Source organism: Leptodactylus fuscus, chromosome 5 (genome assembly GCF_031893055.1).
Source record: "Leptodactylus fuscus isolate aLepFus1 chromosome 5, aLepFus1.hap2, whole genome shotgun sequence".
Classification (NCBI taxonomy): domain Eukaryota; kingdom Metazoa; phylum Chordata; class Amphibia; order Anura; family Leptodactylidae; genus Leptodactylus; species Leptodactylus fuscus.
The window spans coordinates 52,333,375-52,384,441 of record NC_134269.1 but is presented as its reverse complement, the minus strand read 5'-3'; the positions used below and the strand labels follow the sequence as shown (position 1 = coordinate 52,384,441).

At 43.7% G+C, this 51,067-nt stretch overlaps 1 protein-coding gene across 1 annotated transcript; it reads right to left on the bottom strand.

Moving 5' to 3' along the window:
* Positions 1-18,598: 18,598 nt before the first annotated feature.
* Positions 18,599-28,461, bottom strand: PARP16 (poly(ADP-ribose) polymerase family member 16). Its single transcript, XM_075276170.1, has 7 exons — positions 28,329-28,461; positions 25,697-25,885; positions 24,270-24,407; positions 22,961-23,167; positions 21,381-21,552; positions 21,076-21,220; positions 18,599-19,169 (listed from the first exon to the last, which is right to left on the bottom strand). Exons 2-7 carry the CDS (start codon positions 25,847-25,849, stop codon positions 19,037-19,039), a joined length of 948 nt encoding a protein of 315 aa, XP_075132271.1. The 5' UTR covers positions 25,850-25,885; positions 28,329-28,461; the 3' UTR covers positions 18,599-19,036.
* Positions 28,462-51,067: the final 22,606 nt, after the last annotated feature.

The following is a 51,067-nucleotide window of genomic DNA, read 5'->3' as shown; positions in this document are numbered from 1 at the left end:
ATAGAGTTCTCCTTTAAGTAGCTGCTACATTTACTGCATGTTATGAAATTCTAAATTGAGAGTAAATCTAATTTTCCTCCAGCGCCACAGTGTGTGACAGAAATGATGCAGTGATCTGCAATCTGCAGATCCATTGCCTGATGTCTGTGTTACCTTGAAAGACCAACCTCAGCATTCTCCTGTGAGCTGGCAGAACACTGCTGAGTCAGGATCTGACCTTACACAGCTCCACGCTTAATATTCACAGGCATGGTGAAAGATGATGCATGGACACTGACAGCTACAAATTACAACTTCTTACATTTCTAGTCCTCCTTTACCAACTTATCTCACAGTTTAAGGTTTTGTCAAAAATGATGTTGTCTCCTCTAAAGAGTTTATCAATGGCATCCAGATAAACGTTTGGAACTTTGTATAGAACTTTCTTGCCAACTGTTATGGAAATGGAAGGTCTTCCGAACTACCAAGAGAGTAGGCAAATCTTCCAAGTGTAGTATCCATTTTACAATATCCCAATATACCTCCCCCTGTTGCTGCAGTCCTCTTTATAACTGCACTAGTTAGTGTAGAGGACAATATAAAGAGTGAGAGGTAGGTATCTGCACATATGGAGTGTGTATAAGGCTGAGGCCCCACGTTGATGAAATGCAGCTTTTTTTGCTGCAGATTTTTTTGAGTCAAAGCGAAGAATGGCTGCAAGAGGAATGGGAAATATATAGAAAGTTCTTATACTTCTTTGGCATCGCCGAAAGAAGAGAGAAGAGGAAGGTATGCCAGAAGATGACGTCGGACCATGCATCACCGTCCAGCGTCCACGATAACTATAATTTACATATATGTTTTTATAGTTTTATTTTAACCCGGGGGGGGGGGGGGGTTAAAATAACATTAGCGGTGCCTGAATAGCCTATTTAAAGGCTATTCACGCATATGTGAGGCTCGTACAGCATAATTTTGCTGATAGAACCCCTTTAAGCACTTAGGCATATTGAGGGGTCCGCCTTTATTACGTCATTGCACCTCCTCCTCAACAACATGGTTCCCATGTCTAATAAAGCCCCCATCTACCATGTTTGTGCACATATTAGGCACGGCTTAATAGGATTATCAGTAAACTGCAGTGCCATATGAGCTGTTGAGGGAATGCATGGACGTGGGACTAAATTGTGAATAATTTAAAAATTAAATAAAATCTTGATAATAAAACATAAGAGTAAAGTGGGAAAACTGTAAGGGGGCGTTCACACTACCATCAGTGTCCGACAGGTAGTGTCCGCTCCTAGTGTCCGCTCAAAATCTGTCACGGACATTAGGAGCGGACACTAGATGTGTCCGTGACACCTGTCATTCATTTCAATGGGCACCGGGTGCGTTCTTTTGCACTCCGTGCCCGTCCTTCCCTGTCCGCAAGTGAAGATGTCCGACTTCTCAAGCGGACAGACGAACCCTGCATGTACCTGTCGGACACCGACGGTATTGTGAACGCTCCCTAAACTCCTATTCACAATAAAAATGCTTTATGTTAAAAATTTTCTTTAAAAAGTTGACATATCATGTTAAGTCATCCCTAAACAATGCCTGAATGATAGTTTTTTGAGCTTATCCCACCTTCCAAGATGGAATCAAATGAAAAAAGTTGCATTTAACACAAAATTGTACCAACCAATACAAACAGCTCCATGAATGGAAAAACATAAAATCCTGTGATTGGCAATGCAAAAAAAAATTATCATAACTTTTAATGTATAAGAATAATTTGATGCACTGTCTTTATGAACTGTCTATATAGCAAATCCATTAGGGCTCATAGTATGGTCGTATTCATGGCAAGTGTGGCCTTTTATTATGTGCGGGTCTAAGCTTCTTCTAGACATCACGGAACAATCTATAACACAGAGCTGCATGGACGCTGAGCGGACGCTGCATGGACATTGTACCATGTACACATGGCCAAATTTATATATTATGGACAAAATTATTTTTAATATATTTCCTGATGTAGATTCTATTTTTCTGGGTTTTATTCTGGTGATATCTAGAATTCCATGATAAAATAAGTAACTATGGAAACCCATCTTTGTCTCTATTGTGTGTACAGTTTCTGCTTTGATCTTTCATTTGCATGTTCCTTTACATCAGAGGTTGCTGCTAATACGCTGCTCTATACATATTCCTCCATATTACTTCACAGATGGATACACTGACCTTTTGTTCTTCTTTTAGTTTGCTGGTACAATTTTATTTCCTTCCGTCACTACAAGTCATCAAGGTCTTGAAGCTAAAACCAAGCTCCATTACTTTTAATGAAAAAGACGAGCTTTACTTAGAATGTGATGTATTCTAGACCTGCGGTAGATCTTCTTGTATCTTACTCTACTTACTTTCCAGGATTTTACAATGACAGTCACATCTAAGGATGGGCTATTGATGTAAAATCCTTGAAATTATTTTAAAGTTGCGTGCACTCATATCCAGCCCTAGGGATCAGAATTAGGTGGAAGTTGCAGGTAAGGTGATATTGAAGTCTATTCCATTTACCCTTTCATATTGGCTAGTCCTCAAGGTATCATCATAGGATGGGTGACAAAGACAGGTGGAAGAAAAGATTGAGATTCAAACCCATTTTTGTAAGGGTATGTTCACATCGATTTGGAGGCAGATTCTACTTCTCACTGTCTTCAAAGGAAGGCAGAGACTGTAGCAGAACACAGAAGAAATACTGTATATACTCAAGTATAAGCCGAATTTTTCAGCACAGTTTTTGTGCTGAAAAAGCCCCCCTTGGCTTATACTCGATTCAGCAAAAAAAAAAATAAATTCCACGGCACCCAGCAACTACTGCACCCAAAAACTCCGACCATTTTTATTTTTGAAATTTTCCAGTAGCTGCTGCATTCCCCCCCCCCCCCCCCCCCCTTGGCTTATACTCGAGTCAATAAGTTTTCCCAGTTTTTTGTGGTAAAATTAGGGGCCTCGACTTATATTCGGGTCGGCTTATACTCGAGTATATACGGTAAGTATCCTGTTCAATCTTTCCGCAGAGTCACACCCATGGCATAAGTCACTTGGCTGATTTGCCTTCTTGCTGATCAGCATGTGAAAATGGAAGCTCTGGTTCGGCTCTCTGCCATAGGGAGCCAGAGGGCTGGAAAATTATCCGAGGTGTAAGTCCACCTCAATTCCTCTTCATTTTCTACCATGTTAAGGGGCCCAAAGAAGCCCCTCTCATACTAGCTGTAGAACTAGAGCCCAAAAGAAAAAGTTCCTCTGGAATAGAAGATATTTGGCAAGTAGTTAAAACCCACATCTGAGATAGATAAATCCCCAGCTTACATGTATCAGGCCTATACAGCCCTTATTCATAGTATTGTACTATTCATAGTATGGATAATGTCCATATAGGTCGGAAGCGATGAATATGTCAGAACTGTTCTGGTGGCATGAAGAAGACCTGCATAATATTAAGGTTATGCTTCACGACTGTAATGGTAACACATAAAGTTGATGAATGATAACATGATAGCGTTATAGTCCAGATGCCCAGTCTGTACCTAAAGCAACCATTTGCTGGAATACAATCATATTGGAATATTTAATATTAAAATTGATATTAAACAAGGGGCATTCTGATTAGAAATTTACAGCATATCCATAAAATGTGCCAAAAATTACAGATAGATGGAGTGCCCTATTGCAATTGGTGTCATGGCCGCAGTGAACGGAAAGTGACCTCATATGCATGTCTCTCTCCATTCACTTTTATGGAAGTTACAGTTGAACATAACTTGCTAGTAGTTTGGCGCAAATACATTAAAAAATATACCCGCTTTATTAATGTTTCTAGATACAGCTCTGATTTGTGACATATTTAAACCCCACTTAACAACAAAAATTGTCGTAAATGGCTTTTTTTTATTATGCCTCCCTTCTGAAAAAGGGGACATGGCGAGGATATGATGCGGGAGGGGTAATTATAAGTTATGTTAGTTTTCTGATGAAAGTGATGACTGAAATCTAAACCTGATACAGACTAGCGTAAATTTCAACGCACAAACCACCATAAGCTGTGCCTAATTTACCACATGGCCCATGCCTCTCCATACATTAGGTGCATTAGCTTTAGAGTCATACTGAGCACTCACTTTTAAGCATATTTACTCTCACAGAGCCGGCACCATGCACGCCGTATTATTACTCGCTATGCTAACTTTCGCTAGTGTTACGATTTTTCAGACTTAGATGTACACAAACACAATTTGAGCCCTAGTGTTACTGAAATTTTGATATGAAAACATGTCCAGTGACGTTCTGATGAGAAGATCACCTTGCTTGTCTGATAATGGAGGCCATATTATGCTGTGCATGTACTGCTACAAGGCCGTCCACCCTTCTCTTCTTCTTCATTACTAGGACACATTCATGTGGAAGAGAATGCCCGAGGATCTAACCACAAAAGGTCAAATCCTGATGGCTCCTCTAAGGATTTTATTTGTGCAGTGACATGGTAAACATCCACAGCTACATTTACAGTTTAATGCTGCTTTATAATATGCATTGTTTTTCTATATAGATTTTTTCTTTATGTACAAAAGACATTTTTATTCCACATCGGAGCTTAATCCTGTATTGCAGCAAACAAAGAATTGCTGTTCTTTGTATGCTAACCTCAGTAGACAGGAAGACCTTAAAGAGGTGATGCAGGGAAGAATAAAGCTTACCAGTGAAATCCCTGCACTGGATATGTTTTATTACTAATATATAAGCTGGTATATAAGTATTGTAGTGATAAAGCTAATGGATTGGTAACCTTTAGCATACCGCCCAACCGCCCCGATTTCCGTCTGACACTCACGCTTTCCTACCCCTGTCCCACCGTCCCGCGCAGCTCCCTACATGTCCTGCTATGTCCCTTTAATGATTTACTGATCAATCATTCTTCCGATCACCGCCTGCTCTTATAACAGATAAGAGGCTGCGGTGATCTGAGGAACGCTTCACTGTGGTTCAAGGACCTTGTGTGACAACACACGGTCACGTGACTAGGTGGGCGTGTCTGTGTCCCATGCAGTGAAGAGAGAAAAGATCCGTGTAAGGTACTGAGAAGGGAGGGGGAAGGGGGGATGTGAGATGCAGGATGGAGAGAGAGAGAGCGTCTGTGTGTGTGTCTGTCTGTGTGTGTTTGTCATTATACTGGGGGCAGAGATGGAGGAGGGGACATGAAATGGAGCAGATAAAGGGGGCACTTAAACTGGGGGATAACTGGAGAGGACATTAAACCGTGGGAGTAACTGGAGGGAGACCTGTCTGCCTCTAGTTGCCCCCAGTTTAATGTCACCCTCCAGCTACCCCTATGGTTTAATGTCTGCTTCTAGTTGCTCACCGTTTAATGTCCCACTTCATCTGCCATTTATTTATTGCCCCCCTCCAACTACCCCCATTGCTAATGTCCCCCTCCAGCTGATCCAGTTTCATGTTTAAACTGGGGCACCAGGAGAGGGACTTAATACTGTGGGGCAGTTGGAAGGGGGACATTACAATGTGAAGACATATAATGTACGAGTGACTGTAGGAGGATTATACTGTGTCGGGGGACATGAAAAATGAAAGAGAATGAGCAGACTCAACATAAAAGTGGGCGGGGCAAATTAGGCCTCGAGGCTAAATATTTTGTCCCTCTTTCTGTTGTTCAAAAGTTGGGAGGTATGCCTTTAGTATTCCCTGTGTAACCCCTTTAAGGATAAGGCTCCACATTGCGAAAAAGCAGATTTCAGCAGAGCCCTATCCTATGCATAAAGATGCGTCCATCACCAATTCCCATTGAAAGCAGTTGGGATGGGGTAGATTTGAGCGCTTAATTCACACGGATTGTGATGGGAAAGCATATTAGATTTAGATTAGAAAAACTCAAATCTGCCTCCTACAGGGAATTGGTAAAAAACTGGTGTGAACATACCCTAAAGAAGGATTACGTTGTCATTAATACCTTGTCGAGAGACTCCCTATGTGGATTGCTTCCATTTCATAAAAACCCTTGAAACTAATAACAGTGGCCTTTAATAAAGACTGGATCAATGCCATGTCCTCAGCAGAAATGCTGAATCTACACTCACCTTTTCTTAGTTATTCTTAGAAACTTTCACCTTGGAAAAAAAACATTGACATCGTTTTAATTTTTATTTTTTATGGTGTTCACTGCGCAGGAGATGTCATGAATATGTTTTATAGTAAAGATCATTGTTATTATTCCAGATATGAATCATTTTTATATTTTTTTTGGTTAGGTAGCAATTTTTTTGCTTTGTCTTATACTTCTTATTAAGTCTCGATATGGGGCTTAAACAATAGGTGGCTTGACCACTAATATAGTGCACTGCGTTGCAGTGAATTACATGTGTCAACCTTAAGGCTGACTTCATTCTGATGAATTTGGTCAGTGAGATACATACTGGATGCCAGCCGTATTTCCCAGATCGAACTTTGAACCGGGACCAAGACCCCCAGCATCATAGTCAACTATGATTCTAGAAGTAACTAATATGTCTCAGCTCTACTGTCCCATACTGTAGTAGTTTTTTCAGTATGGGATATCATGTGACATTGTCCAGGCAGTGCTGTCAATGTAAGTCAGTGTTTGGACATAAAGCTTTCACAAAAGGGATGCTAACGCCAAGTTGTCAGTTCATTCATAGATTCCTAGTAAGAGTAACAGAGTAACCAATGAACACAAAAAGCACTGCTATTTTCACGGGAATAAACGAATATATAGGGAATACTGTCCTGCCAGTGTAGTAAGAATGGATGTGACACTGCTAAATAGAAAGCCCCTCATTTACGAAAACGCAAAACGTTACAGACCTGTATAAAATCACACAAAATGCCACAAGATTTTTGCTTTATGACAAATAAGCTACATCTACTGTATTGTGCAAAGAGAAATCTAAATCACATCACTATTTGGTTTGATGAAGGAGTCCTGGAAGTGATAATATGGCCCTCACAGAGCCCTGATCTTCTCATCATCATCATCATCTTCATCATCATGAAGAGACAGAAGGAATTGGGCAAGCCTACATCCACAGAAGATCACGTATTGATGTGATGTAAATGACTCTTTTTATCATTCACTTCATTTTGTTAATTGACAAGAATATTCTTAAAGCAGTTATTCACTATCCAGTATTGATGGCCTAACCTTAGTATAGGTCATCAATACAGATGAGTGAGTAGTGAAATATTTGATATTCGTTTCGAGTAATCCCTCAATATTCGATTATTCGACCGAATATCGAATCCCATTATAGTCTATGGGGAAAAAATGCTCGTTTCAGGGGAAACCACTATTAGACTCAGGATAGTCACCAAGTCCACTATGACACCCCAGGAAATGATGCCAACACCTCTGGAATGCAACTGGGACAGCAGGGGAAGCATGTCTGGGGGCATCTAACATGCCCAAGTCACTGTATTACCCCACTATCACAGCCTATCAACTAGACACTTTCCAAACTTAATAGAACCTCTATGAAAGTTGAAAAATACCTGGAAACCTTCTTTCCTCCACAATAGTATGGACAGAAACCCAAATTTAAAGCTAAAGAAACATTAGCATGCACCCCTTTAAATCACGTTGTCCATGACAACCACAGAAGGCATAGGCAATGGGAAATCCAACAGCCCCCACCCTTAACTGTCATTGTGTATGTGTGTGTTGTGGTGAGAGATTCAAAAATTCACTTTTCTGGCCCTTATCGTGAGCCCTTCCAAACTAAGTTAGGCTGAGCTACCAGCAGAGATTGAGGCCCTTTAAGTGAGTTGCACCTTGCACCAGCAGTGTTTTTTGCCCATTGGGTGAGTTGAGCCTTGCACCAGCACTGTTTTTGGCCCATGGGGTGTGTTGAGCCTTGCACCAGCAGTGTTTTTGGCCCTTGGGGTGAGTAGAGCCTTTAACCAGCAGTGTTTTTGGCCCTTGGGGTGAGTTGAGCCTTGTACCAGCAGTGTTTTAGTTTTTGGCCCTTGGGGTGAGTTGAGCCTTGCACCAGGAATGTTTTTGGCCCTTGGGGTGAGTTGAGCCTTGCACCAGCAATGTTTTTGGCCCTTGCGGTGAGTAGAGCCTTGCACCAGCAATGTTTTTGGCCCTTGGGGTGAGTAGAGCCTTGCGCCAGCAATGTTTTTGGCCCTTGGGGTGAGTAGAGCCTTGCGCCAGAAATGTTTTTGGCCCTTGGGGTGAGTAGAGCCTTGCGCCAGCAATGTTTTTGGCCCTTGGGGTGAGTAGAGCCTTGCGCCAGAAATGTTTTTGGCCCTTGGGGTGAGTTGAGCCTTTAACCAGCAGTGTATTTGGCCCTTGGGGTGAGCTGAGCCATACACCGGCAATGTTTTTGGCCCTTGGGGTGAGTAGAGCCTTTAACCAGCAGTGTTTTTGGCCCTTGGGGTGAGTTGAGCCTTGTACCAGCAGTGTTTTAGGCCCTTGGGTGAATTGAGCCTTTAACCAGCAGAGTTTTAGTTTTTGGCCCTTGGTGTGAGCCCTAAAACATTAGTTTTCAGGCCCTTGGGGTGAGCCCTAAAACATTAGTTTTCAGGCCCTTGGGGTGAGCCCTAAAAAATTATTTTTCAGGCCCTTGGTTTTTTTAAATTATTTTTTAACGGTGGTGGTGTTGGAAGAGGAGGACGAGGAACTTGTGACCTGGCACAGACACATGGACCTATCTCTCGTCAGTACTGTTGACAGGACATGCTGGTTGCGGGTCCACAATATCTGCTATCCACTCTAAGATATGTTCCTGGTGCTCAGGCCTCGTCAGCGGGGTACCCTGTACCCTGCTTGATGTTGTGGCACTTCTGGATGCCCCTCTCCAGTAGCTAATTGGATCCGCAGTCAAGCTACTGCGTCCTGGATCTCCATCTGGATTTCCACGTCCACATCTCCGTCCCTTTGTGGTAATGACGAGGGGCACTGCTTGCTGCCCCTCTCCAGCAGCTGGACTGTGGCCTGGATCCTCGGCTGGATTTCCACGTCCTCGTCCCCGTGTGCTAATGACGAGGAGCACTGCTGGCTGCCCCTCTCCAGTAGCTGGAGTGTGGCCTGGATCCCCAGCTGGATTTCCACGTCCCCGTCCCTTTATTTTACCCTGACGCATCTTTGGCAGGTTCAGTGTATATACACTGTTCCTGCAGTGTAGCTCTGAAAAAAGCTGTTGATTACTGTTTTCCCACCTAGCAGAAGCTACAATCTCTTTCTCACCCTCAACACAATGTCTTACCCTAACTAACTCCAAACCGCATCTGACACGAACATGGCTGCCACTATTCTTATAAATCCGAGGTCACCTGATTTCACCTGCCAATGACTTTTTCCTATTTTTTTTCAATGCCTACATTTTCCTGCTTCCTGTGCCACCTCCCCTGTGCAGTTATTGGTGCAAAAAAGCGCCAGGGAAGGTGGGAGGGCATACGAATTTTTACTGCGTTTACCACGTGGTATTCGATCAGAATTGAATATGTCAAATACCATAATATTCAATCGAATATCTACTTGACCAAACGGTATTCGCTCATCTCTAATCATCAATATTGGGTGTAATCGGCTTTTATTGAGCTTTACAAGAAACAAGGTAAATGCAAAGTACAGAATACAGGCAATGGTGCAAACACCATAACAAGCGCGTGTGCTAGTGGACATGCAAGTCCAAAAACAGGCAAGGAAGGAGAAGAACTGGGGTAAGAGAAAGAGGGAGGGGGAGACAAAAAGACACCAGGGGACACATAGACATTGAGGGGGAAAATGAGAGGAGAGGGCAGAGGTCGCCAGGGCAAAGGGGAGCGGAAACTGTAGAGGATTATGAGAAAAGGCTAGAGAACTCAGGTGACTCCTGAAATACAACCCACGGTCGCCAAAGGGTCTCAAACTTATAGGAGGTAGGAGAAACCTCCGAGACCAAGGCCTACATCCTCCTAATGATTAGGAACTCCTGGAGCCATTCCATCAATGAGGGGTGACAGAGCTATGCCAGTGGTGTGGGATAACCGTGCTGGAGGCAGTGAGAAAGTGATGGAGAAGGTCGCCCTTTACCTGAGATAGCCTTCCCGGGATGAGAAAAAGGAAAGCCAGTCATCAATATTAGATCAGAGAGGGTCTGATGCCTGGGACCTCTGCAGATCAGCTGCTTAAGGACAGCACAGCTTTGTACAAAATGTAGCGATGGTTTTAGCTAAATCAGTACTGCCCATTAGACTTTAATGTAAACACTACTGGGAACTGCCTGGAGAAGCTGATCTGTGGGGGTCCTGGGTGTCAGACTCTCGCAGATCTAATATCCTAAGGATAGGCCACCAATATTATAAAGTAGTTAACACCTTAAACACCTCTATTCTTACTTTGCAGCATTTTTTCCATTGCCATGCCTGTCAAAAACTTTTGCCCAGCACTGTAGATATTTCATTATTTTTATTCTGTGAGCCTGACATATATCATAATCATACAACATGATATGATTTATAGAACAGCTAAATGGAAACTGTATTCAATGACGGCACACAGTTATGTATGGTCTTGTAGAACATTGTGATACTTCATAGGGTTTATTTAGTCCTTACACATTGCTTCTTAATGACTAATGTAATACCTGACTAATTCCATGGAACTTCACCGTAGATGCGTGCATACCTGCCGCGCTATACATGACCAGCAGGACACCAAGCTACATTATCAAGAAGCTTTTCAACTTTAGACAAAGCAGCTGAGATAAGGAGATGTCCATTCTCAATGCTGCATTCATAAGAAGTGGTTTACAAGGGTTTACTAGAAAGTAAAAGCACCATATATAATAGAGTTAATATTATCTATCTAATCATACGGATAAAATATCTGACCGCCAGGAACTAGAGAGATGGATCTGACAAACACTTTTATGGAAAATGATTATATGGGTTGTCCGAGATCATTAAAAAGTGCCCAAAGCCAGGAAATGTGAGAAAATAGCAAAAACTATACTCACCCATTTAATCCCTCACCATTTCCAGTGCTGCCATAATGGTCCTATCTGCGAGGCTTTGTTTACTTCAGTACAGTGATGATGTGCAAATATACCAACGTCATACTGTAGCCAATAATTGGAATCTACATTCTTGTGCCATATGCTGCTGAGGCCAGTGACAGCAGTGACTGACTGCATAGGTGACATAACTGGCCTCAATGGTCTGGTGCCTTATACTGCTGAGGTCAGTGATGGACTGCAGAAGTGACATATGTTACGCAGACTTGACATTGCAGTAACTTATAACTGGCCTCATAAGTCTTTTGATGTATACCACTGAGGCCAGTGATGGACTACAGAGGTGACACAGGTTACACAGACATGACATTTCTGCATCCAATAACTGACCTCAACAGTCTCGTGCTGTATCCCGTTGAGACCAGTGTCTGAATACAGAAGTGACATAGGATAGGCCTGGTTCACATCTGAGTTCGGTATTCTGTTCAAGGAGTTCGCTTAGGGACCCCCCTTAACCAGGGGTGAACCTAGTCTGAGGCGGACGTCAGAAAGCCCCCCCCCCAAGAGGAGGGGGTGGAGCGGAGGGGGCGGAGCCGAGCAGGGGGCGGAGCTGAGCAAAGGCGGCGGAGCGGAGGGGGCTGAGCGGGCGGCGTTAGCAGGCAGAGAGCAGGCAGAGGACCTGCTCTCTGCTAAGCATGAGGGGCCGCCGCTGTAACAGCGCTGCGTCCACAGGGAAGCCCCAATCCACCGCCCAGTAACGGTGACGCTAAGCCAGTCCAAAAATGACGCCCCCCCCAAGACCCAACCCCCCCCCGGAGCACCGGCATAGCGCCGTCTGAAGCGGTCGCTTCAGGTCGCCTCATCAGAGGTGTGGCGCTGCCCTGAACGGAATACAGAATGCATTAAAAACCAATGAGCAATGAAAGCACATGGACTCCATAGACTATAATGGGGTCATGTGTTTTCCGCGCAGTGTCCACACCAATCATGCGGAGACAAAAGTAATTCTTGAAGTACTTTTCTTTCCGCATGACTCGTGCAGACGCCGCGCGGAAAACACACGGACTTTATTACAGTCTATGGGGTCTATGTGCTTTTATTGCTGTCTGTTTTTTAATGCGTTCGATATTCCATTCGGGGGGCGGGGGGGTCCCTTAGCGGACTCCCCGAACGGAATACTGAACTTCAGATGTGAATTAGGCCTTACGCAGACATGATAATGCTGCAGCTAATAACTGGCCTCAACAATCTCATTCTCTATACTGCTGAGGCCAGTATCCGACTGCATAGGTTACACAGACAAGACATTACTGCAGCCTACCGGAAGAAGCTTAATGACAGCAGTGGGATCTGTGGAGGATTAAATTGTTGACTACAGTATATTTTGTTATTTTATTGCATTTTATGGCTTTGGCCACTTATTGGCCACTATATTAATCTCAGAAAACCCATTACCGGTATATGTATGTTAGAAGACTCAGACCCTCCCAATCGCTTCAACCCTTGAGTGCAATAAGGTTATTCCATTAGAGAGACCTCTTTAACACTATGACAATAATTCTCCATCAGTGATACACCATGTGCATAGAAGATAATGTGTTGGCAGCAATGAAGATTCAATTATTGTACAACATAATGGAAAGTGACAGCTAAGTGACAGCTCCAGACACTTCTGCAATCTACTAAAGCTCCCACGCACACACCAACGAATAACAGCTTAAGAAATCCTCGAAATGACAATATTCCAGAGTTCAGATTCTAGATCTCAACCAATCTACAATATACTGTAGTGCCAAATACTACAACAATTGGAAAATAAAGGGGCCACAAATCGAATCTAACCAAAACTCTATTCAGAACAGGGAACATAGGTCACAGCCACTATGAAATCTACAGATAAGCAATGAAGTGCCACAGCCATTCCAGAAGGGTTCAGAGAACAGGATCTCCCAATAGTCTAATGTTCAAAGCTGACCAAGACTCCATTTTTACAGCAGTACATGGGTAACCACCATTTTGGGTAGGATATAAAAAAAAATAAAAAGAATTAAAGTTACTAATAAATTTTAAAATATTTTCTTGAACGCCGTAGCGGGGAATAAAAAAAGAAATCAAAAGTGTCAAAACCTCTGTTTTTTTTGTTTTTTTTGCTGTTTTAACTCTTATAAAAATTTAAATATAAAATGATCAAAACAATAGACATTCCCCAAAGCGGTATAACTAAAAAGTACACCTGGCTGCACAAAAAATGAAGCCCTATGTATCCTCATATATTGAAAAATAAAAAAGTTACAGAATATGGCACCTAATTAAAAAAAAAAAAATTTGCAAAGTTTTGGCTTTATGTTAAGGGGTTAAAATGTAAATAAAACCATATAAATTTGGTATCCCGAGCCCAGCCTTCCCAGCGGGCCTCTCCCAGGGCCCTTCTGGCAATGGCATGATGCAAGCAGGCAGAGGGCCATGCACTTTTGCTCCAGGGGCACCTGGCGGTCTCATGGTGATCTCCTCGTGTATCCGGACCTCCCCTTCCCCCCGGGCCCGTGGCGGCTGATGCAGCTCTCCCATTATCTTTCCTCGCTGCCCAGTCCTGAGGGTTTTGATAGACCCATTACGGGCTTTGAGAAGGCCTGTTCTGGTTCCGGCTTCCTCAGACACTCCCTGTCGGACTTTTACTTGCTCCTGGTATCCCCTCCTCTGGGCCACAGACCTCCTTTCCTCTCAAAGTGGGAGTCAGATTTGAATTTATCCTTCTCTGACTCGCAGTGCCATAGCATTCTGGAGTTTGCTCAGTGGCTTGTATAGTACTAGGTTGTATCATGTCCCTTCTAGGTTACACAGGGTTTTCCCGACCTCCTCTCCTCTCTGTTGGCGCTGGAGGAGGGAACACTGCTGCACAATTTCTGGAGCTGCTCAGTGTTGAAGGATTTTTATTTTTTTTTTAAATGTAGATCGTGAGCCCCACATAGAGCTCACAATGTACATTTTTCCCTATCAGTATGTCTTTTGGTATATGGGATGGAAATCCATGCAAACACGGGGAGAACATACAAACTCCTTGCAGATGGTTTTATGCCCTTGGCGGGATTTGAACACCAGGACTCCAGCGCTGCAAGGCTGCAGTGCTAACCACTGAGCCACCGTGTGGCCCCCGTGTTGAAGGATTTTTGAGAGGGCGTTCACAGGCCGCTTATTCAGATTTTCCAGTCCCCTCTTCCCTTCTCCCCCACCCTCTTCTTGCTCCATCTTTCTGACTTCTCCTTTTGTTCCTACTGGAAGTCGTCTCTACGGCACATGATCCACGCCGCTAGGGCTTGTATTCCAGCACTCTGGAAGTCGTCCAATCCACCCTCTCTCCGCCACTGGATCCGTAAAGTGGAGGACATTCAGAGTATGAAGGATCTCACAGCTTCTCTCAGGGACACCCGAAGAGCTTTCATGGCTGCCTGGACACCATGGATTCTCTTTGAGGGCTCACAGGCATACAGAGATGTGATGAGCTGAGGCCTTGTTGTGGACCTTGCTCCCCTGCATTGGAGCCGGAGTCTCTTTTTCCTCCAATCCCCCTTTTTTTTTTTCCTTCTTCCCCATCTCTTATCTTCCTCCCTTTTCTTTATTGCTCTCTTTTCTTTTGTTTTCTGTTCCTCTTGGGTTTGCGTTGGGTTGCCCCAGGGCTTACCTCTGTTTGAATGTACTTGTACCTGTTTTTGACTTGTTTGGTTGTTTTTATTTGCCCTGTTATGCTTCCAGTACCTGGATTCATGCCCGGACCCAGTACCTTATTGGTTTGTTTTATTATTCTGTTTATTTTCCTATAAAAAATAAAATTGGTATCCCGGAATCATAGCAAAACATAGAATACAGGTGATATGTTATTTTGGCTGTAGAGTGAATGCCGTAAGAATGAACCCTGAATGCACTTTTTCTCCAATTCTACCTCATTCAAAAAAAAATTCACATTCCCAGTACATTGTACAGAATAATAAATGGTAGCATCATAAAGAACAATTTGTCCAGCAAATATTAAGCCCTCATACGGCTCTGTGAACAGAAAAGTTATGGAGTTTGGAAGGTGGGGAGTCAAAAATGAAAGTCAAAAAATGCCACCTGCGGGAAGGGGTTAATTATTGTAGGTATTAAGAAAAACTCTTCTAGAGATGTTGAAAAGGAGCTGCTCCCAACTATACAGGGAAAAGAAAGGTAGGGTGGCGTACAGAGTGCACTGCTCTCCTAATTACATCCTGGAGAATAGATTTGCATATTTTTTACCCAGAATCCCTAGCGGAGCAGGAATGACTTGTAAGTCTCCGTACTGCCTATATAGGCACACACTCTCCCTGATGTGTACGATTGTCCCCTGACGCAGGGAAAAGAAAGTCAGAGATACAGGCTCACTTACAATTCTTCAGTACTCAATTTCTTAAAATATCATTGTATAAAAAAATTCTTAAGGCCGAGGTCCCACGTGGCATTTTAAAGTCCATACAAAGTGGATGAGATAACGAATCCCATCTAGACTTTGCAAAAAAATAATCCACAGTGGAAATTCTGGGATTTGCATTTTTTGGAAATTACAGCATGTCAATTACACCTAATGAAATGCTGGCTGTTTCCCTATAGGTATAATTAAAGGGATTCTACCATTAAAAAACCTTTTTCTGTGGCTAACACGTCGGAATAGCCTTTAGAAAGGCTATTCGTCTCCTACCTTTAGATGGGATCTCCGCCGCACCATTCCTTAGTAATACCGTTTTTTACCGGTATGTAAATTAGGTCTCTGGCAGTGATGGGGGCAGGCCCCAGCACTGAAAATACGATGAGGGCGTCCCCACCGCTGCCTGAGAACAGGATCCTGTGCCGCCTGTATCTTCTGCTGGATCCTCCCCTTCTTTCTTCAGCAGCGTCACCTCTGTCGGCTCTTACACTAGTAGAGCCGACTGCGCATGCTCGCAATTGCGGCCTTGGAAGAGACAAATAGCCTTTCTAAAGGCTATTCCAACGTGTTAGCCACAGAAAAAAGTTTTTTAATGGTAGAATCCCTTTAAAGCAGAAAGTCCACAGAGAAAAGTTTTGCAGACTTTTGTGAAAAACCACAAAATGTTTCCACCGCGGTATTTCCCATAGCGCTTTTTTGTTGCAGCTTGCTATATGGGGCTTTAACCTAAATGGGCTTTCTGATTAATAACACTTATCCTCTTTCTACAGGAGTGGGATCCCCAGCAGTCTCAATAATGGGGTATCCCAAGTGCCCCATGTGAACAAAGCAATAGTGCACATGCTCAGTCTTCCTTCTATTCACTTCTGTGAGACTGTCAAAGAATATTGGCCCAGAAGTCAAGTCTGCTAAAAGAGTGCGACCCTCAGTAATCAGAAACCGAGCGAGTCGTGGGATCTAAAATAAAAATAATTAGACACTTGTCCGCCATCCTCTAAGTTTCCATGCAGTGTTTGTTGGGCTGCACAACCCATTTAATGCTAAACATCTAATTCTGCTGCGCTGTCCTGACAGATACTGAATCTATTAGATTATCTGTAACCTGTTCAGTAGTCAGTAATGCGCTGTATCACAATCAGGGCTGTAACTATCGGGGTAGCAGCTTTAGCGGCTGTCACAGGGCCCCAGACATTAGGGGGCCCGGTGACAGTCGCTACCGATGCGGTTTTTGGGGTTTAATAGGCCCTTACTGCCTGGAATAACTCCAGCCAGTAACAGGTCCTATTTACTTACCTTTCCTGGCTCCAGGCAGTCTTCAGGCCTACTTGTGTGGCATCCCTTACATCACATGACCAGGGTCTGCGTCCTTTTTTTTAATGTTTTTATTCTCCCATGGGTCTCTGATTATTATACTCTAGGCTCTGAAAAGACCCCAAGTATAATAATTGTTCATGGGTGTCCACAATGAGGCATAATACTGTGTGCAGGGGCTACTATGGGGCACAATAGTGCGTGCAGGGGCCACTATAGGGAAGAATACTGTGTGCAGGGGCCACTATGGGGCATAATATTGCGTGCAGGGGCCACTATGGGGCATAATAGTGCGTGCAGGAATGCAGGGGGGAGGTTGGTCGATCAGGGTCTTCGGTGCCGGTCTGGGAGGAGCCATGTCAAAAGTTCGCCACGAGGCCCCACCATTCCTAATTACACCACTGATCACAATACATATTACTGCCCCCTGCTTATATACAGGGACCCCAGAGCCACTGCATGAGAAATAGTTATACATGTTCTGGGTCACCTAATATGGAAATCTTTCTTCGGTCTTCAGTTGGTTCTTTCATACATTATTCAGCATATAAAATCGCAGGTTTATTGTACTTCTTAGGCTGTGTTCACATCTTCACCGGAGGCCCTTTTTTCCAGTAAAATGGCAGACATCATAAAGGGACCTGATTCATGCCAATGGGGTCTGTCAGGTGCTGCAGTGGTTCTCTGAGTTATGGATTTGTCACAGCTTGAATGACTTTTTTTTTTGCTTCAATAACAAATAGAAAAACATGACTCATAAGACACAAGTGTACTCAAAAGAGAACAAAGAAAAGTGCAAATATCTAAGGAAATTAATTTATTTATACATATAAAAAAGAAAACAAGGACATCTAGTGGCCATGTGAAGTAATACAGCTGCTGTGAAAACTGAACAGAACGTTGCATATAGTTTGTGACCTGGCACCATTGCTTACATTTGCACTAGTGTTCTGAATAAGAAACCTGGACTGTTACGGACCGGTCTTTAGTGACAAAAACAGGTTTTTCAGCATGGTTAATGCTCACCAACACACAGCGGGTTTCCAAGGAATGTCTCTGCCATATTGAAACACTTCCTTAGTATGCTTGGTCCCTAGATTTATTGGCAATCAAGCATCTGTGGGTACAGTTACATCATCAGTGGGCAAAAGAATACCATCAGAACCTGCAAGCCTCCATGCTCAACCGCATGTCATCCTTTATCCAGGCTCGGGGAGGCACAATAGGGTACTAGAGCCTCCTATCAATTGTACATTATCCCTTCTAATAATGGAGTCACTTACATATATTATCGTTACAGTCAGCGCTGCAAAACAGAATCCCATTGACTTCAATAGGTTCCATTTAATGCATGTAACACATTGAAATCAATGGGTTAAAAAGCCTCCCATTGATTTCAATGTGTTACACGCGTTAAACAGAACCCATTGAAGTCAATGGGATTCTGTTTGGCAGCGCTGATTCTTAAGCGAGTTATCATGCCAGAATCAGCATCGCGTTACTCCATGTGAATGCCCCCTAACAAAGATAAACCCACTTTCTATGTGCTGCCACACAGTGTTCAAGTGTAGTAAAAGCTGCATTCAGTGCAGGGACCCCCGATGCTATCACTTACAAGTAAGTGAACCTCTGATTCATTACAAGCTATGTCTCATTACTGTACAGCCAGTAACTGGCGTATAGTAAGATATAGTAGGAGTCCATACATTTGTGCCCCCTGCAATGGCAGCTGTATTAGGAGATGTTCAAACAGAGTTTGAAAAAAAAATTAAAAATAAAACATTGAAATAAACATGTTACGCAAGAAAGACATTAGTCTTTATTAACCAATGCTCAAGATTAGAATATAAAAATCTGTTTTGTTCCATTTTTCAGCTGTAGTATGTCAATGGAAGTCTCAGAAAGCCGCCGCGCTCCTGTGCCTCCATGTCATGTACAAGATGATATGACAATAATAATGACCACATCTTTACTATTATTATCATCTAATCTTGTACAAGAGAGAATGTTTTATGTTTTTCTTTTTCCTCTTGTCTCAGTTAAGATGTAAATCTCCACACATTCTCTTTTAGGAATCCTCTTCTATTGCTTAATGACTTTAGAATTCTTTGTTTTTTGTAGAAATAGTAATAAAAAATTGACTTTCAGCTTTTTCATGCCGGTAACAACTTAATCCAGAGTTTCTAAGAACTGGAATGCCTGTATGCTTGAACAAGTCAAGGGGTAGAGTCTGAATGGCTGTGGTGTAAATGCATAGTTAAGGCTTCTGGTGCAGTCTTTAGAGAGGAAGACACTGAGGCCTTCAGCTTAAGAGTCTGTTCCAGTGATGCATAAAAGTCTTAGAACCGCTTAACCCGATGAGAATCAGTATAAAGAGGTATAACGTCATTAAGATAGCGAACCGATGGCTTGAGAACCAAGATGGCTGCCTGGACCTGCAGGAGGGAATAGTGGGAAATAAATATATCAAAAAAATAAATTTACATTGAACAATGTAAATTGTGGATCTACATAAAAAGCAGGTGGCAGAGGAGAACAGGTGATACTACTAGAGCTCTGCTACATCTGGAGCGCTGTTGCTGAGCAGTGTTGTTATACACACTAACTTGCATGTCACTTTTACCGTGACACTTGTGTCACTCTTGTCTATAAGCTTTACTTAGTATTGTAGCCCTGGCCTATTAACATGATCAGCAATACCAAATACAACCCATAAAAAAAGTGGCATCATTTCTTGAAAAAAAAAATTGTGTAATCTATATAACCAGCTCTCCACAGCCCTCTAAGGAGTTAACCACAAACACAATTCTATTACTGTAAAGTTTTTAGAGGTATTTTGTTTTCAGCACTGAAAGGTGCCCTAAACTCCCAACGGGTCCTTGGAGACTGGTGGTTTAGTGTACGGTACTAAATATCCTTATGGTTGTCTGTTCATGGTCAGGGTATAGTGAGAAAGTGATAGGCAGAGTGCTGGAGTCACGCTATATTTCCCACAGGTTTTTCACCTATGTGTTGTCCAGGGCGGGTCTTGTGTAGGCCTCTGCCCAGGTGTGGGTCCTGGGCTCATTGCTGGGCCATAAAAGGCTGCAGAGCCTGCACTTCAGAGCAGATCCTGGGAGTGAGAGGAGGCGACTGGGTCTGTCCTGAAGCAATGAGAGACTGGTGAGACCTAAGTCCAGCATTTGTTTGTGTTGCTGATAGTAAGCCACATGTATAGTTAGTTTTTTACTGTTTAGTTGGTGCTCGGAGAGCAGGGTTTTGTTGCTAATTTTTTACCTAAAGTTAAGGCTGTATTTTATTTTGCTTATTCTGTACCTGAACTGAAGGTTTATTTATTTTGCTGTTTTTCCAAATAAACTCGTTTGCACCAGACATGATGTCACTGTCTCTGACTGGTTCGGTCTCCACCATTGATGCTACTGAGCTATCTTCCTCACAGTATATATATATATATATATATATATATATATATATATATATATATATATATATATATATATATATATATATATATAGCCTTTACATTTATGTAGAGTTGAGTCCCATCTCACTCATCATTGGTTCTCCCAGTGCTGAGGTGTATGTAAATTGAGGCTGAGATGTATTGCCCCAGCTCCAATGCAAAACTGTAGAGCAGTTATTATTGGGCAAGTATAAGTATTATTTTTTCACCCTTGGCAAGGACAGTTTCTCTAAATATGACTTTGGGTATTTAGATTTCCAATTTTTTCACGTCTCTGCTACTAGGAATTAAATCTACAGGAATCTACAGTTTCCTCCCAGAAGCTAAGAACCTGTCTGGCCATGGGTCGATTACATATGTTCACGACTTGTTAGGCTATAGTATGCTGCATACACTATGGATTTTCTGTCCACTTTCTGAAACTCTGCAATATATTACAAAACCAAACAAGTGGATTAGATTTGATAAATTGCAGAAAAAAAAATCAAATGTCAATTTATATGGTGGATTTTTACCCCAGACTACAGCCTTTATATTGCATAAGATAAAATCTGCAAGAAAATACATGCAGAATTTGCTGGAGATATAGGCTTTAATTACACAGTAAATCTACACTAGATTTTTTTCCACTGCAATTTCCACTCAGTGTGAACATAACCTTACAGTCACATAACCGTCCTCTATTTTGCAATCAGCCTTTCACCAATGAGTCCATCACATGACCAGGACAGCGTTACAGTATATCCACTGGCAGAAACAATGAAGCAAAGCAAAGATCTTGTATAAAAGTATATTAGAAATTTACATATTTTTCTGTTTTACATACAATAGGACTGACTTGGTAAAAGAAGAAAATCCACAATGACCATATTACCCACCTCCTCTGAGGCTGCTCCTGGGAATATACCAGGAGATATTTCACTCGTAACAACTGATTATTGGTCACCACAAAGTATTTCTCAGGAACATCTCCACCCTCGCTGTTCCGTGCTCGGGCTCGCTTACGATCTATCTCAGATGAGTCTGAGGAGAACCAAGTGTAAAAATATATATCGATAAGAAAAGCTGTGAATGTATGATAGCAATATAATATTGGAAATCCTTAGAAAACACTTGATAACTGCTAGTAAACAAAACATATATTTGGATTTCAGATCAGAAACACACAGCAGACATCTCCTACCTTTTTTCTTGACTTGGCACTTAACATCAGGATGATCGATCACTTCACACATTGCCACACAGCTGAGAATTGGGCCCAATATGCTACGAGACCATCCATGTCCATGTGGGCTGTACAGAAGAGCTAGGCTCAGGTCGCTGGTTAAGTAAGTGCCTTCTCCAAATAAAGAGGTCTATAAGAACATGGACATAAACTGTTAAAAAAACCACCCATGCACAAAACTTCTGTGCATGACTTACAGGAACACTCCTGGGTAAGGCCATACTCACACCATCGAGTTTTGGTGTATCTATACCAGATTTACTGGCCTGAACACTACGAGGGGAAACGCAAGGACCAAGATTCACAGTCGAAATTTGATTGTGTAAAAGTGACCTTATAAACAGTACAGGGGCTAAACATGATTCAGGGCACTAAAAAGCCCTGTAATATGCATAACACATATAAGGGCGGGTTCACACCTGCGCCCATGTGCGCTTTAGGCAATCCAACTAGGTTTCCGTCTTCTGCCCTGAGAAACTAGACAGGGGATGGAAACCCGGCAGTCAGTTTTCAAACCCATTCACTTGAATGGGTTTACAAAGTGACCGCCCGTGAGCGTTTTGTGCCTGTCTGCAGCTAAACCGTTTTTTTTTTAACCAGACACAAAGTCCTGCATGTCCAACTTTGTGTCTGGTTAAAAAAAAAATATATCATTGGTTTGGACATGCAAACCAATGATACATAAGATTTCAGGAGAAAGATATACAAGAATATAGAGTCTAGTAACAAACAGACTAGCTGTATAGATGAAAGTATTTCAGACTGTGCAATATAGGTTGCCATACACATTAGATTAAAGCGACTGTCCCATCTTAAGGATCCTATCTATACTGGTAGCTTATGTAAATTGAAGTCTTTTCCTAAATATATTGCTTTAGAAATTCTGCTTTGTTCTCCTGTTATATGACCTTATTCCTCCCATTGTTTACACAGCTTTGCTATAACCACAGACCTATAAAACAAGTGACAATTGTTCAGCTAATTGCAGTTTGCTGATAAAGCCAGGTCTGTTATGTCTCTGTGTAAATACACAGATAACACTGGGCCCATTCTGTACAAGCAACTGCATATTATCTGATCTGTGTAAGTGTTGTGAGACTTTTCCAGCCGTTTAGCAAGAAGGAGGGGGAGGGAGGAGAAATACAGGAAAAGACTTTAACCAGACTGCTGAAACACTGAGATGGGGAAACCCCTTTAATGTTGCTGAACCTGTTGATTGTGACAGGACCAAAAGATCAATTGATGCATACAGTGAATGGTAGATGTCAATGAAAAGAGAGGTTAGGCATGATGAATTTCAACATGCCCAATCCTTTTTTTCTCAAGGGAAGGTGTCTGGTAGTGTTTTATTTCTATCTCCCCGTTGCGTATATATTAATGCTCAGCTAAGCTGAGTGTGCATGTGTATAGGAAGTAGTCAATGGAATAGCTGTTGCCTATCTGAAGTGTAGGTCAAGCTTAGGAGTGAAGCTGTGCATGTTGCAGATACTTAGGTCTTATAATAATGAAATATCAGCAGGTTATCTGCTATGTCACACCTTGTTCAGATGGCAGTGCAAGCCATTGTGCAGTATAGAATGGAAGTTCTCCAGACGGCTGCCGTGCAGGGCATACATGACATCCATCTCTCCACGTGTCTCCTGGAATTTGGCGTTCAGCTTCTCAGAGTATTCTATTTCAAAAAGGAAGTCCGGAGTAGGCAGAGCAACCACGGGTGACCCGGGTAAGGCTTGGATTTCCTCAAACTAAAATGGTAATGGGGGGAATAGAATTAAGGCTGGGGCACAAGTCAAATATGGTTAGTACAGACACTGCCCACTTCTCTTGATTAACTATTAGATTAAATTTACACACAGCAGATTTGTTGCAGAACTTTGTTGTCCAATTCATCTGATTAAGGTTTACAGAAATCCATGCAAAGACTGCAGAAACAAATCTGCTGCATGTGAATATACCCTTATGGGTATTAGTATAGACCACTTCAGTAGTAATAAACACTTACATACTATCCATCACTGACACCCCTACAGATCAAGAGACCGGGGGTCCTGTCTAGCCAGTTTGAATGGCACTGCAAAGGCAGAAGTGGATTCAGAAGGAACAAGAAATGAAGATAAATACTTATACTTCTCCTTTCTGCTAGATCCACTTCTAGTTATGGCTTAGAAAAAAAACTGCTGTGGCATGTACCCAAATACCACTGTGTGTGAGACCACTCTTACAGCCATACAGGTTTACGACAGCAGGTCCTGTTTTTCATTATTAAATAATATTTTCTTTGCTAGACCTTGTTAGATCAGGAGACGCTTCACTTGCAGTTCACATTTGTACAATGTATTAGGAAATGGCATTTCTCTATCTAAGGTGCAGTGCCTGATGAAGACACTGCAGCGGTCATCTGAAAGACAGGGCCAGGGTCATACATACATGAAGTTACACAAAGTAGCGATAAAAATACATATATACGACCAGTATCTGTAAAATAGCCTGTAAAAATATCTCTCAGTAATATAACTGTATAGCCCCCAACTACACTATAATTCAGTTAATATTGGCCATTGATGGCGGTCCCATATTATGGGAGTTTTCCTGTTACTCTTATACGATTGAAAAAGTATAATGTGAGTTCAGAAATGTTGGATTTGTGGAGCAGATTTGGCACAACAATTCCACAGCAATCTGCAGTACAAAACATGTGGGAAGGTGATTATCTGTCATTTACAATGTGGCAGAAATGGGACTGCAATGAAATTCACAAAGCAAAATCCACAAGTAACTGTTAAATTAAAACCCCTTTAATGTAACAGTAGGACAGAAGACTCTGATGTTCCTAAAGAACAAGTTTACCTTTTCCTTTTTAAGGCATTTGATGGTGAAAAGTTTCTCCGACAGAATCCAGCTCAGTAAACTCAGGAGCCTCTGGTCTAACGTCACCTTGTTCTGGATGAGTTCCCGGAGACAGGGTAAGACATTTGTATCGGCAAGCTACCAAATACAGACATACATTAATATAGAAAGGAACTTCTAGTAAATAATACACGCAATATATCCATAAATGTACTGCCACGGCAATGCACATATAGCAAAAGCTCCCCAAAATGTAAGATAGATGACTGGCAACACTTATCTAGAAGAAGATAGTTTTCCCTCATTATAGACAAAAAAATTTTTTTTATTATTATTATTATTATTATTATTATAATACAGCTTGTCCAAATATGAATCTAGAATTATTAGCATATAAAAAAATTAAGAATAGACTTAAAGTGACATGTCCCTTCTTTGATTTGGAATTGCTGTAAATTATGTCCATTCTAATTATGTGGCCAATTGAGTGGTATACGTTACCTGTTTGTAATGTGATCTGTATATCAGTGTGCAACTACCTTTCATTTTAATCTGACACTAAGGGGGCAACCCCAACTGTTGGACCCTCAATGATCATCTATCTAATCTATCCAGCAGATAGGTTACAAATAGGAAAAACACTTATATGCTGTGGTATAAAATTCCCATAGTAGTTACTTATGCTCAGTATGCTGTTTATTTTATTTTTTTGAAAGGTGGTGTGTGTGGGGGAGGGGGTAAAGCTATTCTAATAACAAGAATCTGTGCTCTTGGGGATGGGTTTTGAACAAAATCAGTCTCCTTCCATCCCAACAGCACAGACAATGGACAATGTAGCACCTTTCTTACTTCCTCTACAGAAGCGGCTATACTGCCAGGGTACAGTAAATGCTTTGTTCTTTTCTGGCAACCAAGGTAGAATATTACTTCTGCTGGCTCCTCTGCAGAGAATAGGTGATCACTATGCAAAGACTTGTCTGTGTTGTGAATGACTGGGCATACACGTGCTCCAGTATTCAACTCATTAGATGGACGACACCATACTACAAACTAGATATGTTAACAGCCTGTAAATGCCAAACATTATTATTATTTAGGATCTACTGTACAGAATGAATTAGGATAAAAAATTTAAAAGGCCAGGTTCACACGTGAAGGCTTTTCAGTAGTCTTTTGGTTTCCATTGTTCGCAGAAAAGCTACAACAATAGAAAGATTGAAGTAAAACCAATATAAAAATACCCTCTAGGGGCTGTTAACACAATGGAAAGTAAACAGAAATTTACACCTGCACTTACTTTACATAAATGTGGTGGCACCAGTTGTAGGATTTCAGATAATTTTATCGATTTTATTATATTCAATGATTCTCAGTTTTGCAAACAATCCGGTGCCTCACAATGGAGACATACACGGGTAGTTACTCACCAAGGCATCAAAGTCTTTGTGTTGGTCGCTGGCATAGAAGGGAGGGAATGGTCTTAGTACGGAGTCTTTCTTGTAGCTTCGGAGAGCAGATACAAAGAGGCTGCATTTCAGATCTGCTGCTAGTAGATCCCTAGAGATAATCTGCTCTACCATTGCTGTACTCCCAATTCAGGAGTTACAAAAATTGTTCTGTGGACAAAAACAAAAAAAATAAAGTGTTATATATGAGGTGGAGGCAATGAAGGAGATTTAATAATTGAATTATGCCAGAATTTTGGTGGAAAAAGTACATGGGTTTGAAAATCAGTCCATTTTGTGCAACTCTTTGTGACCTTGATTCTAGGCCACTTTCACCATAAAAAGGTGGACTAGACTTAGTGGCAGGGTCAGAGTCACATATATACTAAAATTTATGCCAGAAACCAGCACAAATCTATGCATGCTCATAGGTTATGTAGATTTGCTTTTTTGGTGTATATACTGCCAAGAGATGTGCCCATGCCTCTTGGAAAACCTGGTGCACCTTTCTCAAGTGTTCTTCAGATAAAGGCTGACGTCTACAACGCTAATTTTGGAGTGATCTCTAATGACCTATTGTCCTGTGAAAACTCATTCAGAAGATGTTCCTGATGGGAAATCACCATGCAAAGGTCTGACTTTCACCTAAGGTTCCTGACTAGCTATAAATATGATTTTGTTTCTGGAAAAAATGCACTTTTAAACAATATTGAATGAAGGTACATGTGTGTATAAAGTTATGATTAGAGTATGAAAATGTGTCAAGTGTCTGCTTTCAGAAAACATATGAGTATAGGCAAGGGTATAACAAGTAACCATGGGGGACCACTGTACTTTGACCACCTTAAGCAGCAAGTTCAAAGCTTGAAAAGAATATTAATATGTTGGTCTTCTTTACACACAAGGATAACACATAGTGATTTTACAGTACAAATAATGCACACAGTGATGTTATAGTACAGATAATACACACAGTGATATCACAGTACAAAGGCTATGCACAAAGTAATGTCAAAATTAGGGTAATAAACACAGTGATGTCACAATACGGGGATAGTACTCATAGTGATATTATTATTATTAATTTATATAGCACCATTAATTCCATGGTGCTTTACATTTGGATATCACAGTACAGGGGTAATCCATGCAATGATGCCACAGTACAGGGATAATGCCCATAGTGATGTCACATTACAGGGATAATGTACACAGTGATGTCACAGTACAGGGATAACGTCTATAACGATGTCACAGTACAGGGATAACGTCTATAGTGATGTCACAGTACAGGAATAATGCTCACAAGGACATCATAACAAGGAATTAATGCACACGCAAAAAGTTCACCATGTACAATGTGACATCACAGCATAAGAAGAAAGTAATACAATGTCACATGCAGATATTATGATGCCCAGTAAAGTAAAGGAGACACATTCAGTTTTCCACATCCCCTTCCACATCCACTAATTGCCCCTTAGTACTTATGCCCCATAGCAGCTGCAATCCTGATAGGTACACCCAAGGGTATGGGGTTTAGAAGGAATTATTTTATTATTTAAAGGGGGCTATCTGGTTTCTAACACTGATAGCGTAACCTTAGCATAGTCCATCAATGTTAGACATGCAGAGGTCCTGGATGTTACAAGCTGCGCTGTCCCAGTGAAATCTATGGTGCAGCGGTGCACTTTTCTTTTCTTTTTTTTATAATGCTAGGAGTTTTGAAGAATGGAAAAGTGTAAGTATTTTCTATATATGTCCCATTCCTATTGAAGCCACTAGTGGGTTTGGTTTAAAAAAAAAATGCAGGGAAAACTGCAACATGGGGCCAATCTAAGGCCGTATTCACACATCTGTCTCTGATTTTCGCAATAGAAAGCAGAACATTTTTTCATCCGTGAGAACATTTATTTCTCATCAATTTTCCATCCATGATTTTCTGTTCTTTCCATCCATATGTGTCACAAGACTACACAATTGTAATTTTCATGGTTTTGTGTTTCATCTGAGAAATGTTTCAGGATAGGATGTTTCCAATTAAGAAAAAGACAGTAGTTTGAGCAAAAATATACAAATCAATGGGTCAATTTGCAGTCTGCAGAAATAACTGATGTGTGAACAATCCCTTACATGGGGAGTAAAATTTCAGAACAATGAAGGATGACCAGGCAAGTCAGATTGTGATGATTTAGGCTACGACTATGCGGCAGCTTTGGTAACAACTCCTGTCACGGGACCAAAGATGGCCGTGTCACCCTCAGACTCCTTCACTAAGCTAAATAAATGGCAGGGCAGTGCAACATAAGGGATGTTGTGAAAGGAACTACTAGGAAATACATGTGCCGAGAGCAACCAATCAGAGCACAGCTTTAATTTTCTACAGTGCAGTTGAAAAATGAAAGCTATGCGGTGATTGGTTGCTATGGGCAACAGTACACGTTTACTAAGTAAGGCCCTTGTACATCTACTTCTTACACATACAGTAGCTACAGACCATGATGTGAGGTAACGTAGAGGGCTGGCTTTATTATGCCTGTCCTGCGGGAGACCATGACACAATGTACAGTACACCCTCTCTACATAATGGCACAGTAGCCTGCTTCCCCCTCACCTGGGTTCCTTATAGACACAGGGCAGACCATGCTCACTTCCGCACAGCTGACGTGGAATTCAGGCTTATAGCTGTCCGTAACATTGCCTGTACTGTGCAGTATAGTAGTATGAGACACAGGCACTGTAGGACAAACCTGCCGGGGGCTTCAGCCGCAAAGCACGCTGGGAGGTGTAGTTTTACGGACAAAACACATGTGTGCATAGCAGAAGCTTGTAGCTGATGTAAAGTAGGCTGCCTGTACATGAATGCAGCAGCGCTTAGTGGTTGTTATGGCTGGTTGTCATAGTGACTACTGCCGTAAACCAAACCTGTGTGAGGAGTCACGTGTCGGTCGTGCACGTGTGTGACTGGGTGTCATGTGTTTAGCAGTACCTGGTCAGACTGATGTGGTGGCTTTTTCCATAGGCGTTACATAACAGTAATAGTGAAATATAACAGATAACAGCGGAGTGTACCTATAACCCGTTTGCTGTTTTTTAAGGATTTTTTTTCCCTCCCCACCTACCAAAGATCATATTTTGTTTTCTTCCATCAATATAATTGTATGAGGACTTGTTTTCAGCAGGACCAGTTGTGTTTTGTAATGGCACATTTCATTTCCGTATAACGTATTCCAAAACTGTAACAAAAAATATTCTGGGGTGGAATATTAAATGTAAATGTGCCAGAGTTTATAGGGCGTTCACTGAGCAGTAAAAAATAACATGTAACTCATTCTGCCAGCATGTCAGTACACTACGGCAATCCTATTAATATTATAAATGTCAAATGTTTGTGGGTTTCAGCAAATTAGGACCAGATTCTCCAAAGAGAAGTACAGAGGCAGCGCTCACCCAAAAAGACTTTATTTGGTAACAGCACAACGCGTTTCGAGCCAATCTTGCTCTTTCTCAAGTGCATATAGATAACCTTCCCACAGTGGATACTGGGTGGATGTTTGTGGGTTTGTGACTTTGGATGTTCAGATGTTTGGCGGTCAATAACTCAAAACCTGCTCCACCGATTTGGCTGAAATTTTCCACAAACATAGTTAATACACCCGATTGCGCAATAGGCTACTTTTGAACACAATAACCCACATACGTTTTCCACACGAACCCCACAAAAAACAAACTGACATCACCATCTCTGCAATCTCACACACTTTGGACCATAGCAAGCCCCTAAACTTCACATTACCCTCTACAGCCTAGCCCCTAACCCCAAACACTCACATTCACCTATACTTTCCCACTTTCACCCTCACCTTCACCATCCTGCAGGAGCCTACTTCTGTCACTCTCCGGACCAGCCATGTTTGCCGACCCCCACCGCTGGGAGGATCCGCGCCACCGCCCACCACACTACTCCACTAGCTTCACAGGAGCATGCGCATTTTGCACACATAAACAAAATGTTATTAGCATGCCACCATTTTGCGCCTCCACCTTAGGCCGCAGCACACAAAATCCTGCCTCCAGCCCGCAACAGTACCCGACGCCGCTATCACCTCCCTGCTGTTTCCTCTGCAGGATCCATCCACCAGCCCGACACTGGTAAGTTCACGTACGCCATAGCCCTTCCCTTACACAATCACGCATACACTGCGCTACCCCCGTCATGTCTCCGGTTCCTGCCAACTTTGCGTCCTCCGCTGCCTTCTCTTACCTTTCCCGCAGCTCCCATCTGTCCCTCGCTGCGTGGAGGCATCCTCCTGCTCATCTCCGCCGGCTACACTGGGCTAGGCTGCCGCCGCAAAGGTTCCTATAGCAGCCGCTAGCTCTCCCACACCTCCCACACAGCTCAGTGTATCCAGGCTGCTGCAGGCTATGCTATGTAGCCTGCAATAGCACTGGCACGATTATGCAATACATAGCAATGCAATACATAGCAATACATTACGATTGCAATGCATTGCATTGTTCAGGACACCCCCTGCTGGTGTACAACGGTACTGTTTTGCAAGCTGCTGGATGTAGCCTGCAAACCTCATTAGCATTAAAATAAAAAAATTAAAAAAAAAACACACAATACTGTAAAACACACACATTACCTATCCCCGCCTTCGTAATACATTACTATTGCAATGCATTGCATTATTCAGCGCACCCCCTGCTCTCCTTCACACCCACTAAACGCCCATGTATTTGCTGAAAATACATGTCTACAAATACATGTGTAAGGGTCCATTTACACGGCATAACGCAGCACTCATTTGGTGCTTATTTTTACGGCGAGCGCCGCGTTACGGGAGTGTTTGCGCCGCGCTATTTACGGTGCGCGTTTACGGTCACGTGTACGCGGCGTTAACGCCGTGTAAACCCATCGTAAAATTTCACCCGCGACTCGATTTACACACTTCTACAATCACCGCAGTAGCAGCTAGTTAACAATAAATCTTCCTTATAAATAGCCACCTTCCCTTATAAATTACCCTGAAATTATTAAAATTAATTCCTGTTAGTAATTATGTGCCCCTGTTATCAGTAATAAACCCCTTTAATTTCTCAGAAAAATAATAAGACTTTTGCTCACCTAACCAGGCTCCTCTGCTGAGTCCTGAGGCTGAAGCTTCTTTCCCTGCTTGTGGCCTCTGGAGCAGGACCTGTGATGACGTCACTACAAGGTCCTTCTCCATCTTCTATTCAGTGATCTATGTAGAGCAGAGAGCTGTAGTCCCTACTCTTATCCTAGATGTCAATGGCTACAATATTGACATGCGTAGTACACCAATTCAAAATAAGATAATTAATTGTTTTTAATTATATCATACAATTATTGCTATTTATTATTAATTAGATACATGATATGTTTCATAATTACTTTCATAGGAATTCTCAGAATTTTTTGTGAGTTTCTGGATCTTTACTGCTTCTGACTGGCCATGGCTGTCAACCATTTATCAGGGAGTCAGAGTTGGAGTTGGGCTGTGGAAAATAGAGGAGTCAATGTCAGAGTTTGGTCTCCCAACTCCAGAACCCTGGGCATTCCCTGTGCATCAAGTCAGGATCAGGTAGTAAAGACTAATTGGGGCCTGGAAAGTTTCATAATGGAAGTGATGGCGGATTGGTAACCCATTCGGCACTTTGCTTATTTTTTTTTATCTTGCCAGACAACCACTCTGCATAAAGAAGCAGCAATAAAATCACTTGCAAATTGGAGGGTAACAAGAACTGGAGTGCTAGCTTTCTACTTGCTCAAATTCAGATGGATCTAGTTACTTGTAACATCACAATAATTAAAAGCTAGTGATCTGTCATAAGGTTCTGCAAAGTTTAGAGTACAGAATAAAAATCAGATATCAATACCCGTGGAGCCGGCTTTATTATTGTGATAATATTCTGACAATGTCGAAATATTTGACCAGATCACGCTTAGACCAAATGTGACTCTTCAACTGTTCTGAATTAGAGACCATGCTGAGGCGTGTATGTTAAGAGCAGCAAGGGGGCCACAGGCTGCCTAGCCCTGGCATAGAGGATGGTGCTTGTAGTGTCTTGTATGATGACTGGCATGGGAAAAAGAGCAGCTCAGCAGTGTAGAAGAATTTTGTGTGAAGGGCCTGTACATGAATGGGTATAGAAGAACGCTGATACATCTGCTCCCTGTTAAACTTTAATAAGAGGAGACATCAAAGGCTTTGAAGCTGAACTCTGACATCGCACATGAAATGCCTCTGATCTTGTAAAGACCTGGAGGTTGCAGAAGTCAAAAGACAGCTGTGCCAGGCAAGTCCAATTCCCACATTACCAATGTGATCTTTGCCAGCAACATTAACCGCCTCGCCGCCACAAAATAAAGCACCATGCTAGATCTTTATCTCTGTATACCAGGATTCATAGCAAGACTGCTTTCACTTCACACAACATCTCGGTCCAAGGAATGCGCCTTCATAAGTACATAAGTATTTGTATAGTGTGTTTATGATGTGGAGGAATATTCATGGAAACCTATTACATGCTATAGATAGGCAAAGGATATAATGCCAGACAGGGCTGCTCTGTAAAATGACTAAACAAAGTGTAGAATTGAGTTAATTTCATCAATATGCTTGGCATTCTAGTGACCCTGCTTGATGGAGGAAAGCATCATGTTATGGGATGTGGGATAACTGGGTTTGTATATTGTTTCCTTTGTACTTGAAGGGGAATCTATCACCATTATTTCTTAAAGGGGTTTTCTGAGATGGTTTGGGGGTTTCATTACAGATAGGCACAAATGTATTGAAATTATCTTTTCTAAGTGAAAACATATAAAAATGTCCTACCTTTATTTTTTAGAATTGTGTGAACAACACAGTATGTTCCAATCACTTCTTTACTGGTCCTGATCACGTGCAGTTCAATGTGCACATGAAAACAGTTATTAGCCATACCCACCATGGGCAAGATGACAGTAGCATTTGTCTAAACTTTACTGACTGCCAGATCAGCCACCTGCTTTACAAATCTAGATGATCACAGCAGTGATTAGAGATGGCAGCAGCAAGGACAGGTAGACAAACATATTTATTTCATTAATATATTATTGTAACTATTCTGGCTTCTTCCCTTTCTCCATTGGACAGGCATTTTGTAGCAAGAGATGGAGAGTACTACACATTATCAGAGGGTGCCTGGAAAAGCACTGACACTTCCACAACCAGGAAGTATTGCATGAACCTGAAAATATTAAGAATGGTAAAAATGGGCCAAACACACAAAAGTATCCTTTAATAGGCACTATGCCACTGATTTTGAGTCTTTGTAATGTACAGCCATGCAGAAATGAACTTGAATAAAATCCTACTGTGGGTTTGAAACACATTGTACACATTGAAAAATAAATGAACTTAAAGGGGCTCCATCAGCAAAATCCTGCAGATAGAGCCCCACATATGCGTGCATAGCCTTTAAAAAGGCTATTCAGGCACTGTAAATGTTAAATTAAACTACCCCCCCCCCCCCCCGTTTTAAAATAATAACTTAGAAAAGAATGTGCTCTACTTACGGAACGTGCACCCTGGGCGGGCATTCAGGGTGTGTCTTCATCTTCTTCACCGCCTCTTCTTCCTCTGACGTCTTCGGGTCCCGTCCTCCTCCGGCGCTTGCTCGCGGACAGTGATAAAAAAAAATAGCCCGGGCGCATGCGCAGTAGCCGTAGTAGAGGCTGCGCGCTACTGCGCATGCGCCCGGGCTATTTTTTTTTATCAGTGTCTGCGAGCAAGCGCCGGAGGAGGACGGGACCCGAAGACGTCAGAGGAAGAAGAGGCGGTGAAGAAGAAGACGGCGCACCCTGAATGCCCGCCCAGGGTGCACGTTCCGTAAGTAGAGCACATTCTTTTTTAAGTTATTATTTTAAAACGGGGGGGTAGTTTAATTTAACATTTACGGTGCCTGAATAGCCTTTTTAAAGGCTATGCACGCATATGTGGGGCTCTATCTGCAGGATTTTGCTGATAGAGCCCCTTTAATACATTCATCACCATTTGGATCTGTCACATACTGGATTTTTGCTCACCTCCAACTCGCTGGCAGGATTCTTTACGACTTTATTGGTTGTTTCAAGCCCTTACTGTGAGTCTACTCTACTATAATGTCTGTGTATAACGATTCTACATCACAAGTGACCAAGTGCATGTTTGGTTCTAAGTGAATCCCTTCGATTTTTGATAGAATGTCAGTCGAATCCCTAGTATAGGAGGGGAGAATCTCAACTAAGGATTTCAGATAGTGGTCCATAAATTTGCAAACATGGTCACATAGGCTCGCCATACCATAGGATGACCAGGAGGACATTTAGCATCCTTATGGATCTTGGGTAACTAATACAGAGTGGCAACAGTTGGCGAATCTGGAAGCAAATAAGAAAGTTCTTTCTGCGTAATGACCCCTCTATCAACTGCATCCTGTAAAAGATTTAAAAGATCAGAGGAAATTTTTTGTGAGGGGTTAAAAGTCAGTTTCCTATAGCAGATAGGATTTCTCAACTGATGGTAGGCTTCTCTTTTATACATGGTTTTAGGCCAGAGTACAATGTTGCCCCCTTTGTCGGATTCTTTGATGACGACATCAGTCATCTCAGTTCTTGGATGGCCTTACGTTGTACTGGTATACAATTATCTTGATGGATCTGATTAGGGATTTTGTGAAATTCCTTAGTGACCAGCTGTACGAAGAGATCAATGTTACTCACTGTAGTAAATGTATGCCTTAAATGTATATCTCTCACGCTACTTTGGATTTTTGTACCTGCAATATAGTTGTTTCTCATCCACTTGCATAGACTTCTTTCCTTCTTGCATTATGACTGGGTTACGTTGCAGCTATTGTACTAATTGTCATGTGGCTGTTGTAACACCATTTTGGCTTCCTTCCTTTTTCCTTAGTATGTGTGTGATTTTCTCAGGTTATATAACTTTCTTGGGTAATACCACCTGTTGTGATTTGGTGTATTGATGGACATCACATGTTTCCTTCTTTCCCTCTTGTCTTTGTATTCATCGTTTTCTTTTTAATGAATGATCAATTAAATATTTACATTTTATATGATTTTTTTATGTGGATATTGTTTGATATCTATTGTTCTGCACGTCTTTTGGCCTCTTTTTTTTATTGACCATAAAATAATATGTAAGGAACACCCAATTTTGCATGAAAGCACAATTCTTTTATTAACCCACCTGTGTTATGCTGACTTGCTCCAAATTTTGGGCCCTGCCTGAACTGTATGGACTGCTTAGCAGTAGCTTTATTGCTATAACTTACTAGCTATGCCCTATTCACAGAATGAATGAATTGGAGGGGCGCCTATGAGTTCTGCCATTCCATGTATTTCTATGACTCTGTCACAGAGATAGAGTGGTAGTGTGCTTGTATGATCTGCTGCTTCATTCATATGGGGCACACAGGACCCTGATCTTATGATCAGAAAGTTACTCTGTGATCAAAAGTATCCAGACACCCCCAAAAACATACGTTTTTCATATTAGGTGCATTGTGCTGCCACCTACTGCCAGGTACTCCATATCAGCGACCTCAGTAGACATTAGAAATCGTGAGAGAGCAGAATGGGGCGCTCCGCGGAACTCACGGACTTCGAACATGGTCAAATGATTGGGTACCACACATCACGCAGGTCAATACCAAACGACGCTTCGCTTGGTGTAAGGAGCATAAACATTGGACGATTGAACAGTGGAAAAATGTTGTGTGGAGTGACAAATCACACTACACAATGTGGCAATCCGATGGCAGGGTGTGGGTATGGTGAATGCCCGGTGAACGTCATCTGCCAGCATGTGTAGTGCCAATAGTAAAATTTGGAGACAGTGGTTTTATGGTGTAGTTGTGTTTTTCATGGAGGGGGCTTGCACCCCTTGTTGTTTTGTGTGGCACTATCACAGCACAGGCCTACATTGATGTTTTAAAAACCTTCTTGCTTCCCACTGTTGAAGAGCAAATCGGGGATGGCGATTGCATCTTTCAACACGATTGAGCACCTGTTCACACTGCACGGCCTGTGGCGGAGTGGTTACACGACAATAACATCTCTGTAATGGACTGGCCTGCACAGAGTCCTGACTTGAATCCTATAGAACACCTTTGGGATGTTTTGGAACGCCTACTTCGTGCCAGGCCTCACCGACCTACATCGATATCTCTCCTCAGTGCAGCAATCTGTGAAGAATGGGCTGCCATTCCCCAAGAAACCTTCCAGCACCTGATTGAACGTATACCTGCAAGAGTGGAAGCTGTCATCAAGGCTAAGGGTGGGCCAACACCATATTGAATTCCAGCATTAACGATGGAGGGCGCCACAAACTTGTAAGTCATTTTCAGCCGGGTGTCCGGATACTTTTGATCACATAGTGTATCTCATAGCCTGTGTATAGGGAATGACCTGTAATTACTGGAATTCCCATTTAAAGGTGATGTTCTTGAAATTTTCCCCAAAAGCTTAGAATGGTACAAATATCATAACGAGTAACATTTTGCATCCCATACTACTGGTTTCTTTATTGGTCTCTGTATCCAGGCCTACATTTTTACACAAACGTGATTTCTACAGCCAGTTATTAGCTCTAGTTCAAACCACTTTGGTCAACCCTGGTTATCTTCTGGGAAAAATTCCAAGGGCCTAGACAACCCTTATTTCATCTTGAGACAGACCTATTTTTTATTTTTTTTTAATGAGTCCCATTAAGGGATCACAATGTACATTTTTTTTCCTATTAGTATGTCTTTTGTAGAATATGAGAAAATCCACGCAAACACGGGGAGAACATACAAATTCCTTGCAGACGTTGTTCCTGGCGGGATTCGAACTCCAGGACTCCAGCACTGCAAGGCTACAGTGCTAACCAATGAGCCACCGTGTTGCCCCCAGACCTATTTTTGATACAGGTAATATGAAGCTTAAAGGGGCTCTATCAGCAAAATTATGCTGTATGAGCCCCACATATGCGTGAATAGCCTTTAAAAAGGCTATTCAGGCACCGCTAATCTTATTTTAAACCCCTTGCCCGTTTTAAAATAAAACTATAAAAACATATATGTAAATCACACCTTTGCATGCACACTGAGCGGTCGTGCACAATCCGACGTCATCTTCGGTCTCACCTTCCTCTTCTTTCTTCTTCCAGCGACGTCCTCCTGTCCTGGCTCTTCTCCACCTTCATCTTCTTTTCTTCCGGAGTGAAGAAGTTCGCGAGTGTACTGCGCATGCTTGCGTACTTCTAATGGATACTGAGAACTACAACAAAAATGGCGTTGGCGCGTGCGCAGTAGCGCTCCAGAGGAAGCACTACTGCGCACACGTGGGATTTGAACACAACCCGCCAGAAGAACAGAAGATGAAGGCGGAGAAGAGCCAGGACAGGAGGACGTGGCTGGAAGAAGAAAGAAGAGAAAGGCGGGACTGAAGATGACGTCGGATCGTGCACAACCGCCCCCTGTGCATGCAAAGGTATGATTTACATATATGTTTTTATAGTTTTATTTGAAAACGGGCGGGGGGTTTAAAATAGGTTTAAAGGCTATTCACGCATATGTGGGGCTCATACAGCATAATTTTGCTGATAGAGCCCCTTTAAAGAGGACCTTTCACCACTTTTGGGCACATGCAGTGTTATATACTGCCAGAAAGCCGACAGTGCGCTGAGTTCAGTGCACTGTCGGCTTTCCCGCTCTGTGCCCGGTGTGAAGAGCTTACGGTGCCAGTACCGTAGTGCTCTATGGTCAGAAGGGCGTTTCTGACCATTAGCCAGAGACGTCCTTCTGCCTCGCGGCGCCAATCGCGCTGTACTGTGGAGCGGGGAGGAACTCCCCCCTCCCGCTCCTGATAATACTCGTCTATGGACGAGCTGTGTGAGCAGAGGGACGGGGCGTTCCTCCCGGCTCCACAGCACTGTCGGCTTTCTGGCAGTATATAACACTGCATGTGCCCAAAAGTGGTGAAAGGTCCTCTTTAATGTAACTGTGTCTGCTGTATAGATCCCCTACAAACCAGATTTTAGAGTTACTGAAAGTATCGTATTGTTTAATATCCCATTGAATGGAGTCTGTCAGCAGGAAAAATATCATTAAGCCAACCACAGTACCTAATAGTGCTCAGATCCCAGAGCACAGTGCTATACCTTGTTTGCAGAATTGCTTCATTTTCATGAAAATCCATTTTTATTATGCAAATCTCCAAAGCATGAGGCATGCGCACGGTGCGCTATGGATGCGCGTCTCATGTCACCTGCACCCTGAAGAGAAGGACCACAGCCTTAGCTGTCTTACACTGGAAGCACATTTGCATGCACAGTACTGTGTATATGTAAATAATTAGGCACATGATATTATAGGGATTTCCAGCTATATAAGTGCCTAACATGTAAAACTTACCTTTCCAATAATTCATTCATTATGACTGCTTAGTCCCCTTGCCAGTATAATTATAGTTCCTTTAGAGTTACAGAAAGGTAACAATAAAGGAAGTTAATGGAAAGATCAAAAAGGTTTTTTGTTCAGGAAGTTTAATATCTTTGTATTTCATGCTGTACGAAAAAATAAAATGAATTCTGTAAGATTGGATTGCATACTGCAAAAGTAATCCAGTGATAAGTTTTTCTTCCCTACACCCCCGCCTGATTTTTTTCACACTGTGTAATTCTTTTATGTGAATTTCTCTCATTAACCGTAAGTTCAGCAACCTCTTTGCTTCTTAGGGTAAGTTCACATAGGGAATTTTGGAACAAATATTGACACCGGAGAATCTGGTCCAAAAAACGGACAGCCGCAACTGTGCACCGGCATCCAGTCGCGACATTCTGCTCCGGATTAGGCCCAAGTGAATGGGCCTAGTTGAGAGGGAGGTGTCGCGCCATGGACGCTGTGGCAGATTCCGCTGCGGAATCCGCGGCAAGAAAGGGCAGGTCGCTTCTTTTTTTCCGTGAGTGGCACAAATCTGCTAGCAGAAAAAAGAAGTGAACGGCTCCCATTGAAGTCAATGGGAGGCATTTTTTGGAGCCTGATTCTGATGCGGATTCCGCATCAAAATCCAGCCTAAAAACCCTGTGTGAACTTATCCGTAGATATCCCCTGACAGAATCACATGGGAAGCTAGGGAATGTCATATAATGTCTCTGCTGTCTGACTGACAGTGTAATTATCCTTCTCTCTATACTCTCCTAAGTAATCTGAATGACAAGAAGTATTCAAAAGGGGGAGTAATGGAAGTGGAACGGTCTTATTCATTATGACCAGTGGCGTAACTACCGTGGTAGCAGCAGTAGCAGCTGCCACAGGGCCCGGGACATTAGGGGCCCGGTGGCAGCCACTACCGCTGCGTTTTTGTTTTTTTTTTAATAGGCCATTACCGGCTGGAATTACTCCAGCCGCTAACGGCCCTATACACTTACTGATCCTGGCAGGGGCCGGTATCGGTAAGTGACACTGCGGGCCCTACAAGCACTATTATACTCGGGGGTCTTTTCGGACCCCCGAGTATAATGATCGGAAGTGCAGGAGAGGTAACTGAACATAAAAAACTGTGTTACTTACCTCTCCAGGCTCTGCGCAGGCTTCGGCCTACTTGTGTGACGTCTCAGACCTTATGCGTCGCGACGCAGGCTCCCGGTCACATGACGTCCCTGACGTCATTGAAGATGGCCGCCAGCGGGGAGTCGGGAGACAGGTAAGTTATAGTGTTTTTTTTTTTTTTTATGTTGTTCTTCCCCTGGGTCTCCGATTATTATACTCTGGGGTCTGAAAAGACCCCAGAGTATAATAATTGTTAATGGGTGTCCACAACGGGGCATAATAGTGGGTGAAGGGGCCACAATGGGGGATAATACTGTGTGCAGGGCCACTACAGGGGATAATACTGTGCAGGGGCCACTATGGGGCATAATACTGTGTGCAGGGGCCACTATGGGGTATAATAATGTGTGCAGGGGCCACTATGGGGTATAATAATGTGTACAGGGGCCACTATGGGGTATAATACTGTGTGCAGGGGCCACTATGGGGTATAATACTGTGTGCAGGGGCCACTATGGGGTATAATACTGTGTGCAGGGGCCACTATGGGGTATAATACTGTGTGCAGGGACCACTATGGGGGATAATACTGTGTGCAGGGCCACTACAGGGGATAATACTGTGCAGGGGCCACTATGGGGCATAATACTGTGTGCAGGGGCCACTATGGGGTATAATAATGTGTGCAGGGGCCACTATGGGGTATAATAATGTGTGCAGGGGCCACTATGGGGTATAATACTGTGTGCAGGGGCCACTATGGGGTATAATACTGTGTGCAGGGGCCACTATGGGGTATAATACTGTGTGCAGGGGCCACTATGGGGTATAATAATGTGTTCAGGGGCCACTATGGAGCGTAATAGTGTGCGTAGGAATGCGGGGGGTGGGGTCGTGCGGGGTTTTCGGCGTTGGTCGGGGTTATCGATGTCAGCCGGGGGGGGGCCCCATGTCAAAGGTTCGCCACGGGGCCCCGCCATTCCTAGTTACGCCACTGATTATGACTGTATGACAGGAACTGTCTAATCATCATCAGTAGCTAGTGATAGGAGTTTTGCCCAATTTACTTGGTTCAGACCTACCCGTCTCATGCTTCGAGACGGGTAGGTTGAACACACATAAATCAATATGGTTTTTATATGTTTGCTCTATTCTGCTTGTATAGATGGCATTTAAAGGTTTACTAATAAAATGGCTGGATCACTGCAATGTTCGGAAAGAAAAAAATAACTCAGGCTTAAAGGGGTATTCCCATGTACATAATCATATCTATATTTGTAGATAATTAAAAGGTAAACATTTTTGCAAAAATAATTTATTAAAATTTCTGCAGAGTTTTAAAGATTTTCTGTAACTTTCTTAGTGGTGACAGTCTGTTATCTTGATCGGTTGCGATGGATACGACCACTAATGCAGAAACTTTCTCTGGTCTGGGACTTGTCAGGAACCAGCTATGATGTCCTTATTGTATCCGGGTTATCAGGCAGGGACATTACATGTATCAGAAGATAGCCCGGCCACAATAAGGAAATCATGGCTGATTCTCTGACCTTAGAAAGTTCCTGCACTCATGGTCATATCCATGGCAACCGGCAAAGACAACAAACTGTGACCACAAGATATTTAGAGAAAATCTTTAAAACTCTGCAAAATGTTTAATTACTTAAATTTACAAAAATGTTTAACTTTTAATTATCTATAAATTTAAAAAGAATTATGTACATGGGAATACCCCTTAAAGGCCCCACATTGTGGAAATGCATCTTTTTTTGTTGTAGATTTTGCTGCATTTTTTGAGCCAAAGACAAGAATGGCTACAAAAGGAACATGAAATATATAGTAATTTCTTATACTTCTACCTTCTGCTCAATCCACTCCTGGCTTTGGCTCAAAAAACCGCAACAAAAAAAGTTATGTTTCCGCAATGTGAGGCTTCAGCCTAAAGCAATATTATATAAACTTGTTGATCAGACTTGGTACTATAACTATTAAACTATTATATAATATTTAGAGATGAGCGAACACTAAAATGTTCGAGGTTCGAAATTCGATTCGAACAGCCGCTCAATGTTCGTGTGTTTGAACGGGTTTCGAACCCCATTATAGTCTATGGGGAACAGATACTCGTTAAGGGGGAAACCCAAATCCGTGTCTGGAGGGTCACCAAGTCCACTATGACACCCCAGGAAATGATGCCAACACCTCTGGAATGACACTGGGACAGCAGGGGAAGCATGTCTGGGGGCATCTAACACACCAAAGACCCTCTATTACCCCAACATCACAGCCTAACAACTACACACTTTACACACTCAATACCACCTCTCTGACAGTAGGAAAACACCTTGAAACATGTGTATTTGGCACTTGCAGTGAGGAGAGCTTGTCACCAGCAGTGAATTTGGCCCTTGTAGTAAGTTGAGGTTGGCACCAACATTTGTTTTGAAAATCAGGGTGGATTGAGCCTCTAACCAGCAGAGTTTGGGCAAATTCATGGTGGAGGGAGCCTCTAAACAGCCCAGTTTGGGCAAATTCATGGTGGAGGGAGCCTCTAAAAAACCCAGTTTGGACCAATTCATGGTGGAGGGAGCCTCTAACCAGCCCAGTTTGGACCAATTAATGGTGGAGGGAGCCTCTAAACAGCCAAGTTTTGGGAAATTCATGGTGGAGGGAGCCTCTAACCAGCCCAGTTTGGACCAATTCATGGTGGAGGGAGCCTCTAAACAGCCCAGTTTGGGCAAATTCATGGTGGAGGGAGCCTCTAAAAAACCCAGTTTGGACCAATTCATGGTGGAGGGAGCCTCTAACCAGCCCAGTTTGGACCAATTAATGGTGGAGGGAGCCTCTAAACAGCCAAGTTTGGACCAATTCATGGTGGAGGGAGCCTCTAAAAACCCCAGTTTGGACCAATTCATGGTGGAGGGAGCCTCTAACCAGCCCAGTTTGGGCAAATTCATGGTGGAGGGAGCCTCTAAACAGCCCAGTTTGGGCAAATTCATGGTGGAGGGAGCCTCTAACCAGCCCAGTTTGGACCAATTAATGGTGGAGGGAGCCTCTAACCAGCCCAGTTTGGACCAATTAATGGTGGAGGGAGCCTCTAACCAGCCCAGTTTGGACCAATTAATGGTGGAGGGAGCCTCTAAACAGCCAAGTTTTGGGAAATTCATGGTGGAGGGAGCCTCTAACCAGCCCAGTTTGGACCAATTCATGGTGGAGGGAGCCTCTAAACAGCCCAGTTTGGGCAAATTCATGGTGGAGGGAGCCTCTAAAAAACCCAGTTTGGACCAATTCATGGTGGAGGGAGCCTCTAACCAGCCCAGTTTGGACCAATTAATGGTGGAGGGAGCCTCTAAACAGCCAAGTTTGGACCAATTCATGGTGGAGGGAGCCTCTAAAAACCCCAGTTTGGACCAATTCATGGTGGAGGGAGCCTCTAACCAGCCCAGTTTGGGCAAATTCATGGTGGAGGGAGCCTCTAAACAGCCCAGTTTGGGCAAATTCATGGTGGAGGGAGCCTCTAACCAGCCCAGTTTGGACCAATTAATGGTGGAGGGAGCCTCTAACCACCCCAGTTTGGACCAATTAATGGTGGAGGGAGCCTCTAACCAGCCCAGTTTGGACCAATTAATGGTGGAGGGAGCCTCTAAACAGCCAAGTTTTGGGAAATTCATGGTGGAGGGAGCCTCTAACCAGCCCAGTTTGGGCAAATTCATGGTGGAGGGAGCCTCTAAACAGCCCAGTTTGGGCAAATTCATGGTGGAGGGAGCCTCTAACCAGCCCAGTTTGGACCAATTAATGGTGGAGGGAGCCTCTAACCAGCCCAGTTTGGACCAATTAATGGTGGAGGGAGCCTCTAACCAGCCCAGTTTGGACCAATTAATGGTGGAGGGAGCCTCTAAACAGCCAAGTTTTGGGAAATTCATGGTGGAGGGAGCCTCTAACCAGCCCAGTTTGGACCAATTCATGGTGGAGGGAGCCTCTAAACAGCCCAGTTTGGGCAAATTCATGGTGGAGGGAGCCTCTAAAAAACCCAGTTTGGACCAATTCATGGTGGAGGGAGCCTCTAACCAGCCCAGTTTGGACCAATTAATGGTGGAGGGAGTCTCTAAACAGCCAAGTTTTGGGAAATTCATGGTGGAGGGAGCCTCTAACCAGCCCAGTTTGGGCAAATTCATGGTGGAGGGAGCCTCTAAACAGCCCAGTTTGGGCAAATTCATGGTGGAGGGAGCCTCTAACCAGCCCAGTTTAGACCAATTAATGGTGGAGGGAGCCTCTAACCAGCCCAGTTTGGACCAATTAATGGTGGAGGGAGCCTCTAACCAGCCCAGTTTGGACCAATTAATGGTGGAGGGAGCCTCTAAACAGCCAAGTTTTGGGAAATTCATGGTGGAGGGAGCCTCTAACCAGCCCAGTTTGGACCAATTCATGGTGGAGGGAGCCTCTAAACAGCCCAGTTTGGGCAAATTCATGGTGGAGGGAGCCTCTAAAAAACCCAGTTTGGACCAATTCATGGTGGAGGGAGCCTCTAACCAGCCCAGTTTGGACCAATTAATGGTGGAGGGAGCCTCTAAACAGCCAAGTTTTGGGAAATTCATGGTGGAGGGAGCCTCTAACCAGCCCAGTTTGGACCAATTAATGGTGGAGGGAGCCTCTAAACAGCCAAGTTTTGGGAAATTCATGGTGGAGGGAGCCTCTAACCAGCCCAGTTTGGACCAATTAATGGTGGAGGGAGCCGCTAAACAGCCCAGTTTGGGCAAATTCATGGTGGAGGGAGCCTCTAAACAGCCCAGTTTGGACCAATTCATGGTGGAGGGAGCCTCTAAAAAACCCAGTTTGGACCAATTCATGGTGGAGGGAGCCTCTAAACAGCCCAGTTTGGGCAAATTCATGGTGGAGGGAGCCTCTAACCAGCAGAGTTGTGGGAAAGCAGGGTGGAGGGAGCCTCTAACCAGCAGAGTTGGTGGAAATCAGGGTGGAGGGAGCCTCTAACCAGCAGAGTTGGGGGAAATCATGTTGGAGGGAGCCTAGTATTAGCAGAATTGTGCAACGCTTATGGTGGATGAGTATGAGGATGCGGAGGAATTGGAGAGGTTGAGTACAGACATGGAGTTTCATGTTGGGGTGCTTTACACAGGTGGGCACAAAAATGAAGGCTCTATCCAGTGGTGGTTCATTTTTATCAAAGTGAGCCGGTCGGCACTCTCAGCTGACAGACGGGTGCGCTTGTCAGTGATGATGCCACCGGCTGCACTGAACACCCTCTCAGATAGGACGCTGGCGGCAGGACAGGACAGCACCTCCAAGGCATATAGGGCAAGTTCAAGCCACAGGTCCAACTTCGACACCCAATACGTGTAGGGCGCAGAGGGGTCGGAGAGGACAGGGCTGTGGTCGGAAAGGTATTCCCGCAACATGCGCCTATACTTCTCACGCCTGGTGACACTAGGACCCTCCGTGGCGGCACTTTGGCGAGGGGGTGCCATCAAGGTGTCCCAGACCTTAGACAGTGTGCCCCTCGTTTGTGTGGACCGGTGAGAACTTGGTTGCCTACTGGAGGAACTGCCCTCCCTGCCGCCAACGTCACATGCTGGAAACATCTCCATCATATTCTGCACCAATTGCCTGTGGCAAGCATTGATGCGATTGGCCCTCCCCTCTACCGGAATAAAAGACGAGATGTTGTTTTTATACCGGGGGTCAAGGATAGCAAAGATCCAGTACTGGTTGTCCTCCATGATTTTGACAATACGCTTGTCGGTTGTAAAGCACCCCAACATGAACTCAGCCATGTCTGCCACAGTGTTAGTTGGCATGACTCCTCTGGCCCCACCGGAAAGTTCAATCTCCATTTCCTCCTCATCCTCCATGTCTACCCATCCGCGCTGCAACAATGGGACGATTCGAAGTTGCCCGGAAGCCTCCTGTATCACCATCACATCATCGGACAACTCTTCTTCCTCCTCCTCCTCCTCCTCCTCCTCCATTAAACGCAGTGAAGCGGACAGATGTGTGGACCTACTCTCCAGCTGTGACGGATCGGATGCTATCCCTAACTCCTCTGTGTGATCTGAGTTATCCCTGATGTCAATCAGGGATTCTCTCAGAACACACAAGAGCGGGATTGTAAGGCTCACCATCGCATCCTCAGAGCTCACCCTCCTTGTGGACTCCTCAAAGACCCGTAGGATGTCACAAAGGTCTCTCATCCATGGCCACTCATGGATGTGAAACTGAGGCAGCTGACTTTGTGGCACCCTAGGGTTTTGTAGCTGGTATTCCATCAAAGGTCTCTGCTGCTCAACCACTCTATTCAACATCTGAAACGTTGAGTTCCAGCGTGTGGGGACGTCGCACAAAAGCCGGTGTTGTGGCACATGCAGGCGTTGCTGGAGAGATTTTAAGCTAGCAGCGGCTACTGTCGACTTGCGAAAGTGGGCGCACATGCGCCGCACTTTCACCAGTAGCTCTGGAACATTGGGGTAGCTCTTTAGGAAACGTTGCACCACTAGGTTGAAGACGTGGGCCAGGCATGGAACATGTTGGAGTCCGGCAAGCTCCAGAGCTGCTACCAGGTTCCGGCCGTTATCACAAACGACCATGCCTGGGCCCAGGTGCAGCGGCTCAAACCATATTGCCGTCTCATCGAGGAGGGCATCCCTCACCTCGGAGGCAGTGTGCTGTCTGTCCCCCAAGCTGATCAGCTTCAGCACAGCCTGCTGACGTCTACCAACGCCAGTGCTGCAACGTTTCCAACTCGTAGCTGGGGTCAATCTAACAGCGGAGGAGGAGGCGGTGGCGGAGGAGGAGGCGGTGGCGGAGGAGGAGGCGGTAGAGGAGGAGGAGGAGGGGGGTGTTCTTCTCGTGTCCCTGCCAGGAATGTTAGGCGGGGAGACGAGGTACACCGGGCCAGTTTGGGAAGCAGTCCCAGCCTCAACTACATTCACCCAGTGTGCCGTCAGTGAAATGTAGCGTCCCTGTCCGCATGCACTTGTCCACGCGTCGGTGGTCAAGTGGACCTTTGTGCAAAGCGCGGAACTAAGGGCCCGCCTGATGTTGAGTGACACGTGCTGGTGCAAGGCGGGGACGGCACACCGGGAGAAGTAGTGACGGCTAGGGACGGCATAGCGAGGTGCCGCAGTTGCCATCAGGTCCAGGAAGGCGGGAGTTTCAACAAGCCGGAACGCCAACATCTCCTGGGCCAGCAGTTTAGCGATGTTGGCGTTCAAGGCTTGCGCGTGTGGGTGGTTAGCAGTGTATTTCTGCCGCCGCTCCAATGTCTGAGAGATGGTGGGTTGTTGTAAAGAAACGCCTGATGGTGCCTTTGATGTTGCAGGAGAAGGAGATAAGACAGGACCAGGGGAGGATGAGGTAGAAGTCAACAAAGTGGCGGAGGCAGATGAAGTGGTGTCCTGGCTCGTCCTCTGGAGTGCATCGCCAGCACAGTCAGCAGTGGCAGTGGCAGAGGCAGTGGCAGAGGCAGTGGCAGTGGCGTGAACGGCAGGCGGCCTTTGTCCTGCCGTTGCTGCCTGCCACTGATTCCAGTGCTTGGATTCCAAATGACGGCGCATTGAAGTGGTGGACAGGTTGCTCTTCTCAGAGCCCCTAATCAATTTCGAGAGGCAAATTGTGCAGACAACACTATATCTGTCCTCGGCGCATTCCTTGAAAAAACTCCACACCTTCGAGAAACGTGCCCTCGAGGTGGGAGTTTTTCGGGGCTGGGTACGAACTGGAACATCTTGGGAGATTCCGGGTGTGGCCTGGCTTCGCCTAAGCTGCTGACCTCTGCCTCTGCCTCTAGCTACCCTTTTTGGTGCTGCACCTGCCTCAACATCCACACTATTTTCCCCGCTTGACATCCCCCCTGTCCAGGTCGGGTCAGTGTCCTCATCATCCACCACTTCCTCTTCCAACTCCTGTCTCATCTCCTCCTCCCGCACAATGCGCCGGTCAACTGGATGCCCTGACGGCAACTGCGTCACATCATCGTCGATGAGGGTGGGTTGCTGGTCATCCACCACCAAATCGAACGGAGATGGAGGAGACTCTAGTGTTTGAGCATCTGGACACAGATGCTCCTCTGTTAGGTTCGTGGAATCGTGACGTGGAGAGGCAGGTTGAGGGACAATGAAAGGAGCGGAGAACAGCTCTGGGGAGCAGGGACAGTTTGGGTTATTGTTCTGTAAAGCTTCGGAATTTTGGGAGGAAGGAAGACAAGACTGTTGGGTAATAGGAGGAGAGGAGGCAGAGTCTGACTGGCTGCTGGACAATGTGCTGTAAGCGTTCTCTGACAGCCATTGCAAGACCTGTTCCTGGTTCTCGGGCCTACTAAGGTTTGTACCCTGCAGTTTAGTTAATGTGGCAAGCAACCCTGGCACTGTGGAGTGGCGCAATGCTTGCTGCCCCACAGGAGTAGGCACGGGACGCCCTGTGGCTTCACTGCTACCTTGCTCCCCAGAACCATTCCCCCGACCTCGCCCACGGCCTCGTCCACGTCCCTTTCCGGGAGCCTTGCGCATTTTGAATTCCTAGTTAGAAATTGGCACTGTATACCAGTAGTAAAAATTGTGGGTGCACGTAACCCCAATATATTCTTTGAATTCCCAGTCAGAAACTGGCACTATATGGCAGTAGCAAGAAATGAGGGTATTTATAACCCCAATATATTCTTTGAATTCCCAGTCAGACAATGGCACTGTATACCAGTAGTAAAAATTGTGGGTGCACGTAACCCCAATATATTCTTTGAATTCCCAGTCAGACACTGGCACTATATGGCAGTAGCAAGAAATGAGGGTATTTGTATTCCCAATATACTCTTTGAATTCCCAGTCAGACAATGGCACTGTATACCAGTAGTAAAAATTGTGGGTGCACGTAACCCCAATATATTCTTTGAATTCCCAGTCAGAAACTGGCACTATATGGCAGTAGCAAGAAATGAGGGTATTTGTATTCCCAATATACTCTTTGAATTCCCAGTCAGACAATGGCACTGTATACCAGTAGTAAAAATTGTGGGTGCACGTAACCCCAATATATTCTTTGAATTACCAGTCAGAAACTGGCACTATATGGCAGTAGCAAGAAATGAGGGTATTTATAACCCCAATATATTCTTTGAATTCCCAGTCAGACAATGGCACTGTATACCAGTAGTAAAAATTGTGGGTGCATGTAACCCCAATATATTCTTTGAATTCCCAGTCAGACACTGGCACTATATGGCAGTAGCAAGAAATGAGGGTATTTGTATTCCCAATATACTCTTTGAATTCCCAGTCAGACAATGGCACTGTATACCAGTAGTAAAAATTGTGGGTGCACGTAACCCCAATATATTCTTTGAATTCCCAGTCAGACACTGGCACTATATGGCAGTAGCAAGAAATGAGGGTATTTGTATTCCCAATATACTCTTTGAATTCCCAGTCAGACAATGGCACTGTATACCAGTAGTAAAAATTGTGGGTGCACGTAACCCCAATATATTCTTTGAATTCCCAGTCAGAAACTGGCACTATATGGCAGTAGCAAGAAATGAGGGTATTTGTATTCCCAATATACTCTTTGAATTCCCAGTCAGACAATGGCACTGTATACCAGTAGTAAAAATTGTGGGTGCACGTAACCCCAATATATTCTTTGAATTCCCAGTCAGAAACTGGCACTATATGGCAGTAGCAAGAAATGAGGGTATTTGTATTCCCAATATACTCTTTGAATTCCCAGTCAGACAATGGCACTGTATACCAGTAGTAAAAATTGTGGGTGCACGTAACCCCAATATATTCTTTGAATTCCCAGTCAGAAACTGGCACTATATGGCAGTAGCAAGAAATGAGGGTATTTGTATTCCCAATATACTCTTTGAATTCCCAGTCAGACAATGGCACTGTATACCAGTAGTAAAAATTGTGGGTGCACGTAACCCCAATACATTCTTTGAATTCCCAGTCAGAAACTGGCACTATATGGCAGTAGCAAGAAATGAGGGTATTTATAACCCCAATATATTCTTTGAATTCCCAGTCAGACAATGGCACTGTATACCAGTAGTAAAAATTGTGGGTGCACGTAACCCCAATATATTCTTTGAATTCCCAGTCAGAAACTGGCACTATATGGCAGTAGCAAGAAATGAGGGTATTTGTATTCCCAATATACTCTTTGAATTCCCAGTCAGACAATGGCACTGTATACCAGTAGTAAAAATTGTGGGTGCACGTAACCCCAATATATTCTTTGAATTCCCAGTCAGAAACTGGCACTATATGGCAGTAGCAAGAAATGAGGGTATTTGTATTCCCAATATACTCTTTGAATTCCCAGTCAGACAATGGCACTGTATACCAGTAGTAAAAATTGTGGGTGCACGTAACCCCAATATATTCTTTGAATTACCAGTCAGAAACTGGCACTATATGGCAGTAGCAAGAAATGAGGGTATTTGTATTCCCAATATATTCTTTGAATTCCCAGTCAGACAATGGCACTGTATACCAGTAGTAAAAATTGTGGGTGCACGTAACCCCAATATATTCTTTGAATTCCCAGTCAGACACTGGCACTATATGGCAGTAGCAAGAAATGAGGGTATTTGTATTCCCAATATATTCTTTGAATTCCCAGTCAGACAATGGCACTGTATACCAGTAGTAAAAATTGTGGGTGCACGTAACCCCAATATATTCTTTGAATTCCCAGTCAGACACTGGCACTATATGGCAGTAGCAAGAAATGAGGGTATTTGTATTCCCAATATATTCTTTGAATTCCCAGTCAGACAATGGCACTGTATACCAGTAGTAAAAATTGTGGGTGTATATAGCCCCAATTCTATTGCTAGGGGACTTGCAGGGTATTTCTGGGGTGAAGGTGGGGGGGCACACCGTTGGAACGGGTATCGGGGTATATATCGGGTATACGGGAATACACTGTGTATTCCATTCAGGATCCTGGGAAAGCTGGGTTGCGGCGATTGAGCCCGTCAGTGCCACGTTACACTGACAAGCTTCTCCCTGGAATTTAGCTCTTACAAGAGCTGTTGTGGTTGTCTTCTCCTTCCTATCCTAGCCTGTCCCTGCCTACCCAGAATCTAAGCCCTAGCTAGCTGGACGGAAACCTCCGTCCCCGGTGAATTGCAAGCTCAGAATGACGCGAAGCTGGGCGTCGCTGTTCTTTTAAATTAGAGGTCACATGTTTTCGGCAGCCAATGGGTTTTGCCTACTTTTTTCAACGTCACCGGTGTCGTAGTTCCTGTCCCACCTACCCTGCGCTGTTATTGGAGCAAAAAAGGCGCCAGGGAAGGTGGGAGGGGAATCGAGTAATGGCGCACTTTACCACGCGGTGTTCGATTCGATTCGAACATGCCGAACAGCCTAATATCCGATCGAACATGAGTTCGATAGAACACTGTTCGCTCATCTCTAATAATATTGTTTTTTGCACCATAATTATGCGCTTTTTATTACACTAATTTTAAAGACCATTTAACGCTTCACTAAAGAGACTTAAGACCTATTACAAGTCATTCACTTGGCGCTGCCTATGAGTGCCCATTCGTTAATGGGCAAAGATGGCTCCACACAGAGATGAAACAAAGACACCTTGCTTCCCACACACCAGCTACTACTGCGGATATCCTCCTTTTCTTCCACCCTTCATAAATTCTCCTACTTTATGAGACCTCCATAAAATGGGCATAAAAACATTGCAGCTCTTATTTCTTTGTGATCAGTTAAGAGTTGT

What these genes read in the sequence shown, in the direction of transcription:
- PARP16 (XM_075276170.1), bottom strand. Translation starts at nt 25,849, where the DNA reads ATGGTAGAGCAGATTATCTCTAGGGATCTACTAGCAGCAGATCTGAAA. An exon ending in GTGCCAAGTCAAGAAAAAAG is followed by an intron (nt 21,221 to 21,380) that starts GTAGGAGATGTC and finishes GGTTCTCCTCAG; the next exon opens with ACTCATCTGAGATAGATCGT. An exon ending in CAGGAGCAGCCTCAGAGGAG is followed by an intron (nt 19,170 to 21,075) that starts GTGGGTAATATG and finishes TCCCTCCTGCAG; the next exon opens with GTCCAGGCAGCCATCTTGGT.